Here is a 72,089-nt window from a genome sequence, read left to right on the forward strand (position 1 = left end):
AGTCCTCTTGTACTTAAGTCGCCATTGTGATTTTTGTATTTAATTCGGATGCAATTTCTGTGTTTCATCGTCAATAAGAAGGTCCAAGGGATACAGTAAACCTGAAGTGAAGCATCGGAATCTAAAACTGGACTCACAGGAGATTTTCAAATCATAGAAAGTTAGAGCGTCAGTCCTCTTGTACTTAAGTCGGCATTGTACCTTTTGTATTAAATTCGGATGCAAACTCTGTGTTTCATCGTCAATTAGAAAGTCCAAGGGATACAGTAAACCTGAAGTGAAGCATCGGAATCTAAAACTGGAATCTCAGGAGAGGTTCAAATCATAGAAAGTGAGAGTGTCGGTCCTCTTGTACTTAAGACGGCATTGTGCCTTTTGAATTTAATTCCGATGCATTCTCTGTGTTTCATCGTCAATAAGAAGGTGCAAGGTTTACAGTAAACCTGAAGTGAAGCATCGGAATCTAAATCTGACCTCACAGGAGAGGTTCGAATCATAGACAGTGAGAGTGTCAGTCCTCTTGTACTTAAGGCGGCATTGTGCCATTTGTATTAAATTGGGATGCAATTTCTGTGTTTCATCGTTAATAAGAAGGTCCAAGGGATACAGTAAACCAAAAGTGAAGCATCGGAATCTCAAACTGGACTCACAGGAGAGGTTCAAATCATAGAAAGTGAGAGTGTCAGTCCTCTTGTACTTAAGTCGGCATTGTGCCCTTTGTATTAAATTCGAATGCAAACTCTGTGTTTCATCGTCAATAAGAAGGTCCAAGGGATACAGTAAACCTTAAGTGAAGCATCAGAATCTAAAACTGGTCTCTTAGGAGAGGTTCAAATCATAGAAAGTTAGAATGTCAGTCCTCTTGTACTTAAGTCGGCATTGTGCCTTTTGAATTTAATTCCGATGCTTTTTCTGTGTTTCATTGTCAATAAGAAGGTCCAAGGGATACAGTAAAACTGAAGTGAAGCATCGGAATCTAAAACTGGACTCACAGGAGAGGTTCAAATCATAGAATGCGAGAGTGTCAGCCCTCTTGTACTTATGTTGCCATTGTGCCTTTTGTACTAAATTCGGAAGCAATTTCTGTGTTTCATCGTCAATAAGAAGGTCCAAGGGATACAGTAAACCTGAAGTGAAGCATCGGAATCCAAAACTGGACTTACAGGTGAGGTTCAAATCATAGAAAGTTAGAGTGTCAGTCCTCTTGTACTTAAGTCGGCATTGAACCATTAGTATTAAATTCGGATGCAATTTCTGTGTTTCATCGTCAATAAGAAGGTCCAAGGGATACAGTAAACCTGAAGTGAAGCATCGGAATCTAAAACTGGACTCACAGGAGAGGTTCAAACCATAGAAAGTGAAAGTGTCAGTCCTCTTGTACTTAAGCCGCCATTGTGCCTTTTGTATTAAGTTCGGATGCAATTTCTGTGTTTCATCGTCAATAAGAAGGTCCAAGGGATACAGTAAACCTGAAGTGAAGCATCTGAATCTAAAACCGGACTCACAGGAGAGGTTCAAATCATAGAAAGTTAGAGTGTCAGTCCTCTTGTACTTAAGTCGGCATTGTGCCCTTTGTATTAAATTCGAATGCATTCTCTGTGTTTCATCGTCAATAAGAAGGTCCAAGGGATACAGTAAACCTGAAGTGAAGCATCGGAATCTAAAACTGGAATCACAGGAGAGGTTCAAATCATAGAGAGTGAGAGTGACAGTCCTCTTGTACTTAAGACGGCATTGTGCCTTTTGAATTTAATTCCGATGCATTTTCTGTGTTTCATCGTCAATAAGAAGGTGCAAGGTATACAGCAAACCTGAAGTGAAGCATCGGAATCTAAAACTGAACTCACAGGAGAGGTTCGAATCATAGAAAGTTAGAGTGTCAGTCGTCTTTTACTTAAGTCGACATTGTGCCATTTGTATTAAATTCGGATGTAATTTCTGTGTTTCATTGTCAATAAGAAGGTCCAAGGGATACAGTCAACCTGAAGTGAAGCATCGGAATCTAAAACTGGACTCACCGGAGAGGTTCAAATCATAGAAAGCGACAGTGTCAGTCCTCTTGTACTTAAGTCGCCATTGTGCCTTTTGTACTAAATTCAGATGCAATTTCTGTGTTTCATCGTCAATAAGAAGGTCCAAGGGATACAGTAAACCTGAAGTGAAGCATCGGAATCCAAAACTGGACTCACAGGTGAGGTTCAAATCATAGAAAGTTAGAGTGTCAGTCCTCTTGTACTATAGTCTGTATTGTGCCTTTTGTATTAAATTCGGATGCAAACTCTGTGTTTCATCGTCAATAAGAAGGTCCAAGGGGTACAGTAAACCTGAAGTGAAGCATCGGAATCTAAAACTGGACTCACAGGAGAGGTTCAAATCACAGAAAGTTAGAGTGTCAGTCCTCTTGTACTTAAGTCGCATTGTGCCTTTTGAGTTTAATTCCGATGCAATTTCTGTGTTTCATCGTCAATAAGAAGGTCCAAGGGATACAGTAAACCTGAAATGAAGCATCGGAATCTAAATCTGTACTCACAGGAGAGGTTCAAATCATAGAAAGTTAGAGTGTCAGTCCTCTTTTGCTTAAGTCGGCATTGTGGGTTTTGAATTTAATTCCGATGCAATTTCTGTGTTTCATCGTCAATAAGAAGGTCCAAGGGATACAGTAAACCTGAAGTGAAGCATCGGAATCTAAAACTGGACTCACAGGAGATGTTCAAATCATAGAAAGTGAGAGTGTCAGTCCTTTTGTACTTAAGTCGCCATTGTGATTTTTGTATTAAATTCGGATGGAATTTCTGCGTTTCATCGTCAATAAGAAGGTCCAAGGGATACAGTAAACCTGAAGTGAAGCATCGGAATCTAAAACTGGACTCACAGGAGAGGTTCAACTCATAGAAAGTTAGAGTGTCGGTCCTCTTGCACTTAAGTCGGCATTGTACCTTTTGTATTAAATTCGGATGTAAACTCTGTGTTTTATCGTCAATTAGAAGGCCCAAGGGATACAGTAAACCTGATGTGAAGCATCGGAATCTAAAACTGGAATCACAGGAGAGGTTCAAATCATAGAAAGTGAGAGTGTCAGTCCTCTTGTACTTAAGACGGCATTGTGCCTTTTGAATTTAATTCCGATGCTTTTTCTGTGTTTCATCGTCAATATGAAGGTGCAAGGTATACAGTAAACCTGAAGTGAAGCATCGGAATCTAAAACTGGAATCACAGGAGAGGTTCAAATCATAGAAAGTGAGAGTGTCAGTCCTCTTGTACTTAAGTCGGCATTGTGCCATTTGAATTAAATTCGGATGCAATTTCTGTGTTTCGTCGTCAATAAGAAGGTCCAAGGGATACAGTAAACATGAAGTGAAGCATCGGAATCTAAAACTGGACTCACAGGGGAAATTCAAATCATAGAAAGTGAGAGTGTCAGTCCTCTTGTACTTAAGTCGCCATGGTGCCTTTTGTATTAAATTCGGATGCAATTTCTGTTTTCATCGTCAATAAGAAGGTCCAAGGGATACAGTAAACCTGAAGTAAAGCATCGGAATCTAAAATTGGACTCACAGGAGAGGTTCAAATCATAGAAAGTTAAAGTGTCAGTCCTCTTGTCATTAAGTCGGCATTGTGCCTTTTGTATTAAATTCGGATGCAAACTCTGTGTTTCATCGTCAATAAGAAGGTCCAAGGGATACAGTAAACCTGAAGTGAAGCATCGGAATCTAAAACTGGACTCACAGGAGAGGTTCAAATCATAAAAAGTTAGAGTGTCAGTCCTCTTGTACTTAAGTCGGCATTGTGCTTTTTGAATTTAAATCCGATGCTATTTCTGTATTTCATTGTCAATAAGAAGGTCCAAGGGATACAGTAAACCTGAAGTGAAGCATCGGAATCTAAAACTGGAATCACAGGAGAGGTTCAAATCATAGAAAGTGAGTGTGTCAGTCCACTTGTACTTAAGGCGGCATTGTGCCTTTTGAATTTAATTCCGATGCATTTTCTGTGTTTCATCGTCAATAAGAAGGTGCAAGGTTTACAGGAAACCTGAAGTGAAGCATCGGAATCTAAATCTGACCTCACAGGAGAGGTTCGAATCATAGACAGTGAGAGTGACAGTCCTCTTGTACTTAAGGCGGCATTGTCCCATTTGTATTAAATTGGGATGCAATTTCTGTGTTACATCGTTAATAAGTAGGTCCAAGGGATACAGTAAACCTGAAGTGAAGCATCGGAATCTAAAACTGGACTCACAGGAGAGGTTCAAATCATAGAAAGTGAGAGTGTCAGTCCTCTTGTACTTAAGTCGACATTGTGCCCTTTGTATTAAATTCGAATGCAAACTCTGTGTTTCATCGTCAATAAGAAGGTCCAAGGGATACAGTAAACCTTAAGTGAAGCATCAGCATCTAAAACTGGTCTCTTAGGAGAGGTTCAAAGCATAGAAAGTTAGAATGTCAGTCTTCTTGTACTTAAGTCGGCATTGTGCCTTTTGAATTTAATTCCGATGCTTTTTCTGTGTTTCATTGTCAATAAGAAGGTCCATGGGATACAGTAAACCTGAAGTGAAGCATCGGAATCTAAAACTGGACTCACAGTAGAGGTTCAAATCATAGAAAGTGAGAGTGTCAGTCCTCTTGTTCTTAAGCCGCCATTGTGCCTTTTGTATTAAGTTCGGATGCAATTTCTGTGTTTCATCGTCAATAAGAAGGTCCAAGGGATTCAGTAAACCTGAAGTGAAGCATCGGAATCTAAAACTGGACTCACAGGAGAGGTTCAAATCATAGAAAGCGACAGTGTCGGTCCTCTTGTACTTAAGTCGCCATTGTGCCTTTTGTACTAAATTCAGATGCAATTTCTGTGTTTCATCGTCAATAAGAAGGTCCAAGGGATTCAGTAAACCTGAATTGAAGCATCGGAATCTAAAACTGGACTCACAGGAGAGGTTGAAATCATAGAAAGTGTAAATGTCAGTCCTCTTTTGCTTAAGTCGGCATTGTGCGTTTTAAATTTAGTTCCGATGCAATTTCAGTGTTTCATCGTCAATAAGAAGGTCCAAGGGATACAGTAAACCAGAAGTGAAGCAACGGAATCTAAAACTGGACTCACAGGAGATGTTCAAATCATAGAGTGTGAAAGTGTCAGTCCTCTTGTACTTAAGTCGGCATTGTGCCCTTTGTATTAAATTCGAATGCATACTCTGTGTTTCATCGTCAATAAGAAGGTCCAAGGGATACAGTAAACCTGAAGTGAAGCATCGGAATCTAAAACTGGAATCACAGGAGAGGTTCAAATCATAGAGAGTGAGAGTGACAGTCCTCTTGTACTTAAGACGGCATTGTGCCTTTTGAATTTAATTCCGATGCATTTTCTGTGTTTCATCGTCAATAAGAAGGTGCAAGGTATACAGCAAACCTGAAGTGAAGCATCGGAATCTAAAACTGGACTCACAGGAGATGTTCAAATCACAGAAAGTGAGAGTGTCAGTCCTTTTGTACTTAAGTCGCCATTGTGATTTTTGTATTAAATTCGGATGCAATTTCTGCGTTTCATCGTCAATAAGAAGGTCCAAGGGATACAGTAAACCTGAAGTGAAGCATCGGAATCTAAAACTGGACTCACAGGAGAGGTTCAACTCATAGAAAGTTAGAGTGTCAGTCCTCTTGCACTTAAGTCGGCATTGTATCTTTTGTATTAAATTCGGATGTAAACTCTGTGTTTCATCGTCAATTAGAAGGCCCAAGGGATACAGTATACCTGAAGTGAAGCATCGGAATCTAAAACTGGAATCACAGGAGAGGTTCAAATCATAGAAAGTGAGAGTGTCAGTCCTCTTGTACTTAAGACGGCATTGTGCCTTTTGAATTTAATTCCGATGCTTTTTCTGTGTTTCATCGTCAATATGAAGGTGAAAGGTATACAGTAAACCTGAAGTGAAGCATCGGAATCTAAAACTGGAATCACAGGAGAGGTTCAAATCATAGAAAGTGAGAGTGTCAGTCCTCTTGTACTTAAGTCGGCATTGTGCCATTTGAATTAAATTCGGATGCAATTTCTGTGTTTCGTCGTCAATAAGAAGGTCCAAGGGATACAGTAAACCTGAAGTGAAGCATCGGAATCTAAAACTGGACTCACAGGGGAGGTTCAAATCATAGAAAGTGAGAGTGTCAGTCCTCTTGTACTTAAGTCGCCATTGTGCCTTTTGTATTAAATTCGGATGCAATTCCTGTTTTCATCGTCAATAATAAGGTCCAAGGGATACAGTAAACCTGAAGTGAAGCATCGGAATCTAAAACTGGACTCACAGGAGAGATTCTAATCATAAAAAGTTAGAGTGTCAGTCCTCTTGTACTTAAGTCGGCATTGTGCTTTTTGAATTTAAATCCGATGCTATTTCTGTATTTCACTGTCAATAAGAAGGTCCAAGGGATACAGTAAACCTGAAGTGAAGCATTGCAATCTAAAACTGGACTCACAGGAGAGGTTCAAATCATAGAAAGTTAGAGTGTCAGTCCTCTTTTACTTAAGACGGCATTGTGTCATTTGTATTAAATTCGGATGCGATTTCTGTGTTTTATCGTCAACAGGAAGGTCCAAGGGATACAGTAAACCTGAAGTGAAGCATCGGAATCTAAATCTGACCTCACAGGAGAGGTTCGAATCATAGAAAGTGAGAGTGTCAGTCCTCTTGTACTTAAGTCGGCATTGTGCCATTTGTATTAAATTCGGATGCAATTTCTGTGTTTCATCGTCAATAAGAAGGTCCAAGGGATGCAGTAAATGTGAGGTGAAGCATCGGAATCTAAAACTGGACTCAGAGGAGAGGTTCAAATCATATAAAGTGAGAGTGTCAGTCCTCTTGTACTTAAGTCACCATTGTGACTTTTGTATTAATTTCGGATGCAATTTCTGTGTTATATCGTCAATAAGAAGGTCCAAGGGATGCAGTAAACCTGAAGTGAAGCATCGGAATCTAAAACTGGACTCACAGGAGAGGTTCAAATCATAGAAAGTGAGAGTGTCAGTCCTCTTGTACTTAAGTCGCCATTGTGCCTTTTGTATTAAATTCGGATGCAATTTCTGTGTGTCATCGTCAATAAGAAGGTCCAAGGGATACAGTAAACCCGAAGTAAAGCATCGGAATCTAAAACTGGACTCACAGGAGAGGTTCAAATCATAGAAAGTTAGAGTGTCAGTCCTCTTGTACTTAAGTCGGCATTGTGCCTTTTGAATTTAATTACGATGCTATTTCTGTGTTTCATTGTCAATAAGAAGGTCCAAGGGATACAGTAAACCTGAAGTGAAGCATCGGAATCTAGAACTGGACTCACAGGAGATGTTCAAATCATAGAAAGTCAGAGTGTCAGTCCTCTTGTACTTAAGTCGCCCATGTGATTTTTGTATTTAATTCGGATGCAATTTCTGTGTTTCATCGTCAATAAGAAGGTACAAGGGATACAGTAAAAATGAAGTGAAGCATCGGAATCTAAAACTGGACTCACAGGAGAGGTTCAAATCATAGAAAGTTAGAGCGTCAGTCCTCTTGTCTTAAGTCGGCATTGTACCTTTTGTATTAAATTCGGATGCAAACTCTGTGTTTCATCGTCAATTAGAAAGTCCAAGGGATACAGTAAACCTGAAGTGAAGCATCGGAATCTAAAACTGGAATCACAGGAGAGGTTCAAATCATAGAAAGTGAGTGTGTCAGTCCACTTGTACTTAAGGCGGCATTGTGCCTTTTGAATTTAATTGCGATGCATTTTCTGTGTTTCATCGTCAATAAGAAGGTGCAAGGTTTACAGTAAACCTGAAGTGAAGCATCGGAATCTAAATCTGACCTCACAGGAGAGGTTCGAATCATAGACAGTGAGAGTGACAGTCCTCTTGTACTTAAGGCGGCATTGTGCCATTTGTATTAAATTGGGATGCAATTTCTGTGTTTCATCGTTAATAAGAAGGTCCAAGGGATACAGTAAACTAGAAGTGAAGCATCGGAATCTAAAACTGGACTCACAGGAGAGGTTCAACTCATAGAAAGTTAGAGTGGCAAGCCTCTTGTACTTAAGTCGGCATTGTTCCTTTTGTATTAAATTCGGATGCAAACTCAGTGTTTTATCGTCAATTAGAAGGACCAAGGGATACAGTAAACCTGAAGTGAAGCATCGGAATCTAAAACTGGAATCACAGGAGAGGTTCAAATCGTAGAAAGTGAGAGTGTCAGTCCTCTTGCACTTAAGACGGCATTGTGCATTTTGAATTTAATTCCGATGCATTTTCTGTGTTTCATCGTCAATAAGAAGGTGCAAGGTTTACAGTAAACCTGAAGTGAAGCATCGGAATCTAAATCTGACCTCACAGGAGAGGTTCGAATCATAGAGAGTGAGAGTGTCATTCCTCTTGTACTTAAGTCGCCATTGTGCCATTTGTATTAAATACGGATGCAATTTCTGTGTTTCATCGTCAATAAGAAGGTGCAAGGTATACAGCAAACCTGAAGTGAAGCATCGGAATCTAAAACTGGACTCACAGGAGAGGTTCAAATCATAGAAAGTTAGAGTGTCAGTCCTCTTTTACTTAAGTCGACATTGTGCAATTTGTATTAAATTCGGATGCAATTTCTGTGTTTCATCGTCAAGAAGAAGGTCCAAGGGATACAGTAAACCTGAAGTGAAGTATCGGAATCAAAAACTTGACTCACAGGAGAGGTTCAAATCATAGAAAGCGAGAGTGTCAGTCCTCTTGTACTCAAGTCGCCATTGTGCCTTTTGTACTAAATTCGGATGCACATTCTGTGTTTCATCGTCAATAAGAAGGTCCAAGGGATACAGTAAACCTGAAGTGAAGCATCGGAATCCAAAACTGGACTCACAGGAGAGTTTCAAATCATAGAAAGTTAGAGTGTCAGTCCTCTTATACTTAAGTCGGCATTGTGCCCATTGTATTAAATTCGGATGCAATTTCTGTGTTTCATCGTCAATAAGAAGGTCCAAGGGATACAGTAAAACTGAAGTGAAGCATCGGAATCTAAAACTGGACTCACAGGAGAGGTTCAAATCATAGAATGCGTGAGTGTCAGTCCTCTTGTACTTAAGTTGCCATTGTGCCTTTTGTACTAAATTCGGAAGCAATTTCTGTGTTTCATCGTCAATAAGAAGGTCCAAGGGATACAGTAAACCTGAAGTGAAGCATCGGAATCCAAAACTGGACTTACAGGTGAGGCTCAAATCATAGAAAGTTAGAGTGTCAGTCCTCTTGTACTTAAGTCGGCATTGAACCATTTGTATGAAATTCGGATGCAATTTCTGTGTTTCATCGTCAATAAGAAGGTCCAAGGGATACAGTAAACCTGAAGTGAAGCATCGGAATCTAAAGCTGGACTCACAAGAGAGGTTCAAACCATAGAAAGTGAAAGTGTCAGTCCTCTTGTACTTAAGCCGCCATTGTGCCTTTTGTATTAAGTTCGGATGCAATTTCTGTGTTTCATCGTCAATAAGAAGGTCCAAGGGATACATTAAATCTGAAGTGAAGCATCGGAATCTAAAACCGGACTCACAGGAGAGGTTCAAATCATAGATAGTTAGAGTGTCAGTCCTCTTGTACTTAAGTCGGCATTGTGCCCTTTGTATTAAATTCGAATGCATACTTTGTGTTTCATCGTCAATAAGAAGGTCCAAGGGATACAGTAAACCTGAAGTGAAGCATCGGAATCTAAAACTGGAATCACAGGAGAGTTTCAAATCATAGAGAGTGAGAGTGACAGTCCTCTTGTACTTAAGACGGCATTGTGCCTTTTGAATTTAATTCCGATGCATTTTCTGTGTTTCATCGTCAATAAGAAGGTCCAAGGTTTACAGTAAACCTGAAGTGAAGCATCGGAATCTAAATCTAACCTCACAGGAGAGGTACGAATCATAGAGAGTGAGAGTGTCAGTCCTCTTGTACTTAAGTCGGCATTGAGCCATTTGTATTAAAGTCGGATGCAATTTCTGTGTTTCATCGTCAATAAGAAGGTCCAAGGGATACAGTAAACCTGAAGTGAAGCATCGGAATCTAAAACTGGAATCACAGGAGAGTTTCAAATCATAGAGAGTGAGAGTGACAGCCCTCTTGTACTTAAGCCGCCATTGTGCCTTTTGTATTAAGTTCGGATGCAATTTCTGTGTTTCATCGTCAATAAGAAGGTCCAAGGGATACAGTAAACCTGAAGTGTAGCATCGGAATCTAAAACTGGACTCACAGGAGACGTTCAAAACATAGAAAGTTAGAGTGTCAGTCCTCTTGTACATAAGTCGGCATTGTGCCCTTTGTATTAAATTCGAATGCAAACTCTGTGTTTCATCGTCAATAAGAAGGTCCAAGGGATACAGTAAACCTTAAATGAAGCATCAGAATCTAAAACTGGTCACTTAGGAGAGGTTCAAATCATAGAAAGTTAGAATGCCAGTCCTCTTGTACTTAAGTCGGCATTGTGCCTTTTGAATTTAATTCCGATGCTTTTTCTGTGTTTCATTGCCAATAAGAAGGTCCATGAAATACAGTAAACCTGAAGTGAAGCATCGGAATCTAGAACTGGACTCACAGGAGATGTTCAAATCATAGAAAGTGAGAGTGTCAGTCCTCTTGTACTTAAGTCGCCATTGTGATTTTTGTATTTAATTCCGATGCAATTTCTGTGTTTCATCGTCAATAAGAAGGTCCAAGGGATACAGTAAACCTGAAGTGAAGCATCGGAATCTAAAACTGGACTCCTAGGAGAGGTTGAAATCATAGAAAGTGAAAATGTCAGTCCTCTTTTGCTTAAGTCGGCATTGTGCGTTTTAAATTTAGTTCAGATGCAATTTCAGTGTTTCATCGTCAATAAGAAGGTCCAAGGGATACAGTAAACCAGAAGTGAAGCATCGGAATCTAAAACTGGACTCACAGGAGATGTTCAAATCATAGAAAGTGAGAGTGTCAGTCCTCTTGTACTTAAGTCGCCATTGTGCCTTTTGTATTAAGTTCGGATGCAATTTCTGTGTTTCATCGTCAATAAGAAGTTCCAAGGGATTCAGTAAACCTGAATTGAAGCATCGGAATCTAAAACTGGACTCCTAGGAGAGGTTGAAATCATAGAAAGTGTAAATGTCAGTCCTCTTTTGCTTAAGTCGGCATTGTGCGTTTTAAATTTAGTTCCGATGCAATTTCAGTGTTTCATCGTCAATAAGAAGGTCCAAGGGATACAGTAAACCAGAAGTGTAGCATCGGAATCTAAAACTGGACTCACAGGAGATGTTCAAATCATAGAAAGTGAGAGTGTCAGTCCTCTTGTACTTAAGTCGCCATTGTGACTTTTGTATTAAATTCGGATGCAATTACTGTGTTTCATCGTCAATAAGAAGGTCCATGGGATACAGTAAACCTGAAGTGAAGCATCGGAATCTAAAACTGGACTCACAGGAGAGGTTCAAATCATAGAAAGCGACGGTGTCAGTCCTCTTGTACTTAAGTCGCCATTGTGCCTTTTGTACTAAATTCAGATGCAATTTCTGTGTTTCATCGTCAATAAGAAGGTCCAAGGGATTCAGTAAACCTGAATTGAAGCATCGGAATCTAAAACTGGACTCACAGGAGAGGTTGAAATCATAGAAAGTGTAAATGTCAGTCCTCTTTTGCTTAAGTCGGCATTGTGCGTTTTAAATTTAGTTCCGATGCAATTTCAGTGTTTCATCGTCAATAAGAAGGTCCAAGGGATACAGTAAACCAGAAGTGAAGCATCGGAATCTAAAACTGGACTCACAGGAGATGTTCAAATCATAGAATGTGAAAGTGTCAGTCCTCTTGTACTTAAGTCGGCATTGTGCCCTTTGTATTAAATTCGAATGCATACTCTGTGTTTCATCGTCAATAAGAAGGTCCAAGGGATACAGTAAAACTGAAGTGAAGCATCGGAATCTAAAACTGGAATCACAGGAGAGGTTCAAATCATAGAGAGTGAGAGTGACAGTCCTCTTGTACTTAAGACGGCATTGTGCCTTTTGAATTTAATTCCGATGCATTTTCTGTGTTTCATCGTCAATAAGAAGGTGCAAGGTATACAGCAAACCTGAAGTGAAGCATCGGAATCTAAAACTGGACTCACAGGAGATGTTCAAATCACAGAAAGTGAGAGTGTCAGTCCTTTTGTACTTAAGTCGCCATTGTGATTTTTGTATTAAATTCGGATGCAATTTCTGCGTTTCATCGTCAATAAGAAGGTCCAAGGGATACAGTAAACCTGAAGTGAAGCATCGGAATCTAAAACTGGACTCACAGGAGAGGTTCAACTCATAGAAAGTTAGAGTGTCAGTCCTCTTGCACTTAAGTCGGCATTGTACCTTTTGTATTAAATTCGGATGTAAACTCTGTGTTTCATCGTCAATTAGAAGGCCCAAGGGATACAGTAAACCTGAAGTGAAGCATCGGAATCTAAAACTGGAATCACAGGAGAGGTTCAAATCATAGAAAGTGAGAGTGTCAGTCCTCTTGTACTTAAGACGGCATTGTGCCTTTTGAATTTAATTCCGATGCTTTTTCTGTGTTTCATCGTCAATATGAAGGTGAAAGGTATACAGTAAACCTGAAGTGAAGCATCGGAATCTAAAACTGGAATCACAGGAGAGGTTCAAATCATAGGAAGTGAGAGTGTCAGTCCTCTTGTACTTAAGTCGGCATTGTGCCATTTGAATTAAATTCGGATGCAATTTCTGTGTTTCGTCGTCAATAAGAAGGTCCAAGGGATACAGTAAACCTGAAGTGAAGCATCGGAATCTAAAACTGGACTCACAGGGGAGGTTCAAATCATAGAAAGTGAGAGTGTCAGTCCTCTTGTACTTAAGTCGCCATTGTGCCTTTTGTATTAAATTCGGATGCAATTCCTGTTTTCATCGTCAATAAGAAGGTCCAAGGGATACAGTAAACCTGAAGTGAAGCATCGGAATCTAAAACTGGACTCACAGGAGAGATTCAAATCATAAAAAGTTAGAGTGTCAGTCCTCTTGTACTTAAGTCGGCATTGTGCTTTTTGAATTTAAATCCGATGCTATTTCTGTATTTCATTGTCAATAAGAAGGTCCAAGGGATACAGTAAACCTGAAGTGAAGCATCGCAATCTAAAACTGGACTCACAGGAGAGGTTCAAATCATAGAAAGTTAGAGTGTCAGTCCTCTTTTACTTAAGACGGCATTGTGTCATTTGTATTAAATTCGGATGCGATTTCTGTGTTTTATCGTCAACAGGAAGGTCCAAGGGATACAGTAAACCTGAAGTGAAGCATCGGAATCTAAATCTGACCTCACAGGAGAGGTTCGAATCATAGAAAGTGAGAGTGTCAGTCCTCTTGTACTTAAGTCGGCATTGTGCCATTTGTATTAAATTCGGATGCAATTTCTGTGTTTCATCGTCAATAAGAAGGTCCAAGGGATACAGTAAATGTGAGGTGAAGCATCGGAATCTAAAACTGGACTCAGAGGAGAGGTTCAAATCATATAAAGTGAGAGTGTCAGTCCTCTTGTACTTAAGTCACCATTGTGACTTTTGTATTAATTTCGGATGCAATTTCTGTGTTATATCGTCAATAAGAAGGTCCAAGGGATGCAGTAAACCTGAAGTGAAGCATCGGAATCTAAAACTGGACTCACAGTAGAGGTTCAAATCATAGAAAGTGAGAGTGTCAGTCCTCTTGTTCTTAAGCCGCCATTGTGCCTTTTGTATTAAGTTCGGATGCAATTTCTGTGTTTCATCGTCAATAAGAAGGTCCAAGGGATTCAGTAAACCTGAATTGAAGCATCGGAATCTAAAACTGGACTCACAGGAGAGGTTGAAATCATAGAAAGTGTAAATGTCAGTCCTCTTTTGCTTAAGTCGGCATTGTGCGTTTTAAATTTAGTTCCGATGCAATTTCAGTGTTTCATCGTCAATAAGAAGGTCCAAGGGATACAGTAAACCAGAAGTGAAGCATCGGAATCTAAAACTGGACTCACAGGAGATGTTCAAATCATAGAAAGTGAAAGTGTCAGTCCGCTTGTACTTAAGTCGCCATTGTGACTTTTGTATTAAATTCGGATGCAATTTCTGTATTTCATCGTCAATAAGAAGGTCCATGGGATACAGTAAACCTGAAGTGAAGCATCGGAATCTAAAACTGGACTCACAGGAGAGGTTCAACTCATAGAAAGTTAGAGTGTCAAGCCTCTTGTACTTAAGTCGGCATTGTTCCTTTTGTATTAAATTCGGATGCAAACTCAGTGTTTTATCGTCAATTAGAAGGACCAAGGGATACAGTAAACCTGAAGTGAAGCATCGGAATCTAAAACTGGAATCACAGGAGAGGTTCAAATCGTAGAAAGTGAGAGTGTCAGTCCTCTTGCACTTAAGACGGCATTGTGCATTTTGAATTTAATTCCGATGCATTTTCTGTGTTTCATCGTCAATAAGAAGGTGCAAGGTTTACAGTAAACCTGAAGTGAAGCATCGGAATCTAAATCTGACCTCACAGGAGAGGTTCGAATCATAGAGAGTGAGAGTGTCATTCCTCTTGTACTTAAGTCGCCATTGTGCCATTTGTATTAAATTCGGATGCAATTTCTGTGTTTCATCGTCAATAAGAAGGTCCAAGGGATACAGTAAACCTGAAGTGATGCATCGGAATCTAAAACTGGACTCACAGGAGAGGTTCAAATCATAGAAAGTTAGAATGTCAGTCCTCTTGTACTTAAGTCGGCATTGTGCCTTTTGCATTAAATTCGGATGCAATTTCTGTGTTTCATCGTCAATAAGAAGGTGCAAGGTATACAGCAAACCTGAAGTGAAGCATCGGAATCTAAAACTGGACTCACAGGAGAGGTTCAAATCATAGAAAATTAGAGTGTCAGTCCTCTTTTACTTAAGTCGACATTGTGCAATTTGTATTAAATTCGGATGCAATTCCTGTGTTTCATCGTCAAGAAGAAGGTCCAAGGGATACAGTAAACCTGAAGTGAAGTATCGGAATCAAAAACTTGACTCACAGGAGAGGTTCAAATCATAGAAAGCGAGAGTGTCAGTCCTCTTGTACTTAAGTCGCCATTGTGCCTTTTGTATTAAGTTCGGATGCAATTTCTGTGTTACATCGTCAATAAGAAGGTCCAAGGGATACAGTAAATCTGAAGTGAAGCATCGGAATCTAAAACCGGACTCACAGGAGAGGTTCAAATCATAGAAAGTTAGAGTGTCAGTCCTCTTGTACTTAAGTCGGCATTGTGCCCTTTGTATTAAATTCGAATGCATACTCTGTGTTTCATCGTCAATAAGAAGGTCCAAGGGATACAGTAAACCTGAAGTGAAGCATCGGAATCTAAAACTGGAATCACAGGAGAGTTTCAAATCATAGAGAGTGAGAGCGTCAGTCCTCTTGTACTTAAGTCGGCATTGTACCTTTTGTATTAAATTCGGATGCAAACTCTGTGTTTCATCGTCAATTAGAAAGTCCAAGGGATACAGTAAACCTGAAGTGAAGCATCGGAATCTAAAACTGGAATCACAGGAGAGGTTCAAATCATAGAAAGTGAGAGTGTCAGTCCTCTTGTACTTAACGCGGCATTGTGCCTTTTGAATTTAATTCCGATGCATTTTCTGTGTTTCATCGTCAATAAGAAGGTGCAAGGTTTACAGTAAACCTGAAGTCAAGCATCGGAATCTAAATCTGACCTCACAGGAGAGGTTCGAATCATAGACAGTGAGAGTGTCAGTCCTCCTGTACTTAAGTCGGCATTGTGCCCTTTGTATTAAATTCGAATGCAAACTCTGTGTTTCATCGTCAATAAGAAGGTCCAAGGGATACAGTAAACCTTAAGTGAAGCATCAGAATCTAAAACTGGTGTCTTAGGAGAGGTTCAAATCATAGAAAGTTAGAATGTCAGTCCTCTTGTACTTAAGTCGGCATTGTGCCTTTTGAATTTAATTCCGATGCTTTTTCTGTGTTTCATTGTCAATAAGAAGGTCCATGGGATACAGTAAACCTGAAGTGAAGCATCGGAATCTAAAACTGGACTCACAGGAGAGGTTCAAATCATAGAAAGTGAGAGTGTCAGTCCTCTTGTTCTTAAGCCGCCATTGTGCCTTTTGTATTAAGTTCGGATGCAATTTCTGTGTTTCATCGTCAATAAGAAGGTCCAAGGGATTTAGTAAACCTGAATTGAAGCATCGGAATCTAAAACTGGACTCACAGGAGAGGTTCAAATAATAGAAAGTGTAAATGTCAGTCCTCTTTTGCTTAAGTCGGCATTGTGCGTTTTAAATTTAGTTCCGATGCAATGTCAGTGTTTCATCGTCAATAAGAAGGTCCAAGGGATACAGTAAACCAGAAGTGAAGCATCGGAATCTAAAACTGGACTCACAGGAGATGTTCAAATCATAGAAAGTGAAAGTGTCAGTCCTCTTGTACTTAAGTCGCCATTGTGATTTTTGTATTAAATTCGGATGCAATTTCTGTGTTTCATCGTCAATAAGAAGGTCCATGGGATACAGTAAACCAGAAGTGAAGCATCGGAATCTAAAACTGGACTCACAGGAGAGGTTCAACTCATAGAAAGTTAGAGTGTCAAACCTCTTGTACTTAAGTCGGCATTGTTCCTTTTGTATTAAATACGGATGCAAACTCAGTGTTTTATCGTCAATTAGAAGGACCAAGGGATACAGTAAACCTGATGTGAAGCATCGGAATCTAAAACTGAAATCACAGGAGAGGTTCAAATCATAGAAAGTTAGAATGTCAGTCCTCTTGTACTTAAGTCGGCATTGTGCCTTTTGTACTAAATTCGGATGCAATTTCTGTGTTTCATCGTCAAGAAGAAGGCCCAAGGGAAACAGTAAACCTGAAGTGAAGTATCGGAATCAAAAACTTGACTCACAGGAGAGGTTCAAATCATAGAGAGCGAGAGTGTCAGTCCTCTTGTACTTAAGTCGCCATTGTGCCATTTGTACTAAATTCGGATGCAATTTCTGTGTTTCATCATCAATAAGAAGGTCCAAGGGATACAGTAAACCTGAAGTGAAGCATCGGAATACAAAACTGGACTCACAGGAGACGTTCAAATCATAGAAAGTTAGAGTGTCAGTCCTCTTATACTTAAGTCGGCATTGTGCCCATTGTATTAAATTCGGATGCAATTTCTGTGTTTCATCGTCAATAAGAAGGTCCAAGGGATACAGTAAAACTGAAGTGAAGCATCGGAATCTAAAACTGGACTCACAGGAGAGGTTCAAATCATAGAATGCGAGAGTGTCAGTCCTCTTGTACTTAAGTTGCCATTGTGCCTTTTGTACTAAATTCGGAAGCAATTTCTCTGTTTCATCGTCAATAAGAAGGTCCAAGGGATACAGTAAACCTGAAGTGAAGCATCGGAATCCAAAACTGGACTTACAGGTGAGGTTCAAATCATAGAAAGTTAGAGTGTCAGTCCTCCTGTACTTAAGTTGGCATTGAACCATTTGTATGAAATTCGGATGCAATTTCTGTGTTTCATCGTCAATAAGAAGGTCCAAGGGATACAGTATACCTGAAGTGAAGCATCGGAATCTAAAACTGGACTCACAGGAGAGGTTCAAACCATAGAAAGTGAAAGTGTCAGTCCTCTTGTACTTAAGCCGCCATTGTGCCTTTTGTATTAAGTTCGGATGCAATTTCTGTGTTTCATCGTCAATAAGAAGGTCCAAGGGATACAGTAAACCTGAAGTGAAGCATCGGAATCTAAAACCGGACTCACAGGAGAGGTTCAAATCATAGAAAGTTAGAGTGTCAGTCCTCTTGTACTTAAGTCGGCATTGTGCCCTTTGTATTAAATTCGAATGCATACTCTGTGTTTCATCGTCAACAAGAAGGTCCAAGGGATACAGTAAACCTGAAGTGAAGCATCGGAATCTAAAACTGGAATCACAGGAGAGGTTCAAATCATAGAGAGTGAGAGTGACAGTCCTCTTGTACTTAAGACGGCATTGTGCCTTTTGAATTTAATTCCGATGCATTTACTGTGTTTCATCGTCAATAAGAAGGTCCAAGGTTTACAGTAAACCTGAAGTGAAGCATCGGAATCTAAATCTGACCTCACAGGAGAGGTTCGAATCATAGAGAGTGAGAGTGTCAGTCCTCTTGTACTTAAGTCGGCATTGAGCCATTTGTATTAAATTCGGATGCAATTTCTGTGCTTCATCGTCAATAAGATGGTCCAAGGGATACAGTAAACCTGAAGTGAAGCATCGGAATCTAAAACTGGACTCACAGGAGAGGTTCAAATCAGAGAAAGTGTAAGTGTCAGTCCTCTTGTACTTAAGCCGCCATTGTGCCTTTTGTATTAAGTTCGGATTCAATTTCTGTGTTTCATCGTCAATAAGAAGGTCCAAGGGATACAGTAAACCTGAAGTGAAGCATCGGAATCTAAAACTGGACTCACAGGAGACGTTCAAATCATAGAAAATTAGAGTGTCAGTCCTCTTATACTTAAGTCGGCATTGTGCCCTTTGTATTAAATTCGAATGCATACTCTGTGTTTCATCGTCAATAAGAAGGTCCAAGGGATACAGTAAACCTGAAGTGAAGCATCGGAATCTAAAACTGGAATCACAGGAGAGGTTCAAATCATAGAGAGTGAGAGTGACAGTCCTCTTGTACTTAAGACGGCATTGTGCCTTTTGAATTTAATACCGATGCTTTTTCTGTGTTTCATTGTCAATACGAAGGTCCAAGAAATACAGTAAACCTGAAGTGAAGCATCGGAATCTAAAACTGGACTCACAGGAGAGGTTCAAATCATAGAAAGTTAGAATGTCAGTCCTCTTGTACTTAAGTCGGCATTGTGCCTTTTGTATTAAATTCGGATGCAATTTCTGTGTTTCATCGTCAACAAGAAGGTGCAAGGTATACAGCAAACCTGAAGTGAAGCATCGAAATGTAAAACTGGACTCACAGGAGAGGTTCAAATCATAGAAAGTTAGAGTGTCAGTCCTCCTTTACTTAAGTCGACATTGTGCCATTTGTATTAAATTCGGATGCAATTTCTGTGTTTCATCGTCAATAAGAAGGTCCAAGAGATACAGTAAACCTGAAGTGAAGCATCGGAATCTAAAACTGGACTCACAGGAGAGGTTCAAATCATAGAATGCGAGAGTGTCAGTCCTCTTGTACTTAAGTCGCCATTGTGCCTTTTGTACTAAATTCGGAAGCAATTTCTGTGTTTCATCGTCAATAAGAAGGTCCAAGGGATACAGTAAACCTGAAGTGAAGCATCGGAATCTAAAACTGGACTCACAGGAGAGGTTCAAATCAGAGAAAGTGAAAGTGTCAGTCCTCTTCTACTTAAGCCGCCATTGTGCCTTTTGTATTAAGTTCGGATTCAATTTCTGTGTTTCATCGTCAATAAGATGGTCCAAGGGATACAGTAAACCTGAAGTGAAGCATCAGAATCTAAAACTGGACTCACAGGAGACGTTCAAATCATAGAAAGTTAGAGTGTCAGTCCTCTTGTACTTAAGTCGGCAATGTGCCTTTTGAATTTAATTCCGATGTTTTTTCTGTGTTTCATTGTCAATAAGAATGTCCAAGAAATACAGTAAACCTGAAGTGAAGCATCGGAATCTAAAACTGGACTCACAGGAGAGGTTCAAATCATAGAATGCGAGAGTGTCAGTCCTCTTGTACTTAAGTCGCCATTGTGCCTTTTGTACTAAATTCGGAAGCAATTTCTGTGTTTCATCGTCAATAAGAAGGTCCAAGGGATACAGTAAACCTGAAGTGAAGCATCGGAATCTAAAACTGGACTCACAGGAGAGGTTCAAATCAGAGAAAGTGAAAGTGTCAGTCCTCTTCTACTTAAGCCGCCATTGTGCCTTTTGTATTAAGTTCGGATTCAATTTCTGTGTTTCATCGTCAATAAGATGGTCCAAGGGATACAGTAAACCTGAAGTGAAGCATCAGAATCTAAAACTGGACTCACAGGAGACGTTCAAATCATAGAAAGTTAGAGTGTCAGTCCTCTTGTACTTAAGTCGGCAATGTGCCTTTTGAATTTAATTCCGATGTTTTTTCTGTGTTTCATTGTCAATAAGAATGTCCAAGAAATACAGTAAACCTGAAGTGAAGCATCGAAATGTAAAACTGGACTCACAGGAGAGGTTCAAATCATAGGAAGTTAGAGTTTCAGTCCTCTTTTACTTAAGTCGACATTGTGCCATTTGTATTAAATTCGGATGCAATTTCTGTGTTTCATCGTCAATAAGAAGGTCCAAGGGATACAGTAAACCTGAAGTGAAGCATCGGAATCTAAAACTGGACTCACAGGGGAGGTTCAAATCATAGAATGCGAGAGTGACAGTCCCCTTGTACTTAAGTCGCCATTGTGCCTTTTGTACTAAATTCGGAAGCAATTTCTGTGTTTCATCGTCAATAAGAAGGTCCAAGGGATACAGTAAACCTGAAGTGAAGCATCGGAATCCAAAACTGGACTTACAGGTGAGGTTCAAATCATAGAAAGTTAGAGTGTCAGTCCTCTTGTACTTAAGTCGGCATTGAACCATTTGTATTAAATTCGGATGCAATTTCTGTGTTTCATCGTCAATAAGAAGGTCCAAGGGATACAGTAAACCTGAAGTGAAGCATCGGAATCTAAAACTGGACTCACAGGAGAGGTTCAAATCATAGAAAGTGAAAGTGTCTGTCCTCTTGTACTTAAGCCGCCATTGTGCCTATTGTATTAAGTTCTGATTCAATTTCTGTGTTTCATCGTCAATAAGAAGGTCCAAGGGATACAGTAAACCTGAAGTGAAGCATCGGAATCTAAAACTGGTCTCACAGGAGAGGTTCAAATCATAGAAAGTTAGAGTGTCAGTCCTCTTGTACTTAAGTCGGCATTGTGCCCTTTGTATTAAATTCGAATGCAAACTCTGTGTTTCATCGTCAATAAGAAGGTCCAAGGGATACAGTAAACCTTAAGTGAAGCATCGGAATCTAAAACTGGTCTCTTAGGAGAGGTTCAAATTATAGAAAGTTAGAATCTCAGTCCTCTTGTACTTAAGTCGGCATTGTGCCTTTTGAATTTAATTCCGATGCTTTTTCTGTGTTTCATTGTCAATAAGAAGGTCCAAGGGATTCAGTAAACCTGAAGTGAAGCATCGGAATCTAAAACTGGACTCACAGGAGAGGTTCAAATCATAGAAAGTTAGAATGTCTGTCCTCTTGTACTTAAGTCGGCATTGTGCCTTTTGTATTTTATTCGGATGCAATTTCTGTGTTTCATCGTCAATATGAAGGTGCAAGGTATACAGCAAACCTGAAGTGAAGCATCGGAATCTAAAACTGGACTCACAGGAGAGGTTCAAATCATAAATAGTTAGAGTGTCAGTCCTCTTTTACTTAAGTCGACATTGTGCCATTTGTATTAAATTCGGATGCAATTTCTGTGATTCATCGTCAATAAGAAGGTCCAAGGGATACAGTAAACCTGAAGTGAAGTATCGGAATCTAAAACTGGACTCACAGGAGAGGTTCAAATCATAGAAAGCGAGAGTATCAGTCCTCTTGTACTTAAGTCGCCATTGTGCCTTTTGTACTAAATTCGGATGCAATTTCTGTGTTTCATCGTCAATAAGAAGATCCATGGGATACAGTAAACCTGAAGTGAAGCATCGGAATCTAAAACTGGACTCACAGGAGAGGTTGAAATCATAGAAAGTGAATGTGTCAGTACTCTTGTACTTAAGCCGCCATTGTGCCTTTTGTATTAAGTTCGGATGCAATTTCTGTGTTTCATCGTCAATAAGAAGGTCCATGGGATACAGTAAACCTGAAGTGAAGCATCGGAATCTAAAACCGAACTCACAGGAGAGTTTCAAATCATAGAAAGTTAGAGTGTCAGTCCTCTTGTACTTAAGTCGGCATTGTGCCTTTTGTATTGGATTCGGATGCAATTTCTGTGTTTCATCGTCAATAAGAAGGTGCAAGGTATACAGCAAACCTGAAGTGAAGCATCGCAATCTAAAACTGGACTCACAGGAGAGGTTCAAATCATAAATAGTTAGAGTGTCAGTCCTCTTTTACTTAAGTCGACATTGTGCCATTTCTATTAATTTCGGATGCAATTTCTGTGATTCATCGTCAATAAGAAGGGCCAAGGGATACAGTAAACCTTAAGTGAAGCATCGGAATCTAAAACTGGACTCACAGGAGAGGTTCAAATCATAGAAAGTTAGAATGTCAGTCCTCTTGTACTTAAGTCGGCAATGTGCCTTTTGAATTTAATTCCGATGTTTTTTCTGTGTTTCATTGTCAATAAGAAGGTCCAAGAAATACAGTAAACCTGAAGTGAAGCATCGGAATCTAAAACTGGACTCACAGGAGAGGTTCAAATCATAGAAAGTTAGAATGTCAATCCTCTTGTACTTAAGTCGGCATTGTGCCTTTTGTATTAAATTCGGATGCAATTTCTGTGTTTCATCGTCAACAAGAAGGTGCAAGGTATACAGCAAACCTGAAGTGAAGCATCGGAATCTAAAACTGGACTCACAGGAGAGGTTCAAATCATAGAAAGTTAGAGTGTCAGTCCTCTTGTACTTAAGTCGCCATTGTGCCTTTTGTACTAAATTCGGAAGCAATTTCTGCGTTTCATCGTCAATACGAAGGTCCAAGGGATACAGTAAACCAGAAGTGAAGCATCGGAATCCAAAACTGGACTTACAGGTGAGGTTCAAATCATAGAAAGTTAGAGTGTCAGTCCTCTTTTACTTAAGTCGACATTGTGCCATTTGTATTAATTTCGGATGCAATTTCTAAGATTCATCGTCAATAAGAAGGTCCAAGGGATACAGTAAACCTGAAGTGAAGCATCGGAATCTAAAACTGGACTCACAGGAGAGGTTCAAATCATAGAAAGTGAAAGTGTCAGTCCTCTTGTACTTAAGCCGCCATTGTGCCTATTGTATTAAGTTCGGATTCAATTTCTGTGTTTCATCGTCAATAAGAAGGTCCAAAGGATACAGTAAACCTGAAGTGAAGCATCGGAATCTAAAACTGGACTCACAGGAGAGGTTCAAATCATAGAAAGTTAGAGTGTCAGTCCTCTTGTACTTAAGTCAGCATTGTGCCCTTTGTATTAAATTCGAATGCAAACTCTGTGTTTCATCGTCAATAAGAAGGTCCAAGGGATACAGTAAACCTTAAGTGAAGCATCAGAATCTAAAACTGGTCTCTTAGGAGAGGTTCAAATTATAGAAAGTTAGAATGTCAGTCCTCTTGTACTTAAGTCGGCATTGTGCCTTTTGAATTTAATTCCGATGCTTTTTCTGTGTTTCATTGTCAATAAGGAGGTCCAAGGGATTCAGTAAACCTGAAGGGAAGCATCGGAATCCGAAACTGGACTCACAGGAGAGGTTCAAATCATAGAAAGTTAGAGTGTCAGTCCTCTTGTACTTAAGACGGCATTGTGCCTTTCGAATTTATTTCCGATGCGTTTTCTGTGTTTCATCGTCAATATGAAGGTGCAAGGTATACAGTAAACCTGAAGTGAAGCACCGGAATCTAAATCTGACCTCACAGGAGAGGTTCAAATCATAAAATGTTAGAGTGTCAGCCCTCTTGTACTTAAGTCGGCATTGTGCTTTTTGAATTTAATTCCGATGCTATTTCTGTGTTTCATTGTCAATAAGAAGGTCCAAAGGATACGGTAAACCTGAAGTGAAGCATCGGAATCTAAAACTGGACTCACAGGAGAGATTCAAATCATAGAAAGTGAGAGTGTCAGTCCTCTTTTACTTAAGTCGGCATTGTGCGTTTTAAATTTAATTCCGATGCTATATCTGTGTCTCATCGTCAATAAGAAGGTCCAAGGGATACAGTAAACCTGAAGTGAAGCATCGGAATCTAGAACTGGACTCACAGGAGATGTTCAAATCATAGAAAGTGAGAGTGTCAGTCCTCTTGTACTTAAGCAGCCATTGTGATTTTTGTATTAAATTCGGATGCAATTTCTGTATTTCATCGTCAATAAGAAGGTCCAAGGGATACAGTAAACCTGAAGTGAAGCATCGGAATCTAAAATTGGACTCACAGGAGAGGTTCAAATCATAGAAAGTTAAAGTGTCAATCCTCTTGTCATTAAGTCGGCATTGTGCCTTTTGCATTAAATTCGGATGCAAACTCTGTGTTTCATCGTCAATAAGAAGGTCCAAGGGATACAGTAAACCTGAAGTGAAGCATCGTAATCTAAAACTGGACTCACAGGAGAGGTTCAAATCATAAAATGTTAGAGTGTCAATCCTCTTGTACTTAAGTCGGCATTGTGCTTTTTGAATTTAATTCCGATGCTATTTCTGTGTTTCATTGTCAATAAGAAGGTCCAAAGGATACGGTAAACCTGAAGTGAAGCATCGGAATCTAAAACTGGACTCACAGGAGAGATTCAAATCATAGAAAGTGAGAGTGTCAGTCCTCTTTTACTTAAGTCGGCATTGTGCGTTTTAAATTTAATTCCGATGCTATATCTGTGTCTCATCGTCAATAAGAAGGTCCAAGGGATACAGTAAACCTGAAGTGAAGCATCGGAATCTAGAACTGGACTCACAGGAGATGTTCAAATCATAGAAAGTGAGAGTGTCAGTCCTCTTGTACTTAAGCAGCCATTGTGATTTTTGTATTAAATTCGGATGCAATTTCTGTATTTCATCGTCAATAAGAAGGTCCAAGGGATACAGTAAACCTGAAGTGAAGCATCGGAATCTAAAACTGGACTCACAGGAGAGGTGCAAATCATAGAAAGTTAGAGTGTCAGTCCTCTTGTACTTAAGTCGGCATTGTACCTTTTGTAATAAATTCGGATGCAAACTCTGTGTTTCATCGTCAATTAGAAGGTCCAAGGGATACAGAAAACCTGAAGTGACGCATCGGAATGTAAAACTGGACTCACAGGTGAGGTTCAAATCATAGAATGTGAGAGTGTCAGTCCTCTTGTACTTAAGTCGGCATTGTGCCTTTTGAATTTAATTCCGATGCAATTTCTGTGTTTCATCGTCAATAAGAAGCTGCAAGGTATACAGTAAACTTGAAGTGAAGCTTCGGAATCCAAAACTGGTCTCACAGGAGAGGTTCAAATCATAGAAAGTGAGAGTGTTAGTCCTCTTCTACTTAGGTCGGCACTGTGCCTTTTGAATTTAATTCCGATGCAATTTCTGTGTCTCATCGTCAATAAGAACGTCCAAGGGATACAGTAAACCTGAAGTGAAGCATCGGAATCTAAAACTGGACTCACAGGAGAGGTTCGAATCATAGAAAGTGAGAGTGTCAGTCCTCTTGTACTTAAGTCTGCATTGCTCCATTTGTATTAAATTTGGATGCAATTTCTGTGTTTCATCGTCAATAAGAAGGTCCAAGGGATACAGTAAACCTGAAGTGAAGCATCGGAATCTAAAACTGGACTCACAGGAGAGGTTCAAATCATAGAAAGCTAGAGTGTCAGTCCTCTTGTACTTAAGTCGGCATTGTGCCTTCTGAATTTAATTCCGATGAAATTTCTGTGTTTCATCGTCAATAAGAAGGTGCAAGGTATACAGTAAACCTGAAGTGAAGCATCGGAATCTAAAACTGGACTCGCAGGAGAGGTTAAAATCATAGAATATTACAGTGTCAGTCCTCTTTTACTTAAGACGGCATTGTGTCATTTGTATTAAATTCGGATGCGATTTCTGTGTTTTATCGTCAACAAGAAGGTCCAAGGGATACAGTAAACCTGAAGTGAAGCATCGGAATCTAAATCTGACCTCACAGGAGAGGTTCGAATCAAAGAAAGTGAGAGTGTCAGTCCTCTTGTACTTAAGTCGGCATTGCGCCATTTGTATTAAATTCGGATGCAATTTCTGTGTTTCATCGTCAATAAGAAGGTCCAAGGGATACAGTAAATGTGAGGTGAAGCATCGGAATCTAAAACTGGACTCAGAGGAGACGTTCAAATCATATAAAGTGAGAGTGTCAGTCCTCTTGTACTTAAGTCACCATTGTGACTTTTGTATTAATTTCGGATGCAATTTCTGTGTTTCATCGTCAATAAGAAGGTCCAAGGGATACAGTAAACCTGAAGTGATGCATCGGAATCTAATACTGGACTCACAGGAGAGGTTCAAATCATAGAAAGTGAGAGTGTCAGTCCTCTTGTACTTATCTCGCCATTGTGCCTTTTGTATTAAATTCGGATGCTATTTCTGTGTGTCATCGTCAATAAGAAGGTCCAAGGGATACAGCAAACCTGAAGTAAAGCATCGGAATCTAAAACTGGACTCACAGGAGAGGTTCAAATCATAGAAAGTTAGAGTGTCAGTCCTCTTGTACTTAAGTCGGCATTGTGCCTTTTGAATTTAATTCCGATGCAATTTCTGTGTTTCATCGTCAATAAGAAGGTCCAAGGGATACAGTAAACCTGAAATGAGGCATCGGAATCTAAAACTGGGCTCACTGGAGAGGTTCAAATCATAGAAAGTTAGAGTGTCAGTCCTCTTTTGCTTAAGTCGGCATTTTGCGTTTTGAATTTAATTCCGATGCAATTTCTGTGTTTCATCGTCAATAAGAAGGTTCAAGGGATACAGTAAACCTGAAGTGAAGCATCGGAATCTAAAACTGGACTCACAGGAGATGTTCAAATCATAGAAAGGGAAAGGTCAGTCCTTTTGTACTTAAGTCGCCATTGTGATTTTTGTATTAAATTCGGATGCAATTTCTGTGTTTCATCGTCAATAAGAAGATCCAAGGGATACAGTAAACCTGAAGTGAGGCATCGGAATCTAAAACTGGACTCACAGGAGATTTTCAACTCATAGAAAGTTAGAGTGTCAGTCCTCTTGTACTTAAGTCGGCATTGTACCTTTTGTATTAAATTCGGATGTAAACTCTGTGTTTCATCGTCAATTAGAAGGTCCAAGGGATACAGTAAACCTGAAGTGAAGCATCGGAATCTAAAACTGGAATCACAGGAGAGGTTCAAATCATAGAAAGTGAGAGTGTCAGTCCTCTTGTACTTAAGACGGCATTGTGCCTTTTGAATTTAATTCCGATGCATTTTCTGTGTTTCATCGTCAATATGAAGGTGCAAGGTATACAGTAAACCTGAAGTGAAGCATCGGAATCTAAATCTGACCACACAGGAGAGGTTCAAATCATAGAAAGTGAGAGTGTCAGTCCTCTTGTACTTAAGTCGGCATTGTGCCATTTGAATTAAATTCGGATGCAATTTCTGTGTTTCGTCGTCAATAGGAAGGTCCAAGGGATACAGTAAACCTGAAGTGAAGCATCGGAATCTAAAACTGGACTCACAGGAGAGGTTCAACTCATAGAAAGTTAGAGTGTCAGTCCTCTTGTACTTAAGTCGGCATTGTACCTTTTGTATTAAATTCGGATGTAAACTCTGTGTTTCATTGTCAATTAGAAGGTCTAAGGGATACAGTAAACCTGAAGTGAAGCATCGGAATCTAAAACTGGAATCACAGGAGAGGTTCAAATCATAGAAAGTGAGAGTGTCAGTCCTCTTGTACTTAAGACGGCATTGTGCCTTTTGAATTTATTTCCGATGAATTTTCTGTGTTTCATCGTCAATATGAAGGTGCAAGGTATACAGTAAACCTGAAGTGAAGCATCGGAATCTAAATCTGACCTCACAGGAGAGGTTCGAATCATAGAAAATTAGAGTGTCAGTCCTCTTGTACTTAAGTCGGCATTGTGCCATTTGAATTAAATTCGGATGCAATTTCTGTGTTTCGTCGTCAATAAGAAGGTCCAAGGGATACAGTAAACCTGAAGTGAAGCATCGGAAACTAAAACTGGACTCACAGGGGAGGTTCAAATCATAGAAAGTGAGAGTGTCAGTCCTCTGGTACTTAAGTCGCCATTGTGCCTTTTGTATTAAATTCGGATGCAATTCCTGTTTTCATCGTCAATAAGAAGGTCCAAGGGATACAGTAAACCTGAAGTAAAGCATCGGAATCTAAAATTGGACTCACAGGAGAGGTTCAAATCATAGAAAGATAAAGTGTCAATCCTCTTGTCATTAAGTCGGTATTGTGCCTTTTGCATTAAATTCGGATGCAAACTCTGTGTTTCATCGTCAATAAGAAGGTCCAAGGGATACAGTAAACCTGAAGTGAAGCATCGTAATCTAAAACTGGACTCACAGGAGAGGTTCAAATCATAAAAAGTTAGAGTGTCAGTCCTCTTGTACTTAAGTCGGCATTGTGCTTTTTGAATTTAATTCCGATGCTATTTCTGTGTTTCATTGTCAATAAGAAGGTCCAAAGGATACGGTAAACCTGAAGTGAAGCATCGGAATCTAAAACTGGACTCACAGGAGACATTCAAATCATAGAAAGTGAGAGTGTCAGTCTTCTTTTACTTAAGTCGGCATTGTGCGTTTTAAATTTAATTCCGATGCTATATCTGTGTCTCATCGTCAATAAGAAGGTCCAAGGGATACAGTAAACCTGAAGTGAAGCATCGGAATCTAGAACTGGACACACAGGAGATGTTCAAATCATAGAAAGTGAGAGTGTCAGTCCTCTTGTACTTAAGCAGCCATTGTGATTTTTGTATTAAATTCGGATGCAATTTCTGTATTTCATCGTCAATAAGAAGGTCCAAGGGATACAGTAAACCTGAAGTGAAGCATCGGAATCTAAAACTGGACTCACAGGAGAGGTGCAAATCATAGAAAGTTAGAGTGTCAGTCCTCTTGTACTTAAGTCGGCATTGTACCTTTTGTAATAAATTCGGATGCAAACTCTGTGTTTCATCGTCAATTAGAAGGTCCAAGGGATACAGTAAACCTGAAGTGACGCATCGGAATGTAAAACTGGACGCACAGGAGAGGTTCAAATCATAGAATGTGAGAGTGTCAGTCCTCTTGTACTTAAGTCGGCATTGTGCCTTTTGAATTTAATTCCGATGCAATTTCTGTGTTTCATCGTCAATAAGAAGCTGCAAGGTATACAGTAAACCTGAAGTGAAGCTTCGGAATCCAAAACTGGTCTCACAGGAGAGGTTCAAATCATAGAAAGTGAGAGTGTTAGTCCTCTTCTACTTAGGTCGGCACTGTGCCTTTTGAATTTAATTCCGATGCAATTTCTGTGTCTCATCGTCAATAAGAACGTCCAAGGGATACAGTAAACCTGAAGTGAAGCATCGGAATCTAAAACTGGACTCACAGGAGAGGTTCAAATCATAGAAAGCTAGAGTGTCAGTCCTCTTGTACTTAAGTCGGCATTGTGCCTTCTGAATTTAATTCCGATGCAATTTCTGTGTTTCATCGTCAATAAGAAGGTGCAAGGTATACAGTAAACCTGAAGTGAAGCATCGGAATCTAAAACTGGACTCGCAGGAGAGGTTTAAATCATAGAATATTACAGTGTCAGTCCTCTTTTACTTGAGACGGCATTGTGTCATTTGTATTAAATTCGGATGCGATTTCTGTGTTTTATCGTCAACAAGAAGGTCCAAGGGATACAGTAAACCTGAAGTGAAGCATCGGAATCTAAATCTGACCTCACAGGAGAGGTTCGAATCATAGAAAGTGAGAGTGTCAGTCCTCTTGTACTTAAGTCGGCATTGTGCCATTTGTATTAAATTCGGATGCAATTTCTGTGTTTCATCGTCAATAAGAAGGTCCAAGGGATACAGTAAATGTGAGGTGAAGCATCGGAATCTAAAACTGGACTCAGAGGAGACGTTCAAATCATATAAGGGTAGAGTGTCAGTCCTCTTGTACTTAAGTCACCATTGTGACTTTTGTATTATTTTCGGATGCAATTTCTGTGTTTCATCGTCAATAAGAAGGTCCAAGGGATACAGTAAACCTGAAGTGATGCATCGGAATCTAAAACTGGACTCACAGGAGAGGTTCAAATCATAGAAAGTGAGAGTGTCAGTCCTCTTGTACTTAACTCGCCATTGTGCCTTTTGTATTAAATTCGGATGCAATTTCTGTGTGTTATCGTCAATAAGAAGGTCCAAGGGAAATAGCAAACCTGAAGTAAAGCATCGGAATCTAAAACTGGAATCACAGGAGAGGTTCAAATCATAGAAAGTGAGAGTGTCAGTCCTCTTGTACTTAAGACGGCATTGTGCCTTTTGAATTTAATTCCGATGCATTTTCTGTGTTTCATCGTCAATATGAAGGTGCAAGGTATACAGTAAACCTGAAGTGAAGCATCGGAATCTAAATCTGACCACACAGGAGAGGTTCGAATCATAGAAAGTGAGAGTGTCAGTCCTCTTGTACTTAAGTCGGCATTGTGCCATTTGAATTAAATTCGGATGCAATTTCTGTGTTTCGTCGTCAATAGGAAGGTCCAAGGGATACAGTAAACCTGAAGTGAAGCATCGGAATCTAGAACTGGACTCACAGGAGATGTTCAAATCATAGAAAGTGAGAGTGTCAGTCCTCTTTTACTTAAGTCGGCATTGTGCGTTTTAAATTCAATTCCGATGCTATATCTGTGTCTCATCGTCAATAAGAAGGTCCAAGGGATACAGTAAACCTGAAGTGAAGCATCGGAATCTAGAACTGGACTCACAGGAGATGTTCAAATCATAGAAAGTGAGAGTGTCAATCCTCTTGTACTTAAGCAGCCATTGTGATTTTTGTATTAAATTCGGATGCAATTTCTGTGTTTCATCGTCAATAAGAAGGTCCAAGGGATACAGTAAACCTGAAGTGAAGCATCGGAATCTAAAACTGGACTCACAGGAGAGGTGCAAATCATAGAAAGTTAGAGTGTCAGTCCTCTTGTACTTAAGTCGGCATTGTACCTTTTGTATTAAATTCGGATGCAAACTCTGTGTTTCATCGTCAATTAGAAGGTCCAAGGGATACAGTAAACCTGAAGTGACGCATCGGAATGTAAAACTGGACTCACAGGAGAGGTTCAAATCATAGAAAGTGAGAGTGTCAGTCCTCTTGTACCTAAGTCGGCATTGTGCCTTTTGAATTTAATTCCGATGCAATTCCTGTGTTTCATCGTCAATAAGAAGCTGCAAGGTATACAGTAAACCTGAAGTGAAGCTTCGGAATCCAAAACTGGTCTCACAGGAGAGGTTCAAATCATAGAAAGTGAGAGTGTTAGTCCTCTTCTACTTAGGTCGGCATTGTGCCTTTTGAATTTAATTCCGATGCAATTTCTGTGTCTCATCGTCAATAAGAACGTCCAAGGGATACAGTAAACCTGAAGTGAAGCATCGGAATCTAAAACTGGACTCACAGGACAGGTTCGAATCATAGAAAGTGAGAGTGTCAGTCCTCTTGTACTTAAGTCGGTATTGCGCCATTTGTATTAAATTTGGATGCAATTTCTGTGTTTCATCGTCAATAAGAAGGTCCAAGGCATACAGTAAACCTGCAGTGAAGCATCGGAATCTAAAACTGGACTCACAGGAGAGGTTCAAATCATAGAAAGTTAGAGTGTCAGTCCTCTTGTACTTAAGTCGGCATTGTGCCTTCTGAATTTAATTCCGATGCAATTTCTGTGTTTCACCGTCAATAAGAAGGTTTAAGGTATACAGTAAACCCGAAGTGAAGCATCGGAATCTAAAACTGGACTCCCAGGAGAGGTTTAAATCATAGAATATTACAGTGTCAGTCCTCTTTTAATTAAGACGGCATTGTGTCATTTGTATTAAATTCGGATGTGATTTCTGTGTTTTATCGTCAACAAGAAGGTCCAAGGGATACAGTAAACCTGAAGTGAAGCATCGGAATCTAAATCTGACCTCACAGGAGAGGTTCGAATCATAGAAAGTGAGAGTGTCAGTCCTCTTGTACTTAGATCGGCATTGTGCCATTTGTATTAAATTCGGAGGCAATTTCTGTGTTTCATCGTCAATAAGAAGGTCCAAGGGATACAGTAAATGTGAGGTGAAGCATCGGAATCTAAAACTGGACTCAGAGGAGCCGTTCAAATCATATAAAGTGAGAGTGCCAGTCCTCTTGTAGTTAAGTCACCATTGTGACCTTTGTATTAATTTCGGATGCAATTTCTGTGTTTCATCGTCAATAAGAAGGTCCAAGGGATACAGTTAACCTGAAGTGAAGCATCGGAATCTAAAACTGGACTCACAGGAGAGGTTCAAATCATAGAAAGTGAGAGTGTCAGTCCTCTTGTACTTAAGTCGCTATTGTGCCTTTTGTATTAAATTCGGATGCAATTTCTGTGTGTCATCGTCAATAAGAAGGTCAAGGGATACAGCAAACCTGAAGTAAAGCATCGGAATCTAAAACTGGACTCACAGGAGAGGTTCAAATCATAGAAAGTTAGAGTGTCAGTCCTCTTGTACTTAAGTCGGCATTGTGCCTTTTGAATTTAATTCCGATGCTATTTCTGTGCTTCATTGTCAATAAGAAGGTCCAAGGGATACAGTAAACCTGAAGTGAAGCATCGGAATCTAAATCTGACCTCACAGGAGAGGTTCAAATCATAGAAAGTGAGAGTGTCAGACCTCTCTTACTTAAGTCGGCATTGTGCGTTTTAAATTTAATTCCGATGCAATATCTGTGTTTCATCGTCAATAAGAAGGTATAAGGGATACAGTGAACCTGAAGTGAAGCATCGGAATATAAAACTGGACTCACAGGAGATGTTCAAATCTTAGAAAGTGAGATTGTCGGTCTTCTTGTACTAAAGTCGCCGTTGTGATTTTTGTATTAAATTCGGATGCAATTTCTGTGTTTCATCGTCAATAAGAAGGTCCAAGGGATACAGTAAACCTTAAGTGAAGCATCGTAATCTAAAACTGGACTCACAGGAGAGGTGCAAATCATAGAAATTTAGAGTGTCAGTCCTCTTGTACTTAAGTCGGCATTGTACCTTTTGTATTAAATTCGGATGCAAACTCTGTGTTTCATCGTCAATTAGAAGGTCCAAGGGATACAGTAAACCTGAAGTGAAGCATCGGAATCTAAAACTGGAATCACAGGAGAGGTTCAAATCATAGAAAGTGAGAGTGTCAGTCCTCTTGTACTTAAGACGGCATTGTGCGTTTTGAATTTAATTCCGATGCATTTTCTGTGTTTCATCGTCAATAAGAAGGTGCAAGGTATACAGTAAACCTGAATTGAAGCATCGGAATCTAAAACTGGACTCGCAGGAGAGGTTCGAATCATAGAATATTAGACTGTCAGTCCTCTTTTACTTAAGACGGCATTGTGGCATTTGTATTAAATTCGGATGCGATTTCTGTGTTTCGTTGTCAATAGGAAGGTCCAAGGGATTCAGTAAACCTGAAGTGAAGCATCGGAATCTAAAATTGGACTCACAGGAGAGATTCAATTCATAGATAGTGAGAGTGTCAGTCCTCTTTTGCTGAAGTCGGCATTGTGCGTTTTAAATTTAATTCCGATGCATTATCTGTGTTTCATCGTCAATAAGAAGGTCCAAGGGATACAGTTAACCTGAAGTCAAGCATCAGAATCTAAAACTGGACACACAGGAGAGGTTCGAATCATAAAAAGTGAGAGTGTCAGTCCTCTTGGACTTAAGTCGCCATTGCGCCATTTGTATTAAATTCGGATGCAATTTCTATGTTTCATCGTCAATAAGAACCCTCGGGAGAGCCTGTAACTCCTAGAGGGCGCGTCCCCAGGTGGCGGATCGGGGAACGCCTCCCAGATATGGGTGGTAGGAGGGAAATCAAATACCTCCCGCGGACCAACAGGCCGGGCAGAGCAAGTTCGTTAGCTGAAGTGAAAGCAACTGCTCTAGGGGTAGGCATCCCCGAAATCAAGACCCTGGTCCTCCAGGTTGGGGGTTGTGCTTAGGGCCAGCGACCCTATCACAGGATCCTGTAGGAGAAAATGGATTGCTACGAATCAGAATGACAAGAATGCTGGGCCACCAAACTTGATGACGAACTTGCAAAATTTAAAGGTTATGAATATGGGAACATGGAATGTATTAAGTCTCTATAGATCAGGATCACTGATAAATGTCATACAGGAACTTGAAAGGTATAAAATGGATTTAGTTGCAGTACAAGAAACCAGATGGACGGGTAATGGAAGTATAAACAAAAATAAGTATACAATAATGTATGGGGGAAACGATACACAAATACATGCACTAGGGACAGGATTTATAATAAACAACAAATTGTTACCTTTTATTAGGAAATATGAGGCAGTGAATGAAAGGATATCTCACATTACGATTCAATGCAAATATAAGACTTTAAATGTTATAAATTGCCATGCTCCAACAGAGGATAAAGAGGACAATATTAAAGAAGAATTTTACAACAAATTGGAACAGGTATATGATACATTCTCGAAAAATTCAATTAAAATAATTCTAGGAGATTTCAATGCCAAGTTAGGACATGAAAATCATTATAAACCTACAATTGGACCTCATAGTCTACATCAGCAGAGTAATGAAAACGGAACAAAACTTATTAGCTTTGCCACTTCCAAAAACATGTTGATCAAAAGTACATATTTTGCACATAAAGATATACATAAACAAACATGGGCTTCAAGAGATGGCATCACAAAAAATCAAATTGATCATGTATTAATCGAAAAACAACATCATAAATGCATACATGATATCAGAAGTCAAAGGGGAGCAGACTGTGATTCGGATCACTTTCTTGTAAAAGCCAAGTTCAAGATCTCACTCTCAAGACATAAATGGTCTAAATTAAATGGTGTTCCTAGGTTTAATACAATGAAACTGAAAAACCCAAACATTCTCAACCAGTACATTAGAGAATTAGAAACACACAAACCTGAAGTGGAAAGTAAAATTAACAATGATGATACTAATCAAGCCTGGAACGCTCTGAAAGAAAATATCACACGAGCAACTACCTCAGTTTTGGGACATTTTACTACAACTAAGAACCCCTGGTTTGATGCCGAGTGCTCGAACGCTATCGAAGATAGAAAATTAGCAAGGGAAAAATTCCTACAAAAACCAATAACACAAAACAAACTTATTTTTGAAGAGAAACAGAAACTTGCCAGGAAACTCATTAGGAAAAAGAAAAGGGATTTTATGAATTACAAATTAAAAAGAGCTGAGAATGACCGTACCACAGACTCCAGAGGATTTTTCAAGAGCATAAATATGTTTAAAAGTGGGAATATAAAAAATTATGGACAGTTCATAACAGACCCAGATGGCTCCTTGCTAACAGAAAGAAGTGACATTGCTAACAGATGGAAGGAATATTTTAATGAGTTACTAAATGCTCCAACTATAAGCGTCTCTCAGGAAGATGACAATGAATATCTTACTGCTGACCCATCGGACGAAGAGCCCAGCTTAGCAGAAATTAAAGAAAGCATCAAGAAGCTGAAGAGACATAAAGCTCCTGGAAGTGATGGTATAGACACAGATATATGGAAGCTCAGTAAATTTCCTTTTGTAAACTGCTTACACAAAATCATCACCAACATCTGGAAGCAGGAACAGGTCCCACATGATTGGAAAGAAGTAGTTGTGTGCCCTATATACAAGAAGGGGGACCCAACAAATTGTTCAAACTACAGAGGAATTGCGTTACTAAACACAACATATAAAATTCTGACAAATATACTGTTAGCAAGGATAAGCCCTTACGTTGAAGACTCCCTAGATGATGCCCAATGTGGATTTAGACCTAACAGATCGACTATTGACAATATATATGTCCTAAGGATGTTGGGTGAAAAGAAATATGAATTCAATCAAAATGTACATATGCTTTTCATTGATTTTAAAAAAGCTTTTGACAGTATCAACAGGGAATATTTATGGAAGTGCATGAGGCAGATTGGCATCCCTAACAAATTGATAAATTTAATAAAATCTTGCACTTTAAACTCAAAATACAAAATAAAAGTAGCTAGCAAACTTTCTGAAGACTTTGAGGTTAAAACTGGAGTCAAACAAGGGGATTCACTCTCACCAGTTCTTTTTAACATAGTAATCAATAGAATAATCCAAAAAGTAAAGCTACTACAAATTGGAGCACAACTGGAAAGCAAAATTAACATTGTAGCATACGCTGATGACATTGCATTATTATCTGACAGTGAGAATGATTTGAAGCTTCTTACAGCACAATTAATTAAAGCCACAAATGGCACAGGCCTCCAGCTGAATACAGACAAAACAATGTACTCTATCTTATCCCGCTATCCATCAAATAATAATGTACTGCAAATTAATAACACAGCTTTCACAAAGACAAATGAATTTAATTACCTTGGTACAATAGTAACCTCTGACAACTCCATAAAAATTGAAATAGAATCACGAATTCAGAAGGCTAACAAATGCTACTATAGTCTCTTGACAGTTTTCAAAAGCAAGTTAATTTCTAGGAACACCAAACTACAAGTATACAAATCATTGATTATACCAGTACTCACCTATGGATCTGAAACCTGGACTCTCACAAAAAAAGAGGAAAACAGATTAAGAGTATTTGAACGAAAAATTTTGAGAAAAATATTTGGACCCATAAGAGATAGGATCAGTGATGAATGGAGATTGCTAAATAACAATGAAATTTACAAATTATATAAAGACTCCGATATAGTGGCCAAAATTAAAGCCAAAAGACTGAAATGGATAGGGCATGTCATCAGAGCACCACCAAACAGGACCATCAAGAAAGTGACTGAAGAGATTCCCACCGGAAGACGACCTCTTGGACGCCCACGCATGAGATACTTGGACAATATTCAAGACGATCTCAGAAAACTAGGACATGACAGACAGTGGCAAATTACTTGTAAAGACAGAGCAAAGTGGTTCAACATTGTCCATTCTGCAGCAAAAAGCCTTCATGGATTGTAATGCTTAATAATAATAATAATAATAATCGTCAATAAGAAGGTCCAAGGGATACAGTAAACCTGAGGTGAAGCATCGGAATCTAAAACTGGACTCACAGGAGAGGTTCAAATCATAGAAAGTTAGAGTGTCAGTCCTCTTGTACTTAAGTCGGCATTGTGCCTTTTGTATTAAATTCGGATGCAAACTCTGTGTTTCATCGTCAATAAGAAGGTCCAAGGGATACAGTAAACCTGAAATGAAGCATCGGAATCTAAAACTGGACTCACAGGAGAGGTTCAAATCATACTAAGTTAGAGTGTCAGTCCTCTTTTGCTTAAGTCGGCATTGTGCGTTTTGAATTTAATTCCGATGCAATTTCTGTGTTTCATCGTCAATAAGAAGGTTCAGGGATACAGTAAACCTGAAGTGAAGCATCGGAATCTAAAACTGGACTCACAGGAGATGTTCAAATCATAGAAAGTGAGAGTGTCAGTCCTTTTGTACTTAAGTCGCCATTGTGATTTTTGTATTAAATTCGGATGCAATTTCTGTGTTTCATCGTCAATAAGAAGGTCCAAGGGATACAGTAAACCTGAAGTGAAGCATCGGAATCTAAAACTGGACTCACAGGAGAGGTTCAACTGATAGAAAGTTAGAGTGTCACTCCTCTTGTACTTAAGTCGGCATTGTACCTTTTGTATTAAATTCGGATGTAAACTCGGTGTTTCATCGTCAGTTAAAAGGTCCAAGGGATACAGTAAACCTGAAGTGAAGCATCGGAATCTAAAACTGGAATCACAGGAGAGGTTCAAATCATAGAAAGTGAGAGTGTCAGTCCTCTTGTACTTAAGACGGCATTGTGCGTTTTGAATTTAATTCCGTTGCATTTTCTGTGTTTCATCGTCAATATGAATGTGCAAGGTATACAGTAAACCTGAAGTGATGCATCGGAATCTAAATCTGACCTCACAGGAGAGGTTCGAATCATAGAAAGAGAGAGTGTCAGTCCTCTTGTACTTAAGTCGGCATTGTGCCATTTGAATTAAATTCGGATGCAATTTCTGTGTTTCGTCGTCAATAAGAAGGTCCAAGGGATACAGTAAACCTGAAGTGAAGCATCGGAATCTAAAACTGGACTCACAGGGGAGGTTCAAATCATAGAAAGTGAGAGTGTCAGTCCTCTGGTACTCAAGTCGCCATTGTGCCTTTTGTATTAAATTCGGATGCAATTCCTGTTTTCATCGTCAATAAGAAGGGCCAAGGGATACAGTAAACCTGAAGTAAAGCATCGGAATCTAAAACTGGACTCACAGGAGAGGTTCAAATCATAAAAAGTTAGAGTGTCAGTCCTCTTGTACTTAAGTCGGCATTGTGCTTTTTGAATTTAATTCCGATGCTATTTCTGTGTTTCATTGTCAATAAGAAGGTCCAAGGGAAACAGTAAACCTGAAGTGAAGCATCGGAATCTAAAACTGGACTCACAGGAGAGATTCAAATCATAGAAAGTGAGAGTGTCAGTCCTCTTTTACTTAAGTCGGCATTGTGCGTTTTAAATTTAATTCCGATGCTATATCTGTGTCTCATCGTCAATAAGAAGGTCCAAGGGATACAGTAAACCTGAAGTGAAGCATCGCAATCTAAAACTGGACTCACAGGAGAGGTGCAAACCATAGAAAGTTAGAGTGTCAGTCCTCTTGTACTTAAGTCGGCAGTGTACCTTTTGTATTAAATTCGGATGCAAACTCTGTGTTTCAACGTCAATTAGAAGGTCCAAGGAAAACAGTAAACCTGAAGTGACGCATCGGAATGTAAAACTGGACTCACAGGAGAGGTTCAAATCATAGAAAGTGAGAGTGTCAGTCCTCTTGTACTTAAGTCGGCACTGTGCCTTTTGAATTTAATACCGATGCAATTTCTATGTTTCATCGTCAATGAGAAGCTGCAAGGTATACAGTAAACCTGAAGTGAAGCTTCGGAATCCAAAACTGGTCTCACAGGAGAGGTTCAAATCATAGAAAGTGAGAGTGTTTGTCCTCTTCTACTTAGGTCGGCACTGTGCCTTTTGAATTTAATTCCGATGCAATTTCTGTGTGTCATCGTCAATAAGAACGTCTAAGGGATACAGTAAACCTGAAGTGAAGCATCGGAATCTAAAACTGGACTCGCAGGAGAGGTTTAAATCATAGAATATTAGAGTGTCAGTCCTCTTTTACTTAAGACGGCATTGTGTCATTTGTATTAAATTCGGATGCGATTTCTGTGTTTTATCGTCAACAAGAAGGTCCAAGGGATACAGTAAACCTGAAGTGAAGCATCGGAATCTAAATCTGATCTCACAGGAGAAGTTCGAATCATAGAAAGTGAGAGTGTCAGTCCTCTTGTACTAAAGTCGGCATTGTGCCATTTGTATTAAATTCGGATGCAATTTCTGTGTTTCATCGTCAATAAGAAGGTCCAAGGGATACAGTAAATGTGAGGTGAAGCATCGGAATCTAAAACTGGACTCAGAGGAGAGGTTCAAATCATATAAAGTGAGAGTGTCAGTCCTCTTGTACTTAAGTCACCATTGTGACTTTTGTATTAATTTCGGATGCAATTTCTGTGTTTCATCGTCAATAAGAAGGTCCAGGGGATACAGTAAACCTGAAGTGAAGCATCGGAATCTAAAACTGGACTCACAGGAGAGGTTCAAATCATAGAAAGTGAGAGTGTCAGTCCTCTTGTACTTAAGTCGCCATTGTGCCTTTTGTATTAAAATCGGATGCAATTTCTGTGTGTCATCGTCAATAAGAAGGACCAAGGGATACGGTAAACCTGAAGTAAAGCATCGGAATCTAAAACTGGACTCACAGGAGAGGTTCAAATCATAGAAAGTTAGAGTGTCAGTCCTCTTGTACTTAAGTCGGCATTGTGCCTTTGGAATTTAATTCCGATGCTATTTCTGTGTTTCATTGTCAATAAGAAGGTCCAAGGGATACAGTAAACCTGAAGTGAAGCATCGGAAACTAAATCTGACCTCACAGGAGAGGTTCAAACCATAGAAAGTGAGAGTGTCAGTCCTCTTTTACTTAAGTCGGCATTGTGCGTTTTAAATTTAACTCCGATGCAATATCTGTGTTTCATCGTCAATAAGAATGTATAAGGGATACAGTGAACCTGAAGTGAAGCATCGGAATCTAAAACAGGACTCACAGGAGATGTTCAAATTTTAGAAAGTGAGATTGTCGGTCTTCTTGTACTGAAGTCGCCATTGTGATTTTTGTATTAAATTCGGATGCAATTTCTGTGTTTCATCGTCAATAAGAAGGTCCAAGGGATACAGTAAACCTGAAGTGAAGCATCGGAATCTAAAACTGGACTCACAGGAGAGGTGCAAATCATGGAAATTTAGAGTGCCAGTCCTCTTGTACTTAAGTCGCCATTGTACCTTTTGTATTAAATTCGGATGCCAACTCTGTGTTTCATCGTCAATTAGAAGGTCCAAGGGATACAGTAAACCTGAACTGAAGCATCGGAATGTAAAACTGGACTCACACGAGTGGTTCAAATCATAGAAAGTGAGAGTGTCAGTCCTCTTGTACTTAAGTCGGCATTGTGCCTTTTGAATTTAATTTAGATGCAATTTCTGTGTTTCATCGTCAATAAGAAGGTGCAAGGTATACAGTAAACCTGAAGTGAAGCATCGGAATCTAAAACTGGATTCGCAGGGGTGGTTCAAATCATAGAATATTTGAGTGTCAGTCCTCTTTTACTTAAGACGGCATTGTGCCATTTGTATTAAATTCGGATGCGATTTCTGTGTTTTATCGTCAACAAGAAGGTCCAAGGGATACAGTAAACCTGAAGTGAAGCATCGGAATCTAAATCTGACCTCACAGGAGAGGTTCGAATCATAGAAAGTGAGAGTGTCAGTCCTCTTGTACTTAAGTCGGCATTGTGCCATTTGTATTAAATTCGGATGCAATTTCTGTGCTTCATCGTCAATAAGCAGGTCCAAGAGATAAAGTAAACCTGAGGTGAAGCATCGGAATCTAAAACTGGACTCACAGGAGAGGTTCAAATCATAAAAAGTTAGAGTGTCAGTCCTCTTGTACTTAAGTCTGCATTGTGCCTTTTGAATTTAATTGCAGTGCTATTTCTGTGTTTCATTGTCAATAAGAAGGTCCAAGGGATTCAGTAAACCTGAAGTGATGCATCGGAACCTAAAACTGGACTCACAGGAGAGATTCAAATCATAGATAGTGAGAGTGTCAGTCCTCTTTTACTTAAGTCGGCATTGTGCGTTTTAAATTTAATTCCGGTGCATTATCTGTGTTTCATCGTCAATAAGAAGGTCCAAGGGATACAGTTAACCTGAAGTGAAGCATCGGAATCTAGAACTGGACTCACAGGAGATGTTCAAATCATAGAAAGTGAGAGTGTCAGTCCTCTTGTACTTAAGCCGCCATTGTGATTTTTGTATTAAATTCGGATGCAATTTCTGTGGTTCATCGTCAATAAGAAGGTCCAAGGGATACAGTAAACCTGAAGTGAAGCATCGGAATCTAAAACTGGACTCACAGGAGAGGTGCAAATCATAGATAGTTAGAGTGTCAGTCCTCTTGTACTTAAGTCGGCATTGTACCTTTTGTATTAAATTCGGATGCAAACTCTGTGTTTCATCGTCAATTAGAAGGTCCAAGGGATACAATAAACCTGAAGTGAAGCATCGGAATCTAAAACTGGACACACAGGAGTGGTTCGAATCATAAAAAGTGAGAGTGTCAGTCCTCCTGGACTTAAGTCGGCATTGCGCCATTTGTATTAAATTCGGATGCAATTTCTATGTTTCATCGTCAATAAGAAGGTCCAAGGGATACAGTAAACCTGAGGTGAAGCATCGGAATCTAAAACTGGACTCACAGGAGAGGTCCAAATCATAGAAAGTTAGAGTGTCAGTCCTCTTGTACTTAAGTCGGCATTGTGCCTTTTGTATTAAATTCGGATGCAAACTCTGTGTTTCATCGTCAATAAGAAGGTCTAAGGGATACAGTAAACCTGAAGTGAAGCATCGGAATCTAAAACTGGACTCACAGGAGTGGTTCAAATCATAGAAAGTTAGAGTGTCAGTCCTCTTTTACTTAAGTCCGCATTGTGCGTTTTAAATTTAATTCCGATGCAATATCTGTGTTTCATCGTCAATAAGAAGGTCCAAGGGATACAGTAAACCTGAGGTGAAGCATCGGAATCTAAAACTGGACTCACAGGAGAGGTCCAAATCATAGAAAGTTAGAGTGTCAGTCCTCTTGTACTAAAGTCGCCATTGTGATTTTTGTATTAAATTCGGATGCAATTTCTGTCTTCCATCGTCAATAAGAAGGTTCAAGGGATACAGTAAACCTGAAGTGAAGCATCGGAATCTAAAACTGGTCTCACAGGAGAGGTGCAAATCATAGAAAGTTAGATTGTCAGTCCTCATGTACTTAAGTCGGCATTGTACCTTTTGTATTATATTCGGATGCAAACTCTGTGTTTCATCGTCAATTAGAAGGTCCAAGGGATACAGTAAACCTGAAGTGAAGCAACGGAATGTAAAACTGGACTCACACGAGAGGTTCAAATCATAGAAAGTGAGAGTGTCAGTCCTCTTGTACTTAAGTCGGCATTGTGCCTTTTCAATTTAATTCCGATGCAAATTCTGTGTTTCATCGTCAATAAGAAGGTGCAAGGTATACAGTAAACCTGAAGTGAAGCATCGGAATCTAAAACTGGACTCACATAAGAGATTCTAATCATAGAAAGTGAGAGTGTTAGTCGTCTTCTACTTAGGTCGGCACTGTGCCTTTTGAATTTAATACCGATGCAATTTCTGTGTTTCATCGTCAATAAGAACGTCCAAGGGATACAGTAAAACTGAAGTGAACCATCGGAATCTAAAACTGGACTCACAGGAGAGGTTCAAATCATAAAAAGTTAGAGTGTCAGTCCTCTTGTACTTAAGTCGGCATTGTGCATTTTGAATTTAATTCCGATGCTATTTCTGTGTTTCATTGTCAATAAGAAGGTCCAAGGGATACAGTAAACCTGAAGTGAAGCATCGGAATCTTTAACTGGACTCACAGGACAGATTCAAATCATAGAAAGTGAGAGTGTCAGTCCTCATTTACTTAAGTCGGCATTGTGCGTTTAAAATTTAATTCCGATGCTATATCTGTGTTTCATCGTCAATAAGAAGGTCCAAGGGATAATGTAAACCTGAAGTGAAGCATCGGAATCTAGAACTGGACTCACAGGAGATGTTCAAATCATAGAAATTGAGAGTGTCAGTCCTCTTGTACTTAAGTCGGCATTGTGCTTTTTGAATTTAATTCCGATGCTATTTCTGTGTTTCATCGTCAATAAGAGGGTAGAAGTGATACAGTAAACCTGAAGTGAAGCATTGGAATCTAAAACTGGACTCACAGGTGAGGTGCAAATCATAGAAAGTTAGAGTGTCAGTCCTCTTGTACTTACGTCGGCATTGTACCTTTTGTATTAAATTCGGATGCAAACTCTGTGTTTCATCGTCAATTTGGAGGTCCAAGGGATACAGTAAACCTGAAGTGATGCATCGGAATGTAAAACTGGACTCACAAGAGAGGACCAAATCATAGAAAGTGTGAGTGTCAGTCCTCTTGTACTTAAGTCGGCATTGTACCATTTGTATTAAATTCCGATGCAAATTCTGTGTTTCATCGTCAATAAGAAGGTGCAAGGTATACAGTAAACCTGAAGTTAAGCATCGGAATCTAAAACTGGACTCAAATTAGAGGTTCAAATCATAGAAAGTGAGAGTGTTAGTCGTCTACTACTTAGGACGGCACTGTGCCTTTTGAATTTAATTACGATGCAATTTCTGTGTTTCATCGTCAATAAGAACGTCCAAGGGATACAGTAAAACTGAAGTGAAGCATCGGAATCTAAAACTGGACTCACAGGAGAGGTTCAAGTCATAAAAAAGTTAGAGTGTCAGTCCTCTTGTACTTAAGTCGGCATTGTGCTTTTTGAATTTAATTCCGATGCTATTTCTGTGTTTCATTGTCAATAAGAAGGTCCAAGGGATACAGTAAACCTGACGTGAAGCATCGGAATCTAAAATTGGACTCACAGGAGAGATTCAAATAATAGAATGTGAGAGTGTCAGTCCTCTTTTACTTAAGTCGGCATTGTGCGTTTTAAATTTAATTCCGATGCTATATCTGTGTTTCATCGTCAATAAGAAGGTCCAAGGGATACAGTAAACCTGAAGTGAAGTATCGGAATCTAGAACAGGACTCAAAGGAGATGCTCAAATCATAGAAAGTGAGAGTGTCAGTCCTCTTGTACTTAAGTCGGCATTGTACCTTTTGTATTAAGTTCGGATGCAAACTCTGTGTTTCATCGTCAATTAGAAGGTCCAAGGGATACAGTAAACCTGAAGTGACGCATCGGAATGTAAAACTGGACTCACAGGAGAGGTTCAAATCATAGAAAGTGAGAGTGTCAGTCCTCTTGTACTTAAGTCACCATTGTGACTTTTGTATTAATTTCGGATGCAATTTCTGTGTTTCATCGTCAATAAGAAGGTCCAAGGGATACAGTAAACCTGAAGTGAAGCATCGGAATCTAAAACTGGGCTCACAGGAGAGGTTCAAATCATAGAAAGTGAGAGTGTTAGTCCTCTTCTACTTAGGTCGGCACTGTGCCTTTTGAATTTAATTCTGATGCAATTTCTGTGTTTTATCGTCAATAAGAACGTCCAAGGGGTACAGTAAACCTGAAGTGAAGCATCGGAATTTATAACTCGACTCACAGGGAGAGGTTCGAATCATAGAGAGTGAGAGTGTCAGTCCTCTTGTACTTAAGTCGGCATTGCGCCATTTGTATTAAATTCGGATGCAATTTCTGTGTTTCATCGTCAATAAGAAGGTCCAAGGGATACAGTAAACCTGAAGTGAAGCATCGGAATCTAAAACTGGACTCACAGGAGAGGTGCAAATCATAGAAAGTTAGAATGTCAGTCCTCTTGTACTTATGTCGGCATTGTACCTATTGTATTAAATTCGGATGCAAACTCTGTGTTTCATCGTCAATTACAAGGTCCAAGGGATATAGTAAAACTGAAGTGAAGCATCGGAATGTAAAACTGGACTCACACGAGAGGTTCAAATCATAGAAAGTGAGAGTGTCAGTCCTCTTGTACTTAAGTCGGCGTTGCGCCATTTGTATTAAATTCGGATACAATTTCTGTGTTTCATCGTCAATAAGAACGTTCAAGGGGTACAGTAAACCTGAAGTGAAGCATCGGAATGTAAAACTGGATTCACAGGAGAGGTTTGAATCATAGAAAGTGAGAGTGTCAGTCCTCATGTACTTAAGTCGGCATTGCGCCATTTGTATTAAATTCGGTTGCAATTTTTGTGTTTCATCGTCAATAAGAAGGTCCAAGGGATACACTAAATCTGAGGTGAAGCATCGGAATCTAAATCTGGACTCAGAGGAGAGGTTCAAATCATATAAAGTGAGAGTGTCAGTCCTCTTGTACTTAAGTCACCATTGTGACTTTTGTATTAATTTCGGATGCAATTTCTGTATTTCATCGTCAATAAGAAGGTCCAAGGGATACAGTAAACCTGAAGTGAAGCATCGGAATCTAAAATTGGACTCACAGGTGAGGTTCAAATCATAGAAAGTGACAGTGTCAGTCCTCTTGTACTTAAGTCGCCATTGTGCCTTTTGTATTAAATTCGGATGCTATTTCTGTGTGTCATCGTCAATAAGAAGGTCCAAGGGATACAGTAAACCTGAAGTAAAGCATCGGAATCTAAAACTGGACTCACAGGAGAGGTTCAAATCATAGAAAGTTAGAGTGTCAGTCTTCTTGTACTTAAGTCGGCATTGTGCTTTTTGTATTAAATTCTGATGCAAGCTCATTGTTTCATCGTCAATATGAAGGTCCAAGGGATACAGTAAACCTGAAGTGAAGCATCGGAATTTAAAACTGGACTCGCAGGAGAGGTTCAAATCATAGAAAGTTGGAGTGTCAGTCCTCTTGTACTTAAGTCGGCATTGTGCCTTTTGAATTTAATTCCGATGCTATTTCTGTGTTTCATTGTCAATACGAAGGTCCAAGGGATACAGTAAACCTGAAGTGAAGCTTCGGAATCTAAATCTGACCTCACAGGAGAGGTTCAAATCATAGAAAGTGAGAGTGTCAGTCCTCTTTTACTTAAGTCGGCATTGTGCGTTTTCAATTTAATTCCGATGCAATATCTGTGTTTCATCGTCAATAAGAAGGTCCAAGGGATACAGTGACCCTGTAGTGAAGAATCGGAATCTAAAACTGGACTCACAGGAGATGTTCAAATCTTAGAAAGTAAGATTGTCGGTCCTCTTGTACTAAAGTCGCCATTGTGATTTTTGAATTAAATTCGGATGCACTTTCTGTGTTTCATCGTCAATAAGAAGGTTCAAGGGATACAGTAAACCTGAAGTGAAGCATCGGAATCTAAAGCTGGACTCACAGGAGAGGAGCAAATCATAGAAAGATAGAGTGTCAGTCCTCTTGTACTTAAGTCGGCATTGTACCATTTGTATTAAATTCCGATGCAAATTCTGTGTTTCATCGTCAATAAGAAGGGGCAAGGTATACAGTAAACCTGAAGTTAAGCATCGGAATCTAAAACTGGACTCAAATTAGAGGTTCAAATCATAGAAAGTGAGAGTGTTAGTCGTCTACTACTTAGGACGGCACTGTGCCTTTTGAATTTAATTACGATGCAATTTCTGTGTTTCATCGTCAATAAGAACGTCCAAGGGATACAGTAAAACTGAAGTGAAGCATCGGAATCTAAAACTGGACTCACAGGAGAGATTCAAATAATAGAATGTGAGAGTGTCAGTCCTCTTTTACTTAAGTCGGCATTGTGCGTTTTAAATTTAATTCCGATGCTATATCTGTGTTTCATCGTCAATAAGAAGGTCCAAGGGATACAGTAAACCTGAAGTGAAGTATCGGAATCTAGAACAGGACTCAAAGGAGATGCTCAAATCATAGAAAGTGAGAGTGTCAGTCCTCTTGTACTTAAGTCGGCATTGTACCTTTTGTATTAAGTTCGGATGCAAACTCTGTGTTTCATCGTCAATTAGAAGGTCCAAGGGATAAAGTAAACCTGAAGTGACGCATCGGAATGTAAAACTGGACTCACAGGAGAGGTTCAAATCACAGAAAGTGAGAGTGTCAGTCCTCTTGTACTTAAGTCACCATTGTGACTTTTGTATTAATTTCGGATGCAATTTCTGTGTTTCATCGTCAATAAGAAGGTCCAAGGGATACAGTAAACCTGAAGTGAAGCATCGGAATCTAAAACTGGGCTCACAGGAGAGGTTCAAATCATAGAAAGTGAGAGTGTTAGTCCTCTTCTACTTAGGTCGGCACTGTGCCTTTTGAATTTAATTCCGATGCAATTTCTGTGTTTTATCGTCAATAAGAACGTCCAAGGGGTACAGTAAACCTGAAGTGAAGCATCGGAATTTATAACTCGACTCACAGGGAGAGGTTCGAATCATAGAGAGTGAGAGTGTCAGTCCTCTTGTACTTAAGTCGGCATTGCGCCATTTGTATTAAATTCGGATGCAATTTCTGTGTTTCATCGTCAATAAGAAGGTCCAAGGGATACAGTAAATCTGAGGTGAAGCATCGGAATCTAAAACTGGACTCAGAGGAGAGGTTCAAATCATATAAAGTGAGAGTGTCAGTCCTCTTGTACTTAAGTCACCATTGTGACTTTTGTATTAATTTCGGATGCAATTTCTGTGTTTCATCGTCAATAAGAAGGTCCAAGGGATACAGTAAACCTGAAGTGAAGCATCGGAATCTAAAACTGGACTCACAGGAGAGGTGCAAATCATAGAAAGTTAGAATGTCAGTCCTCTTGTACTTATGTCGGCATTGTACCTATTGTATTAAATTCGGATGCAAACTCTGTGTTTCATCGTCAATTACAAGGTCCAAGGGATATAGTAAAACTGAAGTGAAGCATCGGAATGTAAAACTGGACTCACACGAGATGTTCAAATCATAGAAAGTGAGAGTGTCAGTCCTCTTGTACTTAAGTCGGCATTGTGCCTTTTGAATTTAATTCCGATGCAAATTCTGTGTTTCATCGTCAATAAGAAGGTGCAAGGTATACAGTAAACCTGAAGTGAAGCATCGGAATCTAAAACTGGACTCACATAAGAGGTTCAAATCATAGAAAGTGAGAGTGTTAGTCGTTTTCTACTTAGGTCGGCACTGTGCCTTTTGAATTTAATTCCGATGCAATTTCTGTGTTTCATCGTCAATAAGAACGTCCAAGGGATACAGTAAAACTGAAGTGAGGCATCGGAATCTAAAACTGGACTCACAGGAGAGGTTCAAATCATAAAAAGTTAGAGTGTCAGCCCTCTTGTACTTAAGTCGGCATTGTGCTTTTTGAATTTAATTCCGATGCTATTTCTGTGTTTCATTGTCAATATGAAGGTCCAAGGGATACAGTAAACCTGAAGTGAAGCATCGGAATCTTTAACTGGACTCACAGGACAGATTCAAATCATAGAAAGTGAGAGTGTCAGTCCTCATTTACTTAAGTCGGCATTGTGCGTTTAAAATTTAATTCCGATGCTATATCTGTGTTTCATCGTCAATAAGAAGGTCCAAGGGATACAGTAAACCTGAAGTGAAGCATCGGAATCTAGAACTGGACTCACAGGAGATGTTCAAATCATAGAAATTGAGAGTGTCAGTCCTCTTGTACTTAAGTCGGCATTGTGCTTTTTGAATTTAATTCCGATGCTATTTCTGTGTTTCATCGTCAATAAGAGGGTAGAAGTGATACAGTAAACCTGAAGTGAAGCATTGGAATCTAAAACTGGACTCACAGGTGAGGTGCAAATCATAGAAAGTTAGAGTGTCAGTCCTCTTGTACTTACGTCGGCATTGTACCTTTTGTATTAAATTCGGATGCAAACTCTGTGTTTCATCGTCAATTTGGAGGTCCAAGGGATACAGTAAACCTGAAGTGATGCATCGGAATGTAAAACTGGACTCACAAGAGAGGACCAAATCATAGAAAGTGTGAGTGTCAGTCCTCTTGTACTTAAGTCGGCGTTGCGCCATTTGTATTAAATTCGGATACAATTTCTGTGTTTCATCGTCAATAAGAACGTTCAAGGGGTACAGTAAACCTGAAGTGAAGCATCGGAATGTAAAACTGGATTCACAGAAGAGGTTTGAATCATAGAAAGTGAGAGTGTCAGTCCTCATGTTCTTAAGTCGGCATTGCGCCATTTGTATTAAACTCGGTTGCAATTTTTGTGTTTCATCGTCAATAAGAAGGTCCAAGGGATACACTAAATCTGAGGTGAAGCATCGGAATCTAAATCTGGACTCAGAGGAGAGGTTCAAATCATATAAAGTGAGAGTGTCAGTCCTCTTGTACTTAAGTCACCATTGTGACTTTTGTATTAATTTCGGATGCAATTTCTGTATTTCATCGTCAATAAGAAGGTCCAAGGGATACAGTAAACCTGAAGTGAAGCATCGGAATCTAAAATTGGACTCACAGGTGAGGTTCAAATCATAGAAAGTGACAGTGTCAGTCCTCTTGTACTTAAGTCGCCATTGTGCCATTTGTATTGAATTCGGATGCTATTTCTGTGTGTCATCGTCAATAAGAAGGTCCAAGGGATACAGTAAACCTGAAGTAAAGCATCGGAATCTAAAACTGGACTCACAGGAGAGGTTCAAATCATAGAAAGTTAGAGTGTCAGTCTTCTTGTACTTAAGTCGGCATTGTGCTTTTTGTATTAAATTCTGATGCAAGCTCATTGTTTCATCGTCAATATGAAGGTCCAAGGGATACAGTAAACCTGAAGTGAAGCATCGGAATTTAAAACTGGACTCGCAGGAGAAGTTCAAATCATAGAAAGTTGGAGTGTCGGTCCTCTTGTACTTAAGTCGGCATTGTGCCTTTTGAATTTAATTCCGATGCTATTTCTGTGTTTCATTGTCAATACGAAGGTCCAAGGGATACAGTAAACCTGAAGTGAAGCATCGGAATCTAAATCTGACCTCACAGGAGAGGTTCAAATCATAGAAAGTGAGAGTGTCAGTCCTCTTTTACTTAAGTCGGCATTGTGCGTTTTCAATTTAATTCCGATGCAATATCTGTGTTTCATCGTCAATAAGAAGGTCCAAGGGATACAGTGACCCTGTAGTGAAGAATCGGAATCTAAAACTGGACTCACAGGAGATGTTCAAATCTTAGAAAGTAAGATTGTCGGTCCTCTTGTACTAAAGTCGCCATTGTGATTTTTGAATTAAATTCGGATGCACTTTCTGTGTTTCATCGTCAATAAGAAGGTTCAAGGGATACAGTAAACCTGAAGTGAAGCATCGGAATCTAAAGCTGGACTCACAGGAGAGGAGCAAATCATAGAAAGATAGAGTGTCAGTCCTCTTGTACTTAAGTCGGCATTGTACCTTTTGTATTAAATTCCGATGCAAATTCTGTGTTTCATCGTCAATAAGAAGGTGCAAGGTATACAGTAAACCTGAAGTTAAGCATCGGAATCTAAAACTGGACTCAAATTAGAGGTTCAAATCATAGAAAGTGAGAGTGTTAGTCGTCTACTACTTAGGACGGCACTGTGCCTTTTGAATTTAATTACGATGCAATTTCTGTGTTTCATCGTCAATAAGAACGTCCAAGGGATACAGTAAAACTGAAGTGAAGCATCGGAATCTAAAACTGGACTCACAGGAGAGGTTCAAGTCATAAAAAAGTTAGAGTGTCAGTCCTCTTGTACTTAAGTCGGCATTGTGCTTTTTGAATTTAATTCCGATGCTATTTCTGTGTTTCATTGTCAATAAGAAGGTCCAAGGGATACAGTAAACCTGAAGTGAAGCATCGGAATCTAAAACTGGACTCACAGGAGAGATTCAAATAATAGAATGTGAGAGTGTCAGTCCTCTTTTACTTAAGTCGGCATTGTGCGTTTTAAATTTAATTCCGATGCTATATCTGTGTTTCATCGTCAATAAGAAGGTCCAAGGGATACAGTAAACCTGAAGTGAAGTATCGGAATCTAGAACAGGACTCAAAGGGGATGCTCAAATCATAGAAAGTGAGAGTGTCAGTCCTCTTGTACTTAAGTCGGCATTGTACCTTTTGTATTAAGTTCGGATGCAAACTCTGTGTTTCATCGTCAATTAGAAGGTCCAAGGGATACAGTAAACCTGAAGTGACGCATCGGAATGTAAAACTGGACTCACAGGAGAGGTTCAAATCATAGAAAGTGAGAGTGTCAGTCCTCTTGTACTTAAGTCACCATTGTGACTTTTGTATTAATTTCGGATGCAATTTCTGTGTTTCATCGTCAATAAGAAGGTCCAAGGGATACAGTAAACCTGAAGTGAAGCATCGGAATCTAAAACTGGGCTCACAGGAGAGGTTCAAATCATAGAAAGTGAGAGTGTTAGTCCTCTTCTACTTAGGTCGGCACTGTGCCTTTTGAATTTAATTCCGATGCAATTTCTGTGTTTTATCGTCAATAAGAACGTCCAAGGGGTACAGTAAACCTGAAGTGAAGCATCGGAATTTATAACTCGACTCACAGGGAGAGGTTCGAATCATAGAGAGTGAGAGTGTCAGTCCTCTTGTACTTAAGTCGGCATTGCGCCATTTGTATTAAATTCGGATGCAATTTCTGTGTTTCATCGTCAATAAGAAGGTCCAAGGGATACAGTAAATCTGAGGTGAAGCATCGGAATCTAAAACTGGACTCAGAGGAGAGGTTCAAATCATATAAAGTGAGAGTGTCAGTCCTCTTGTACTTAAGTCACCATTGTGACTTTTGTATTAATTTCGGATGCAATTTCTGTGTTTCATCGTCAATAAGAAGGTCCAAGGGATACAGTAAACCTGAAGTGAAGCATCGGAATCTAAAACTGGACTCACAGGAGAGGTGCAAATCATAGAAAGTTAGAATGTCAGTCCTCTTGTACTTATGTCGGCATTGTACCTATTGTATTAAATTCGGATGCAAACTCTGTGTTTCATCGTCAATTACAAGGTCCAAGGGATATAGTAAAACTGAAGTGAAGCATCGGAATGTAAAACTGGACTCACACGAGAGGTTCAAATCATAGAAAGTGAGAGTGTCAGTCCTCTTGTACTTAAGTCGGCATTGTGCCTTTTGAATTTAATTCGGATGCAAATTCTGTGTTTCATCGTCAATAAGAAGGTGCAAGGTATACAGTAAACCTGAAGTGAAGCATCGGAATCTAAAACTGGACTCACATAAGAGGTTCAAATCATAGAAAGTGAGAGTGTTAGTCGTTTTCTACTTAGGTCGGCACTGTGCCTTTTGAATTTAATTCCGATGCAATTTCTGTGTTTCATCGTCAATAAGAACGTCCAAGGGATACAGTAAAACTGAAGTGAGGCATCGGAATCTAAAACTGGACTCACAGGAGAGGTTCAAATCATAAAAAGTTAGAGTGTCAGTCCTCTTGTACTTAAGTCGGCATTGTGCTTTTTGAATTTAATTCCGATGCTATTTCTGTGTTTCATTGTCAATAAGAAGGTCCAAAGGATACAGTAAACCTGAAGTGAAGCATCGGAATCTAAAACTGGACTCACAGGAGAGATTCAAATCATAGAAAGTGAGAGTGTCAGTCCTCTTTTACTTAAGTCGGCATTGTGCGTTTTAAATTTAATTCCGATGCTATATCTGTGTTTCATCGTCAATAAGAAGGTTCAAGGGATACAGTAAACCTGAAGTGAAGCATCGGAATCTAAAACTGGTCTCACAGGAGAGGTGCAAATCATAGAAAGTTAGAGTGTCAGTCCTCTTGTACTTAAGTCGGCATTGTACCTTTTGTATTAAATTCGGATGCAACCTCTGTGTTTCATCGTCAATTAGAAGGTCCAAGTGATACAGTAAACCTGAAGTGACGCATCGGAATGTAAAACTGGACTCACAGGAGAGGTTCAAATCATAGAAAGTGGCAGTGTCAGTCCTCATGTACTTAAGTCGGCATTGTGGCTTTTGAATTTAATTCAGAAGCAATTTCTGGGTTTCTTCATTAATAAGAAGCTGCAAGGTATACAGTAAACCTGATGTGAAGCTTCGGAATCTAAAACTGGACTCACCGGAGAGGTTCAAATCATAGAAAGTGAGAGTGTTAGTCCTCTTGTACTTAAGTCGGCATTGTGCCTTTTGAAATTAATTCCGATGCAATTTCTGTGTTTCATCGTCAATAAGAAGCTGCAAGGTATACAGTAAACCTGAAGTGAAGCTTCGGAATCTAAAACTGGACTCACAGGAGAGGTTCAAATCATAGAAAGTGAGAGTGTTAGTCCTCTTCTACTTAGGTCGGCACTGTGCCTTTTGAATTTAATTCCGATGCAATTTCTGTGTTTCATCGTCAATAAGAAGGTCCAAGGGATACAGTAAATATGAGGTGAAGTATCGGAATCTAAAACTGGACTCAGAGGAGAGGTTCAAAACATATAAAGTGAGAGTGTCAGTCCTCTTGTACTTAAGTCACCATTGTGACTTTTGTATTAATTTCGGATGCAATTTCTGTGTTTCATCATCAATAAGAAGGTCCAAGGGATACAGTAAACCTGAAGTGAAGCATCGGAATCTAAAACTGGACTCACAGGAGAGGTTCAAATCATAGAAAGTGAGAGTGTTAGTCCTCTTCTACTTAGGCCGGCACTGTGCCTTTTGGATTTAATTCCGATGCAATTTCTGTGTTTCATAGTCAATAAGAACGTCCAAGGGGTACAGTAAACCTGAAGTGAAGCATCGGAATCTAAAACTGGACTCACAGGAGAGGTTCGAATCATAGAAAGTGAGAGTGTCAGTCCTCTTGTACTTAAGTCGGCATTGTACCTTTTGTATTAAATTCGGATGCAAACTCTGTGTTTCATCGTCAATTAGAAGGTCCAAGGGATACAGTAAGCCTGAAGTGACGCATCGGAATGTAAAACTGGACTCAAAGGAGAGGTTCAAATCATAGAAAGTGACAGTGTCAGTCCTCTTGTACTTAAGTCGGCATTCTGCCTTTTGAATTTAATTCCGATGCAATTTCTGTGTTTCATCGTCAATAAGAAGCTGCAAGGTATACAGTAAACCTGAAGTGAAGCTTCGGAAACTAAAACTGGACTCACAGGAGAGGTTCAAATCATAGAAAGTGAGAGTGTTAGTCCTCTTCGACTTAGGTCGGCACTGTGCCTTTAGTATTTAATTCCGATGCAATTTCTGTGTTTCATCGTCAATAAGAACGTCCAAGGGGTACAGTAAACCTGAAGTGAAGCATCGGAATCTAAAACTGGACTCACAGGGAGAGGTTCGAATCATATAAAGTGAGAGTGTCTGTCCTCTTGTACTTAAGTCACTATTGTGACTTTTGTATTAATTTCGGATGCAATTTCTGTGTATCGTCGACAATAAGAAGGTCCAAGGGATACAGTAAACCTGAAGTGACGCATCGGAATCTAAAACTGGACTCACAGGAGAGGTTCAAATCATAGAAAGTGAGAGTGTCAGTCCTCTTGTACTTAAGTCGCCATTGTGCCTTTTGCATTAAATTCGGATGCAATTTCTGTGTGTCATCGTCAATAAGAAGGTCCAAGGGATAGGGTAAACCTGAAGTAAAGCATCGGAATCTAAAACTGGACTCACAGGAGAGGTTCCAATCATAGAAAGTGAGAGTGTTAGTCCTCTTCTACTTAGGTCGGCACTGTGCCTTTTGAATTTAATTCCGATGCAATTTCTGTGTTTCATCGTCAATAAGAAGGTCCAAGGGATACAGTAAATATGAGGTGAAGTATCGGAATCTAAAACTGGACTCAGAGGAGAGGTTCAAAACATATAAAGTGAGAGTGTCAGTCCTCTTGTACTTAAGTCACCATTGTGACTTTTGTATTAATTTCGGATGCAATCTCTGTGTTTCATCATCAATAAGAAGGTCCAAGGGATACAGTAAACGTGAAGTGAAGCATCGGAATCTAAAACTGGACTCACAGGAGAGGTTCAAATCATAGAAAGTGAGAGTGTTAGTCCTCTTCTACTTAGGTCGGCACTGTGCCTTTTGAATTTAATTCCGATGCAATTTCTGTGTTTCATAGTCAATAAGAACGTCCAAGGGGTACAGTAAACCTGAAGTGATGCATCGGAATCTAAAACTGGACTCACAGGAGAGGTTCGAATCATAGAAAGTGAGAGTGTCAGTCCTCTTGTACTTAAGTCGGCATTGCGCCATTTGTATTAAATTCGGATGCAATTTCTGTGTTTCATCGTCAATAAGATGGTCCAAGGGATACAGTAAACCTGAAGTGAAGCATCGGAATCTAAAACTGGACTCAGAGGAGAGGTTCAAGTCATAAAAAGTTAGTGTGTCAGTCCTCTTTTACTTAAGTCGGCATTGTGCCTTTTGAATTTATTTCCGATGCTATTTCTGTGTTTCATTGTCAATAATAAGGTCCAAGGGATACAGTAAACCTGAAGTGAAGCATCGGAACCTAAATCTGACCTCACAGGAGAGGTTCAATTCATAGAAAGTGAGAGTGTCAGTCCTCTTTTACTTAAGTCGGCATTGTGCGTTTTAAATTTAATTCCGATGCAATATCTGTGTTTCATCGTCAATAAGAAGGTCCAAGGGATACAGTGAACCTGTAGTGAGGCATCGGAATCTAAAACTGGACTCACAGGAGATGTTCAAATCTTAGAAAGTGAGATTGTCGGTCCTCTTGTACTAAAGTCGCCATTGTGATATTTGTATTAAATTCGGATGCAATTTCTGTGTTTCATCGTCAATAAGAAGGTCCAAGGGATACAGTAAACCTGAAGTGAAGCATCGGAATCTAAAACTGGACTCACAGGAGAGGTGCAAATCATAGAAAGATAGAGTGCCAGTCCTCTTGTACTTAAGTCGGCATTGTACCTTTTGTATTAAATTCGGATGCAAACTCTGTGTTTCATCGTCAATTAGAAGGTCCAAGGCATACAGTAAACCTGAAGTGAAGCATCGGAATGTAAAACTGGACTCACACGAGAGGTTCAAATCATAGAAAGTGTGACTGTCAGTCCTCTTGTACTTAAGTCGGCATTGTACCTTTTGAATTTAATTCCAATGCAATTTCTGTGTTTCATCGTCAATAAGAACGTCCAAGGGATACAGTAAAACTGAAGTGAAGCATCGGAATCTAAAACTGGACTCACAGGAGAGGTTCAAATCAAAAAAAGTTAGAGTGTCAGTCCTCCTGTACTTAAGTCGGCATTGTGCTTTTTGAATTTAATTCCGATGCTATTTCTGTGTTTCATTGTCAATAAGAAGGTCCAAGGGATACAGTAAACCTGAAGTGAAGCATCGGAATCTAAAACTGGACTCACAGGAGAGGTTCAAATCATAGAAAGTTAGTGTGTCAGTCCTCTTTTACTTAAGTCGGCATTGTGCCTTTTGAATTTATTTCCGATGCTATTTCTGTGTTTCATTGTCAATAAGAAGGTCCAAGGGATACAGTAAACCTGAAGTGAAGCATCGGAACCTAAATCTGACCTCACAGGAGAGGTTCAAATCATAGAAAGTGAGAGTGTCAGTCCTCTTTTACTTAAGTCGGCATTGTGCGTTTTAAATTTAATTCCGATGCAATATCTGTGTTTCATCGTCAATAAGAAGGTCCAAGGGATACAGTGAACCTGTAGTGAAGCATCGGAATCTAAAACTGGACTCACAGGAGATGTTTAAATCTTAGAAAGTGAGATTGTCTGTCCTCTTTTACTAAAGTCGCCATTGTGATATTTGTATTAAATTCGGATGCAATTTCTGTGTTTCATCGTCAATAAGAAGGTCCAAGGGATACAGTAAACCTGAAGTGAAGCATCGGAATCTAAAACTGGACTCACAGGAGAGGTGCAAATCATAGAAAGATAGAGTGCCAGTCCTCTTGTACTTAAGTCGGCATTGTACCTTTTGTATTAAATTCGGATGCAAACTCTGTGTTTCATCGTCAATTAGAAGGTCCAAGGCATACAGTAAACCTGAAGTGAAGCATCGGAATGTAAAACTGGACACACACGAGAGGTTCAAATCATAGAAAGTGTGACTGTCAGTCCTCTTGTACTTTAGTCGGCATTGTACCTTTTGAATTTAATTCCAATGCAATTTCTGTGTTTCATCGTCAATAAGAACGTCCAAGGGATACAGTAAAACTGAGGTGAAGCATCGGAATCTAAAACTGGACTCACAGGAGAGGTTCAAATCAAAAAAAGTTAGAGTGTCAGTCCTCTTGTACTTAAGTCGGCATTGTGCTTTTTGAATTTAATTCCGATGCTATTTCTGTGTTTCATTGTCAATAAGAAGGTCCAAGGGATACAGTAAACCTGAAGTGAAGCAACGGAATCTAAAACTGGACTCACAGGAGAGATTCAAATAACAGAAAGTGAGAGTGTCAGTCCTCTTTTACTTAAGTCGGCATTGTGCGTTTTAAATTTAATTCCGATGCTATATCTGTGTTTCATCGTCAATAAGAAGGTCCAAGGGATACAGTAAACCTGAAGTGAAGCATCGGAATCTAGAACTGGACTCACAGGAGATGTTCAAATCATAGAAAGTGAGAGTGTCAGTCCTCTTGTACTTAAGTCGGCATTGTACCTTTTGTATTAAATTCGGATGCAAGCTCTGTGTTTCATCGTCAATTAGAAGGTCCAAGGGATACAGTAAGCCTGAAGTGAAGCATCGGAATCTAAAACTGGACTCACAGGAGAGGTTCAAATCATAGAAAGTGAGAGTGTCAGTCCTCTTGTACTTAAGTCGCCATTGTGCCTTTTGCATTAAATTCGGATGCAATTTCTGTGTGTCATCGTCAATAAGAAGGTTCAAGGGATAGATTAAACCTGAAGTAAAGCATCGGAATCTAAAACTGGACTCACAGGGAGAGGTTCGGATCATATAAAGTGAGAGTAGCTGTCCTCTTGTACTTAAGTCACTATTGTGACTTTTGTATTAATTTCGGATGCAATTTCTGTGTATCGTCGTCAATAAGAAGGTCCAAGGGATACAGTAAACCTGAAGTGAAGCATCGGAATCTAAAACTGGACTCACAGGAGAGGTTCAAATCATAGAAAGTGAGAGTGTCAGTCCTCTTGTACTTAAGTCGCCATTGTGCCTTTTGCATTAAATTCGGATGCAATTTCTGTGTGTCATCGTCAATAAGAAGGTTCAAGGGATAGATTAAACCTGAAGTAAAGCATCGGAATCTAAAACTGGACTCACAGGAGAGGTTCCAATCATAGAAAGTTAGAGTGTCAGTCCTCTTGTGCTTAAGTCGGCATTCTGCCTTTTGTATTAAATTCGGATGCAAACTCTGTGTTTCATTGTCAATAAGAAGGTCCAAGGGATACAGTGAACCTGTAGTGAAGCATCGGAATCTAAAACTGGACTCACAGGAGATGTTCAAATCTTAGAAAGTGAGATTGTCGGTCCTCTTGTACTAAAGTCGCCATTGTGATTTTTGTATTAAATTCGGATGCAAACTCTGTGTTTCATCGTCAATAAGAAAGTCCAAGGGATACAGTAAACCTGAAGTGACGCATCGGAATGTAAAACTGGACTCACAGGAGAGGTTCAAATCATAGAAAGTGACAGTTTCAGTCCTCTTGTACTTAAGTCGGCATTGTGCCTTTTGAATTTAATTCCGATTCAATTTCTGTGTTTCATCGTCAATAAGAAGCTGCAAGGTATACAGTAAACCTGAAGTGAAGCTTCGGAAACTAAAACTGGACTCACAGGAGAGGTTCAAATCATAGAAAGTGAGAGTGTTAGTCCTCTTCGACTTAGGTCGGCACTGTGCCTTTAGTATTTAATTCCGATGCAATTTCTGTGATTCATCGTCAATAAGAGCGTCCAAGGGGTACAGTAAACCTGAAGTGAAGCATCGGAATCTAAAACTGGACTCACAGGGAGAGGTTCGAGTCATAGAAAGTGAGAGTGTCAGTCCTCTTGTACTTAAGTCGGCATTGCGCCATTTGTATTAAATTTGGATGCAATTTCTGTGTTTCATCGTCAATAAGAAGGTCCAAGGGATATAGTAAATCTGAGGTGAAGCATCGGAATCTAAAACTGGACTCAGAGGAGAGGTTCAAATCATATTAAGTGAGAGTGTCAGTCCTCTTGTACTTAAGTCACCATTGTGACTTTTGTATTAATTTCGGATGCAATTTCTGTGTATCATCGTCAATAAGAAGGTCCAAGGGATACAGTAAACCTGAAGTGAAGCATCGGAATCTAAAACTGGACTCACAGGAGAGGTTCAAATCATAGAAAGTGAGAGCGTCAGTCCTCTTGTACTTAAGTCGCCATTGTGCCTTTTGCATTAAATTCGGATGCAATTTCTGTGTGTCATCGTCAATAAGAAGGTCCAAGGGATAGAGTAATTCTGAAGTAAAGCATCGCAATCTAATACTGGACTCACAGGAGAGGTTCCAATCATAGAAAGTTAGAGTGTCAGTCCTCTTGTGCTTAAGTCGGCATTGTGCCTTTTGTATTAAATTCGGATGCAAACTCTGTGTTTCATCGTCAATAAGAAGGTCCAAGGGATACAGTGAACCTGTAGTGAAGCATCGGAATCTAAAACTGGACTCACAAGAGAGGTGCAAATCATACAAAATTAGAGTGTCAGTCCTCTTTTACTTAAGTCGGCATTGTACCTTTTGTATTAAATTCGGATGCAAACTCTGTGTTTCATCGTCAATTAGAAGGTCCAAGGGATACAGTAAACCTGAAGTGAAGCATCGGAATCTAAAACTGGACTCACAGGAGAGGTGCAAATCATAGAAAGATAGAGTGCCAGTCCTCTTGTACTTAAGTCGGCATTGTGCTTTTTGAATTTAATTCCGATGCTATTTCTGTGTTTTATTGTCAATAAGAAGGTCCAAGGGATACAGTAAACCTGAAGTGAAGCATCGGAATCTAAAACTGGACTCACAGGAGAGATTCAAATAACAGAAAGTGAGAGTGTCAGTCCTCTTTTACTTAAGTCGGCATTGTGCGTTTTAAATGTAATTCCGATGCTATATCTGTGTTTCATCGTCAATAAGAAGGTCCAAGGGATACAGTAAACCTGAAGTGAAGCATCGGAATCTAGAACTGGACTCACAGGAGATGTTCAAATCATAGAAAGTGAGAGTGTCAGTCCTCTTGTACTTAAGTCGGCATTGTACCTTTTGTATTAAATTCGGATGCAAACTCTGTGTTTCATCGTCAATTAGAAGGTCCAAGGGATACAGTAAGCCTGAAGTGACGCATCGGAATGTAAAACTGGACTCAAAGGAGAGGTTCAAATCATAGAAAGTGACAGTGTCAGTCCTCTTGTACTTAAGTCGGCATTGTGCCTTTTGAATTTAATTCCGATGCAATTTCTGTGTTTCATCGTCAATAAGAAGCTGCAAGGTATACAGCAAACCTGAAGTGAAGCTTCGGAAACTAAAACTGGACTCACAGGAGAGGTTCAAATCATAGAAAGTGAGAGTGTTAGTCCTCTTCGACTTAGGTCGGCACTGTGCCTTTAGCATTTAATTCCGATGTTATTTCTGTGTTTCATCGTCAATAAGAATGTCCAAGGGGTACAGTAAACCTGAAGTGAAGCATCGGAATCTAAAACTGGACTCACAGGGAGAGGTTCGAATCATATAAAGTGAGAGTAGCTGTCCTCTTGTACTTAAGTCACTATTGTGACTTTTGTATTAATTTCGGATGCAATTTCTGTGTATCGTCGTCAATAAGAAGGTCCAAGGGATACAGTAAACCTGAAGTGAAGCATCGGAATCTAAAACTGGACTCACAGGAGAAGTTCAAATCATAGAAAGTGAGAGTGTCAGTCCTCTTGTACTTAAGTCGCCATTGTGCCTTTTGCATTAAATTCGGATGCAATTTCTGTGTGTCATCGTCAATAAGAAGGTTCAAGGGATAGAGTAAACCTGAAGTAAAGCATCGGAATCTAAAACTGGACTCACAGGAGAGGTTCCAATCATAGAAAGTTAGAGTGTCAGTCCTCTTGTGCTTAAGTCGGCATTCTGCCTTTTGTATTAAATTCGGATGCAAACTCTGTGTTTCATTGTCAATAAGAAGGTCCAAGGGATACAGTGAACCTGTAGTGAAGCATCGGAATCTAAAACTGGACTCACAGGAGATGTTCAAATCTTAGAAAGTGAGATTGTCGGTCCTCTTGTACTAAAGTCACCATTGTGATTTTTGTATTAAATTCGGATGCAAACTCTGTGTTTCATCGTCAATAAGAAAGTCCAAGGGATATAGTAAACCTGAAGTGAAGCATCGGAATCTAAAACTGGACTCACAAGAGAGGTGCAAATCATACAAAATTAGAGTGTCAGTCCTCTTTTACTTAAGTCGGCATTGTACCTTTTGTATTAAATTCGGATGCAAACTCTGTGTTTCATCGTCTATTAGAAGGTCCAAGGGATACAGTAAACCTGAAGTGAAGCATCGGCATGTAAAACTGGACTCACACGAGAGGTTCAAATCATAGATAGTGTTACTGTCAGTCCTCTTGTACTTAAGTCGGCATTGTACCTTTTGATTTTAATTCCGATGCAATTTCTGTGTTTCATCGTCAATAAGAACGTCCAAGGGATACAGTAAAACTGAAGTGAAGCATCGGAATCTAAAACTGGACTCACAGGAGAGTTTTAAATCAAAAAAAGTTAGAGTGTCAGTCCTCTTGTACTTAAGTCGGCATTGTGCTTTTTGAATTTAATTCCGATGCTATTTCTGTGTTTCATTGTCAATAAGAAGGTCCAAGGGATACAGTAAACCTGAAGTGAAGCATCGGAATCTAAAACTGGACTCACAGGAGAGATTCAAATAACAGAAAGTGAGAATGTCAGTCCTCTTTTACTTAAGTCATCATTGTGCGTTTTAAATTTAATTCCGATGCTATATCTGTGTTTCATCGTCAATAAGAAGGTCCAAGGGATACAGTAAACCTGAAGTGAAGCATCGGAATCTAGAACTGGACTCACAGGAGATGTTCAATTCATAGAAAGTGAGAGTGTCAGTCCTCTTGTACTTAAGTCGGCATTGTACCTTTTGTATTAAATTCGGATGCAAACACTGTGTTTCATCGTCAATTAGAAGGTCCAAGGGATACAGTAAACCTGAAGTGACGCATCGGAATGTAAAACTGGACTCACAGGAGAGGTTCAAATCATAGAAAGTGACAGTTTCAGTCCTCTTGTACTTAAGTCGGCATTGTGCCTTTTGAATTTAATTCCGATGCAATTTCTGTGTTTCATCGTCAATAAGAAGCTGCAAGGTATACAGTAAACCTGAAGTGAAGCTTCGGAAACTAAAACTGGACTCACAGGAGAGGTTCAAATCATAGAAAGTGAGAGTGTTAGTCCTCTTCGACTTAGGTCGGCACTGTGCCTTTAGTATTTAATTCCGATGCAATTTCTGTGATTCATCGTCAATAAGAGCGTCCAAGGGGTACAGTAAACCTGAAGTGAAGCATCGGAATCTAAAACTGGACTCACAGGGAGAGGTTCGAGTCATAGAAAGTGAGAGTGTCAGTCCTCTTGTACTTAAGTCGGCATTGCGCCATTTGTATTAAATTTGGATGCAATTTCTGTGTTTCATCGTCAATAAGAAGGTCCAAGGGATATAGTAAATCTGAGGTGAAGCATCGGAATCTAAAACTGGACTCAGAGGAGAGGTTCAAATCATATTAAGTGAGAGTGTCAGTCCTCTTGTACTTAAGTCACCATTGTGACTTTTGTATTAATTTCGGATGCGATTTCTGTGTATCATCGTCAATAAGAAGGTCCAAGGGATACAGTAAACCTGAAGTGAAGCATCGGAATCAAAAACTGGACTCACAGGAGAGGTTCAAATCATAGAAAGTGAGAGCGTCAGTCCTCTTGTACTTAAGTCGCCATTGTGCCTTTTGCATTAAATTCGGATGCAATTTCTGTGTGTCATCGTCAATAAGAAGGTCCAAGGGATAGAGTAAACCTGAAGTAAAGCATCGCAATCTAATACTGGACTCACAGGAGAGGTTCCAATCATAGAAAGTTAGAGTGTCAGTCCTCTTGTGCTTAAGTCGGCATTGTGCCTTTTGTATTAAATTCGGATGCAAACTCTGTGTTTCATCGTCAATAAGAAGGTCCAAGGGATACAGTGAACCTGTAGTGAAGCATCGGAATCTAAAACTGGACTCACAAGAGAGGTGCAAATCATACAAAATTAGAGTGTCAGTCCTCTTTTACTTAAGTCGGCATTGTACCTTTTGTATTAAATTCGGATGCAAACTCTGTGTTTCATCGTCAATTAGAAGGTCCAAGGGATACAGTAAACCTGAAGTGAAGCATCGGAATGTAAAACTGGACTCACACGAGAGGTTCAAATCATAGAAAGTGAGAGTGGCAGTCCTCTTGTACTTAAGTCGGCATTGTACCTTTTGAATTTAATTCCGATGCATTTTCTGTGTTTCATCGTCAATAAGAAGGTGCAAGGTATACAGTAAACCTGAAGTTAAGAATCGGAATCTAAAACTGGACTCACATAAGAGATTCAAATCATAGAAAGTGAGAGTGTTAGTCGTCTTCTACTTAGGTCGGCACTGTGAATTTTGAATTTAATTCCGATGCAATTTCTGTGTTTCATCGTCAATAAGAAGGTCCAAGGGATACAGTAAAACTTAAGTGAAGCATCGGAATCTAAAACTGGACTCACAGGAGAGGTTCAAATCATAAAAAGTTGGAGTGTCAGTCTTCTTGTACTCAAGTCGGCATTGTGCTTTTTGAATTTAATTAAGATGCTATTTCTGTGTTTCATTGTCAATAAGAAGGTCCAAGGGATACAGTAAACCTGAAGTGAAGCATCGGAATCTGCAACTGGACTCACAGAAGAGACTCAAATCATAGAATGTGAGAGTGTCAGTCCTCTTTTACTTAAGTCGGCATTGTGCGTTTTAAATTTAATTCCGATGCTATAGCTGTGTTTCATCGTCAATAAGAAGATCCAAGGGATACAGTAAACCTAAAGTGAAGCATTGGAATCTAGAACTGGACTCACAGGAGATATTCAAATCATAGAAAGTAAGAGTGTCAGTCCTCTTGTACTTATGCCGCCATTGTGATTTTTGTATTAATTTTGGATGCAATTTCTGTGTTTCATCGTCAATAAGAAGGTCCAAGGGATACAGTAAATATGAGGTGAAGTATCGGAATCTAAAACTGGACTCAGAGGAGAGGTTCAAATCATATAAAGTGAGAGTGTCAGTCCTCTTGTACTTAAGTCACCATTGTGACTTTTGTATTAATTTCGGATGCAATTTCTGTGTTTCATCGTCAATAAGAAGGTCCAAGGGATACAGTAAACCTGAAGTGAAGCATCGGAATCTAAAACTGGACTCACAGGAGAGGTTCAAATCATAGAAAGTGAGAGTGTCAGTCCTCTTGTACTTAAGTCGCCATTGTGCCTTTTGTATTAAATTCGGATGCAATTTCAGTGTGTCATCGTCAATAAGAAGGTCCAATGGATACAGTAAACCTGAAGTAAAGCACCGGAATCTAATACTGTACTCACAGGAGAGGTTCAAATCACAGAAAGTTAGAGTGTCAGTCCTCTTGTACTTAAGTCGGCATTGTGCGTTTTGCATTAAATTCGGATGCAAACTCTGTGTTTCATCGTCAATAAGAAGGTCCAAGGGATACAGTAAACCTGAAGTGAAGCATCGTAATCTAAAACTGGACTCACAGGAGAGGTTCATATCATAGAAAGTTAGAGTATCAGTCCTCTTGTACTTAAGTCAACATTGTGCCTTTTGAATTTAATTCCGATGCTATTTCTGTGTTTCATTGTCAATAAGAAGGTCCAAGGGATACAGTAAACCTGAAGTGAAGCATCGGAATCTAAATCTGACCTCACAGGAGAGGTTCAATTCATAGAAAGTGAGAGTGTCAGTCCTCTTGTACTTAAGTCGGCATTGTGCGTTTTAAATTTAATTCCGATGCAATATCTGTGTTTCATCGTCAATAAGAAGGTCCAAGGGATACAGTGAACCTGTAGTGAAGCATCGGAATCTAAAACTGGACTCACAGGAGATGTTCAAATCTTAGAAAGTGAGATTGTCGGTCCTCTTGTACTAAAGTCGCCATTGTGATTTTTGTATTAAATTCGGATGCAATTTCTGTGTTTCATCGTCAATAAGAAGGTCCAAGGGATATAGTAAACCTGAAGTGAAGCATCGGAATCTAAAACTGGACTCACAGGAGAGGTGCAAATCATACAAAGTTAGAGTGTCAGTCCACTTGTACTTAAGTCCGCATTGTACCTTTTGTATTAAATTCGGATGCAAACTCTGTGTTTCATCGTCAATTAGAAGGTCCAAGGGATACAGTAAACCTGAAGTGAAGCATCGGAATGTAAAAGTGGACTCACACGAGAGGTTCAAATCATAGAAAGTGAGAGAGTCAGTCCTCTTGTACTTAAGTCGGCATTGTGCCTTTTGAATTTAATTCCGATGCAATTTCTGTGTTTCATCGTCAATAAGAAGGTGCAAGGTATACAGTAAACCTGAAGTGAAGCCTCGGAATCTAAAACTGTACTCGCAGGAGAGGTTCAAATCATAGAATATTAGAGTGTCAGTCCTCTTTTACTTAAGACGGCATTGTGCCATTTGTATTAAATTCGGATGCGATTTCTGTGTTTTATCGTCAACAAGAAGGTCCAAGGGATACAGTAAACCTGAAGTGAAGCATCAGAATCTAAATCTAACCTCACAGGTGAGGTTCGAACCATAGAAAGTGAGAGTGTCAGTCCTCTTGTACTTAAGTCGGCATTGTGCAATTTGTATTAAATTCGGATGCAATTTCTGTGTTTCATCGTCAATAAGAAGGTCCAAGGGATACAGTAAATTTGAGGTGAAGTATCGGAATCTAAAACTGGACTCAGAGGAGAGGTTCAAATCATATAAAGTGAGAGTGTCAGTCCTCTTGTACTTAAGTCACCATTGTGACTTTTGTATTAATTTCGGATGCAATTTCTGTGTTTCATCTTCAATAAGAAGGTCCAAGGGATACAGTAAACCTGAAGTGAAGCATCGGAATCTAAAACTGGACTCACAGGAGAGGTTCAAATCATAGAAAGTGAGAGTGTCAGTCCTCTTGTACTTAAGTCGCCATTGTGCCTTTTGTATTAAATTCGGATGCAATTTCTGTGTGTCATCGTCAATAAGAAGGTCCAAGGGATACAGTAAACCTGAAGTAAAGCATCGGAATCCAAAACTGGACTCACAGGAGAGGTTCAAATCACAGAAAGTTAGAGTGTCAGTCCTCTTGTACTTAAGTCGGCATTGTGCCTTTTGTATTAAATTCGGATGCAAACTCTGTGTTTCATCGTCAATAAGAAGGTCCAAGGGATACAGTAAACCTGAAGTGAAGCATCGGAATCTAAAACTGGACTCACAGGAGAGGTTCATATCATAGAAAGTTAGAGTGTCAGTCCTCTTGTACTTAAGTCGGCATTGTGCCTTTTGAATTTAATTCCGATGCTATTTCTGTGTTTCATTGTCAATAAGAGGGTCCAAGGGATACAGTAAACCTGAAGTGAAGCATCGGAATCTAAAACTGGACTCACAGGAGATGTTCAAATCTTAGAAAGTGAGATTGTCGGTCCTCTTGTACTAAAGTCGCCATTGTGATTTTTGTATTAAATTCGGATGCAATTTCTGTGTTTCATCGTCAATAAGAAGGTCCAAGGGATATAGTAAACCTAAAGTGAAGCATCGGAATTTAAAACTGGACTCACAGGAGAGGTGCAAATCATACAAAGTTAGAGTGTCAGTCCTCTTGTACTTAAGTCGGCATTGTACCTTATGTATTAAATTCGGATGCAAACTCTGTGTTTCATCGTCAATTAGAAGGTCCAAGGGATACAGTAAACATGAAGTGAAGCATCGGAATGTAAAACTGGACTCACACGAGAGGTTCAAATCATAGAAATTGAGAGAGTCAGTCCTCTTGTACTTAAGTCGGCATTGTGCCTTTTGAATTTAATTCCGATGCAATTTCTGTGTTTCATCGTCAATAAGAAGGTGCAAGGTATACAGTAAACCTGAAGTGAAGCATCGGAATCTAAAACTGGACTCGCAGGAGAGGTTCAAATCATAGAATATTAGAGTGTCAGTCCTCTTTTACTTAAGACGGCATTGTGCCATTTGTATTAAATTCGGATGCGATTTCTGGGTTTTATCGTCAACAAAAAGGTCCAAGAGATACAGTAAACCTGAAGTGAAACATCAGAATCTAAATCTGACCTCACAGGTGAGGTTCGAACCATAGAAAATGAGAGTGTCAGTCCTCTTGTACTTAAGTCGGCATTGTGCCATTTGTATTAAATTCGGATGCAATTTCTGTGTTTCATCGTCAATAAGAAGGTCCAAGGGATACAGCATATCTGAGGTGAAGCATCGGAATTTAAAACTGGAGTCAGAGGAAAGGTTCAAATCACATAAAGTGAGAGTGTCAGTCCTCTTGTACTTAAGTCACCATTGTGATTTTTGTATTAAATTCGGATGCAATTTCTGTGTTTCATCGTCAATAAGAAGATCCAAGGGATAGAGTAAACCTGAAGTGAAGCATCGAAATCTTGAACTGGACTCACAGGAAAGGTGCAAATCATAGAGAGTTAGAGTGGCAGTCCTCTTGTACTTAAGTCGGCATTGTACCTTTTGTATTAAATTCGGATGTAAACTCTGTGTTTCATCGTCAATTACAAGGTCCAAGGGATACTGTAAACCTGAAGTGAAGCATCGGAATGTAAAACTGGACTCACACGAGAGGTTCAAATCATAGAAAGTGAGAGTGTCAGTCCTCTTGTACTTAAGTCGGCATTGTACCTTTTGAATTTAATTCCGATGCAATTTCTGTGTTTCATCGTCAATTAGAAGGTCCAAGGGATACAGTAAACCTGAAGTGAAGCATCGGAATCTAAAACTGGACTCACAGGAGAGGTTCGAATCATAGAAAGTGAGAGTGTCAGTCCTCTTGTACTTAAGTCGGCATTGCGCCATTTGTATTAAATTCGGATGCAATTTCTGTGTTTCATCGTCATTAAGAAGGTCAAAGGGATACAGTAAATCTGAAGTGAAGCATCGGAATCTAAAACTGGACTCAGAGGAGAGGTTCAAATCATATAAAGTGAGAGTGTCAGTCCGCTTGTACTTAAGTCACCATTGTGACTTTTGTATTAATTTCGGATGCAATTTCTGTGTTTCATCGTCAATAAGAAGATCCAAGGGATACAGTAAACCTGAAGTGAAGCATCGGAATCTAAAACCTGACTCACAGGAGAGGTTCAAATCATAGAAAGTGAGAGTGTCAGTCCTCATGTACTTAAGTCGCCATTGTGCCTTTTGTATTAAATTCGGATGCAATTTCTGTGTGTCATCGTCAATAAGAACGTCCAAGGGATACAGTAAACCTGAAGTAAAGCATCGGAATCTAAAACTGGACTCACAGGAGAGGTTCAAATCATAGAAAGTTAGAATGTCAGTCCCCTTGTACTTAAGTCGGCATTGTGCCTTTTGTATTAAATTCCGATGCAAACTCTGTGTTTCATCGTCAATAAGAAGGTCCATGGGATACAGTAAACCTAAAGTGAAGCATCGGAATCTAAAACTGGACACACAGGAGAGGTTCAAATCATAGAAAGTGAAAGTGTCAGTCCTCTTTTACTTAAGTCGGCATTGTGCGCTTTAAATTTAATTCCGATGCAATATCTGTGTTTCATCATCAATAAGAAGGTCCAAGGGATACAGTGAACCTGAAGTGAAGCATCGGAATCTATAACTGGACTCACAGGAGATGTTCAAATCTTAGAAAGTGAGATTGTCGGTCCTCTTGTACTAACGTCGCCATTGTGATTTTTGGATTAAATTCGGATGCAATTTCTGTGTTTCATCGTCAATAAGAAGGTCCAAGGGATACAGTAAACCTGAAGTGAAGCATCGGAATCTAAAACTGGACTCGCAGGAGAGGTTCAAATCATAGAATATTAGAGTGTCAGTCCTCTTTTACTTAAGACGGCATTGTGCCATTTGTATTAAATTCGGATGCGATTTCTGTGTTTTATCGTCAACAAGAAGGTCCAAGGGATACAGTAAACCTGAAGTGAAGGATCAGAATCTAAATCTGACCTCACAGGTGAGGTTCGAACCATAGAAAGTGAGAGTGTCAGTCCTCTTGTACTTAAGTCGGCATTGCGCCATTTGTATTAAATTTGGATGCAATTTCTGTGTTTCATCGTCAATAAGAAGGTCCAAGGGATATAGTAAATCTGAGGTGAAGCATCGGAATCTAAAACTGGACTCAGAGGAGAGGTTCAAATCATATTAAGTGAGAGTGTCAGTCCTCTTGTACTTAAGTCACCATTGTGACTTTTGTATTAATTTCGGATGCAATTTCTGTGTATCATCGTCAATAAGAAGGTCCAAGGGATACAGTAAACCTGAAGTGAAGCATCGGAATCTAAAACTGGACTCACAGGAGAGGTTCAAATCATAGAAAGTGAGAGCGTCAGTCCTCTTGTACTTAAGTCGCCATTGTGCCTTTTGCATTAAATTCGGATGCAATTTCTGTGTGTCATCGTCAATAAGAAGGTCCAAGGGATAGAGTAATTCTGAAGTAAAGCATCGCAATCTAATACTGGACTCACAGGAGAGGTTCCAATCATAGAAAGTTAGAGTGTCAGTCCTCTTGTGCTTAAGTCGGCATTGTGCCTTTTGTATTAAATTCGGATGCAAACTCTGTGTTTCATCGTCAATAAGAAGGTCCAAGGGATACAGTGAACCTGTAGTGAAGCATCGGAATCTAAAACTGGACTCACAAGAGAGGTGCAAATCATACAAAATTAGAGTGTCAGTCCTCTTTTACTTAAGTCGGCATTGTACCTTTTGTATTAAATTCGGATGCAAACTCTGTGTTTCATCGTCAATTAGAAGGTCCAAGGGATACAGTAAACCTGAAGTGAAGCATCGGAATCTAAAACTGGACTCACAGGAGAGGTGCAAATCATAGAAAGATAGAGTGCCAGTCCTCTTGTACTTAAGTCGGCATTGTGCTTTTTGAATTTAATTCCGATGCTATTTCTGTGTTTTATTGTCAATAAGAAGGTCCAAGGGATACAGTAAACCTGAAGTGAAGCATCGGAATCTAAAACTGGACTCACAGGAGAGATTCAAATAACAGAAAGTGAGAGTGTCAGTCCTCTTTTACTTAAGTCGGCATTGTGCGTTTTAAATGTAATTCCGATGCTATATCTGTGTTTCATCGTCAATAAGAAGGTCCAAGGGATACAGTAAACCTGAAGTGAAGCATCGGAATCTAGAACTGGACTCACAGGAGATGTTCAAATCATAGAAAGTGAGAGTGTCAGTCCTCTTGTACATAAGTCGGCATTGTACCTTTTGTATTAAATTCGGATGCAAACTCTGTGTTTCATCGTCAATTAGAAGGTCCAAGGGATACAGTAAGCCTGAAGTGACGCATCGGAATGTAAAACTGGACTCAAAGGAGAGGTTCAAATCATAGAAAGTGACAGTGTCAGTCCTCTTGTACTTAAGTCGGCATTGTGCCTTTTGAATTTAATTCCGATGCAATTTCTGTGTTTCATCGTCAATAAGAAGCTGCAAGGTATACAGCAAACCTGAAGTGAAGCTTCGGAAACTAAAACTGGACTCACAGGAGAGGTTCAAATCATAGAAAGTGAGAGTGTTAGTCCTCTTCGACTTAGGTCGGCACTGTGCCTTTAGCATTTAATTCCGATGTTATTTCTGTGTTTCATCGTCAATAAGAATGTCCAAGGGGTACAGTAAACCTGAAGTGAAGCATCGGAATCTAAAACTGGACTCACAGGGAGAGGTTCGAATCATATAAAGTGAGAGTAGCTGTCCTCTTGTACTTAAGTCACTATTGTGACTTTTGTATTAATTTCGGATGCAATTTCTGTGTATCGTCGTCAATAAGAAGGTCCAAGGGATACAGTAAACCTGAAGTGAAGCATCGGAATCTAAAACTGGACTCACAGGAGAAGTTCAAATCATAGAAAGTGAGAGTGTCAGTCCTCTTGTACTTAAGTCGCCATTGTGCCTTTTGCATTAAATTCGGATGCAATTTCTGTGTGTCATCGTCAATAAGAAGGTTCAAGGGATAGAGTAAACCTGAAGTAAAGCATCGGAATCTAAAACTGGACTCACAGGAGAGGTTCCAATCATAGAAAGTTAGAGTGTCAGTCCTCTTGTGCTTAAGTCGGCATTCTGCCTTTTGTATTAAATTCGGATGCAAACTCTGTGTTTCATTGTCAATAAGAAGGTCCAAGGGATACAGTGAACCTGTAGTGAAGCATCGGAATCTAAAACTGGACTCACAGGAGATGTTCAAATCTTAGAAAGTGAGATTGTCGGTCCTCTTGTACTAAAGTCACCATTGTGATTTTTGTATTAAATTCGGATGCAAACTCTGTGTTTCATCGTCAATAAGAAAGTCCAAGGGATATAGTAAACCTGAAGTGAAGCATCGGAATCTAAAACTGGACTCACAAGAGAGGTGCAAATCATACAAAATTAGAGTGTCAGTCCTCTTTTACTTAAGTCGGCATTGTACCTTTTGTATTAAATTCGGATGCAAACTCTGTGTTTCATCGTCTATTAGAAGGTCCAAGGGATACAGTAAACCTGAAGTGAAGCATCGGCATGTAAAACTGGACTCACACGAGAGGTTCAAATCATAGATAGTGTTACTGTCAGTCCTCTTGTACTTAAGTCGGCATTGTACCTTTTGATTTTAATTCCGATGCAATTTCTGTGTTTCATCGTCAATAAGAACGTCCAAGGGATACAGTAAAACTGAAGTGAAGCATCGGAAGCTAAAACTGGACTCACAGGAGAGTTTTAAATCAAAAAAAGTTAGAGTGTCAGTCCTCTTGTACTTAAGTCGGCATTGTGCTTTTTGAATTTAATTCCGATGCTATTTCTGTGTTTCATTGTCAATAAGAAGGTCCAAGGGATACAGTAAACCTGAAGTGAAGCATCGGAATCTAAAACTGGACTCACAGGAGAGATTCAAATAACAGAAAGTGCGAATGTCAGTCCTCTTTTACTTAAGTCATCATTGTGCGTTTTAAATTTAATTCCGATGCTATATCTGTGTT

Source organism: Schistocerca americana, chromosome 10, assembly GCF_021461395.2.
Source record: "Schistocerca americana isolate TAMUIC-IGC-003095 chromosome 10, iqSchAmer2.1, whole genome shotgun sequence".
Lineage (NCBI taxonomy): Eukaryota > Metazoa > Arthropoda > Insecta > Orthoptera > Acrididae > Schistocerca > Schistocerca americana.